General features: G+C 40.8%; 1 protein-coding gene across 1 annotated transcript; it reads left to right on the plus strand.

Moving 5' to 3' along the window:
- The first annotated feature begins 8,135 nt into the window (after positions 1-8,135).
- Positions 8,136-52,816, plus strand: BASP1 (brain abundant membrane attached signal protein 1). The gene is made up of 2 exons (XM_054164173.1): positions 8,136-8,341; positions 51,910-52,816. The coding sequence occupies exon 2, from the start codon at positions 51,919-51,921 to the stop codon at positions 52,639-52,641; it is 723 nt and encodes a 240-aa protein (XP_054020148.1). The 5' UTR covers positions 8,136-8,341; positions 51,910-51,918; the 3' UTR covers positions 52,642-52,816.
- Positions 52,817-72,089: the final 19,273 nt, after the last annotated feature.

Below are 72,089 nucleotides of genomic sequence, written 5' to 3' on the forward strand. Positions count from 1 at the left end.
ACTGACTGAGCTTCTCTAATGGACAGATTAGTGGTGTGGTGACATGAGCAGCCTTTGCCTGTTACCAAGGCTATTACATGTCTCCAAACAAATATAAGCCACTGGGCAAGCAAAAGCAGCATCTCTGTCCATTATGTGAATTCATTCAGTTACTTTGTCAGTGAACTGTAGCTGATAAGGCAGCAAGTATCTGATACTTCTGTGCTGGAGCAAAATCAGTTACTAGCTTATGGATCTCCACAGATCCTTTTAGTCTTCATTGCTCTGAAGTTTTTCAGTAAAGCTTGAACCATTTTTTGTGTGTAAGCATTTGATCAATGTGCTGTAAGAATCTTGATCCTATCAAGACTCCCCATACATTATTTCATTTTCAGTATCCACAAAACTCCCCCAATAAAGGCAAAATATCAGGCCTGGCTACAGATCCTCTGCCATTCATCTAAACAGCTGGTAGTGCGCATTACAAGGCTTATTTTAAAGCCCAAGTACTTTCACCCACCCTCCCCAACAGCTAAACTTGGCATGTAAAAGCATGAAAATAAAAAAATCAAAGTAGTGTAGCATTTCAAAGAAGTATTCAGGAAGCAGACAGCTTGTCTTGCTCCAACACAGAATTCTGTGGCTGAAGGCATGGTACATGCTTTAAGAATGTATCTCTGGTCTGGAAAGGACAGGTCATCTAGGTGTGGTCGCATAACTTACTATGTAGGTGCTCACTCTTCCATGTGCTAGTGTGAAACATCAGGTCCTTTCCATCATGATCTACTGCTAATACTTCAATTTCAGAGAAATGTCCACAAATGAATCTTGATTAGAAACAACAGAGTTTCTTCATACATAGAGGCAACCTCCACAATTTGTACTATTGACACGTCTGGCGGTTAGCTGAGGAATAACGGTTTTCAGGCATGAGTGTTATCTGGTTCTCATTTTCTGGGAAAGCCGCTTCCATCTCAATGTTTGCAAATAATTTCAGCTTTAGCCACTTCAGATGTAGTTATTTAATTTGTTCACAAGTCATTTGCAGCTTGTGCTTGGCACAGACAGTGCAGTAAAGTACAGGAGGCAGTCAGCTTTGAATACAGTACCTCCAAGATGAAGGAAAAAAGCAGACTAAGAAAGGTGGCTCTGCAGGACTAGAGCTGATGCAGTTGATGCAGGTTTAAACTTTTCCATGACCTTTTCAATTACCAGAGATGCTCAGGACACTTCATTTCAGCCTGTTCCTAAACTGGAAATGCCCTTCACTTGTGGTAGGAAGAAAACATAGAATACATAGAATAAACCAGGTTGGAAGAGACCTTCAAGATCATCGCATCCAACCCATCAACCAATCCAACACCGCCCAAACAACTAACCCATGGCATCAAGCCGATCCTACACATTTCTCTTCTGCAATAAACCCCCAGGATTTCTCACACTCTGTTTCTAGAACAGGAACAGCAGCAATAGCAGGCAGGTGTCAGATGTCTTGTGTTGGACAAATTTGAGGTGGGTATTCATTGTGTTCTTTCTCTGCTTTGACTCTGTGGTGATGCTGGCACTATTAGAATTTTAATTATACGACTAGGTTTGCAAAAGTACAGATGCAGGTGCTCCTGAAGTGGCCTCATGTGATCCAGTTTGAATCTGAAAGCAGAGCACTGGTATCAATGTCATGAGTGCCTTTACCAACAAGCAGTGTGCCAGGCTTTGGTTGGAATTACCTCAAAGAACTGCATTTTGTACTATCTTCACACAAGTCACTGTGCTTCAGGAGGCACCTATGCCTAACTCTATATTGTGGAGCAGCTCTGTGCTTGCTCCTCAAGAATGAAGAGATAAATCAGACCTGTGGTCCTTGTAGGAGGTTCAGTCAGAAGCAGTAGAAGATGAGGTCAGAGACAGGCACAATTGTAGTATTGCTGGGTCATTGACTGACTGATGAATTGGACTGAGCTGAAATGGGGTCCTGAGTCATGGGTAGGGGTGGGTGGTGTCCCACATAGCCCTGAGCTTCACAGCCGAAAGTTCTCCAATAACTTGTTTTACTAATAGAGCAATGAGTTAGTCCAGTAAGTAAAATATATGAGCAGCCTTCATTGCAGAGATCAGAACACCAAGTATCTGAGCACAGAATCACATTTTTCTTCTTTTGGGGTATTTGACATATTTTTCTGTGTGCCTTACTTCTCCTACCTTGTAGGATGTACATTGTAGCTGTCACATTAGTTGGATTGCCCAGTCAGTCATGCATTTGATCCTGCATTACTGACATTCTGGTAGTTTCATGAGAACAGAAAAAAAAATACTACAGGAGAAGCCAATTCTGATCATAATCAAGATATTGCTGTAGTCACTCCAGCTGTTAACTGAAAGACATTTTTGTGGCCATAGAAGCCAAACAGTGAATATCCTATTCAGCTGCTGCTTTAGTGAAACTTGAAAGAGAAAATGGCAAAGAGTCCAAGATTTAACCTATAGATGGTCAGAGAGAACCTCGGCATACACAAATAATAAAGGAAGTGCACTTGTTTCTTTTGTAGATGAGCAGCTCTGACTCTTTAGGGTAACTGGGGGAAGAAACAGAAATAACCTAGATAATTGCACTGTCAGAATAGCAACTATATTCATTGGTGGGAAAACGTGCATACAGACTCCTGTGGAGCAGGGAAGCCTTTTAAAATTGATGGTTAGTACGGGACCTCCTGGGAGGCACATATGCTTTGTATTATGCATTGAAAAGAAGCCAGAAAGATTGGGGTGAAGCAGGGTTCACAACCCACACATCCTTACCTGGCTGTAGGCATAAAGTGACACTTTTTATGGTATAAATGGAAACACTCAGTCTAGCAAAGCTAGACTTAGCTATGCCTACCACCACACAACTTTGGGTCATTAAGAATAAAATTGTTATCAGAAACTTGCATCTGTCTTCATGTCAGAATTTAAATTTGGATTGAGTTGCTTAGTAAGGATTTATTATAGTTGCTGTTTTAGGATTTTATCAAAGCTGTTTATTTGTTTTGCTTGCATGTCTACAAAAAAAACACTTTGTATCTGCCTCTGCTATTGCAATCCTATAGCTGATATTTACATAAATTGGAAGAATGATATTCACTGCAAATACAAAATTTTACATATGAGTCACACTGACATCGTTTATTTTCCTGAGAATAAATGACTTTATAACCAGGTAAATCAACAAGGAATTAGACTAATGATGGTTTAGATATTAATTGTAGAACTTATTGGAAGTTAATAATCTTTATGAAATGTTAAAAAATTTGCAATGCAGGGTTAAAAAAAGGAGAAAAAAAAAAAAAGTGTTAAGAAAATGTTTACGGGATAAATGGAGTTGGGAAAACCTCTACACGCCGGAAACTGCATTTACGCTGTCTCCCGGGTACAAGGGAAACTATGCTCTGCCAATAAACTGAGCCAAACGCTCCCTCTAGTGGGCTAAGATTGGAACTAGAGAAGCAGCAGAGGGCTCGGACGGTCAGACTGGCTCGGTTAGACGCTGGCAGGTTTGGAAAGCCCTGAGCTGTTATGACCCTGGGTCTCCTTTTGTTTTGTTGTGATGGTAAGTGCAAGGAAGAAGGCGTTTCTCTTGCTAGGCTGATAATGCTGCACTAAGTGACATGGGTTGTGACTCTTGTTTTCAGCCCCAATGTAATCACAGACAAAAGAGGTGATCATTAATCACAGAATCTTAGGGGTTGGAAGTGGCTGCCAGAATTCAAGCCTAACCCTCTTGCCAAAGCAGGATCACCTAGGACAGGCTGCACAGGAGACACCACAACCTGTCTGGGCAGGCTGTTCCAGTGCTCCATCACTCTTTACCATAAAGAAGTGTCTCCTTGTGTTGAGGTGGAACCTCCTGTGTTCTAGCTTGCGCGCATCGTTCCTTGTCCTATCATTGGGTACCACCAAAAAGACAGTGATGCCTTCATCTTGACATCCACTTCTCAGATATTTATAGATGTTGACAAGATCTCCTCTCAGCCTTCTCAGATCAAGCCTAAACAGCCCCAGTTCTCTCAGTCTTTCTTCGTAGGAGAGATGTTCAAGTCCCTTAATCACCCTCCTAGCTCTCTGTTGGACTCTCTCCAGCAGATCCCTGTCTCTTTTTAATTGGGAAGCCAAAAACTGGACACAGTATTCCAGGTGTGGTCTTACCAGGGCAGAGTAGAGACCTTGACCTGTTGGACACACTTTTCATAATGCATCCCAGGATGCTGCTGCCCCTCTTGGCCTTGTGGGCACATTGCTGTCCCATGGGTAACTTGCTGTCCACTAGGACTTCAAGTCTTTCTCCATGGAGCTGCTTTCCAGCAGGATGACCCCTAGTCTGCACTGGTGCCAGGTGTTATTCCTTCCCACATGCAGGACTCTGCACTTGTCCATACTGAACTTCACAAAGTTCACCGTTGCCTAACTCTCCAGCCTGTCCAGGACTTGTTGGATAGCAGCACAGCTTTCCGATGTCAGCCACGCCCCTCAGTTCTGTATCAGCAGCAAACTTGCTGAGGGTACATTCCAGCCCCTCATCCAGCTCATTGATGGAGACATTTATCAAAACTGGATCCAGTACTGATCCCTGAGGAACACCACTGACTACAGGCTTTCCACTGGACTCCTCACTGCTGATCACAATTCCCTGAACGCTATTGTTGAGCCAGTTACCAATCTGCCTCACAGTCCAATCATCTAACTCACTTTTCTTGAGTTTACCTGTGAGGATGTTATGGGAAATGCTATCAAAAGCCATGCTGAAGTCAAAGTAGATGATATCCACTGCTCTCCCTTTATCTATCAGAAGAACAAACTGAATACAAATTTAAAGGGGGGGAAAAAAAAAAGAGTATTTGGGACTGGATTTGTTCCCTAAAGAATAAGATGGAGATAAGACAGCATGTGAGACCTAGAAGACAGACATGACTTAAAAAAAGTTGGGCCTGAAAGGTTGATGCTAGAGGAAAGTGCGCTGAAATGAAGTAAACGCTAAGAGTTGACAAGAAGAGCTAAGGAGGAAATAGCTTCAGTGTTTGTCATAGCAGAGTGACTGTGTATTTCAGAAAAATCAGATGTCTACTCAGTGTTCTTCTCTTCTTCCAGATGCCAACTTTTTCTTTCAATTCCTTACACATACGAGGAAAAGGTGAGGATACTTTACATACCCTTAGTCATGACAAAAATGTTCAAAGGCTGCTTAGAACCCCCATTTGGATAAATATTCTAGGATTATCAAATGAGAGATCCAGATATGTATGATAGCTTGATGCAGCAAAGAACCTAAAGGGAACATCTGATGAACTCTGAATTTGGGGGGTTGTTCAGGGAGACATAATTTAGCATGTAGAAAAATTTAAAAGAATACTAGCTGGTAAACCACAGCTATCTTAGGCCTCTAGATGGTAGAAACAGCAAAAGGATCAAATTCTCTCTCAAACTGGTAGCAGCAATGACTGTTTCCATGCCACTTTGGCTTGTACAGGCTTTCCCAAGCAAATGGCCCAGTACACAGGAAATTTATTTTCTTGATATACTGGGAACCCTGTTTAGCTTGTCTTTCCCCTATCAAGTCAGATAATGCTTGACCCCATGCAGGTGAACAGTGACCGCCTAAGCCCACCTTCAAACAGAGGCTTAAATACTGAGCTTTTCCTCTATTGTATTATTTCACACTGGTTTGGTACTGGTTGGCCAATTTTACAAGACAATCTGGACAGTCTAAATGTCATAGCCTCACAGACACTGTTAGCCCTGCCCAGCCTAACTTGGGGCTTCCTCTGAGCCATGGTCCAGGATCCCATTTCAGCCCAGCCCAGGCCCTCAGCCCCTCACTGAGCTGTTCTGTGGATGTACTGCTGTGCTCTGCTTCTCTCTGCCTTACCTGCTGGCTAGATTATGGACTCATCTTGCCAGTTGCTTATCCACTGCTCTGCCTCAGAAACTGAGGAGAGGGTTTTGTTTTCACCTTTCAGCAGGCGCTGGCGTTATTGCTCCCTCCACCGGGATACTCCCGGGAACACGCGTGGGTGGATCCCGGGTCTCCAGGGTGTGTTGAGGACTCCCGCGGTCCCAGCAGGCGCGGGCGACCCCTCCCAGCAGAGGTAGAGCGGGCTGCGACGCGTCTCCGCTGCGCGGTGAGCAGCATCCTCCCTCGAAGGCTGGGCGTGGCAGGCTTCTCTCTCTTTCCCCCTCCCCCCCCCCTTTTCTTTTTTCCTCGATTACCCAATGTAACGGTAAATGCTGCTTGCCTCATCCTCGCGGTGCAGCCGCAGCGGGGTGGTATCGCCTGCCCTCCCTCCCCCAGCTGCGGCAAGGCGCAGCCAGCCCCTCACCGCTCCTGAGGAGGGGTGGGATGCTGCATTTGGGCAGGTGCGGCATGGCGAACTGCTGCGCCCCGTAGCTGCAGAGCAAGGGTTAAACCACCAGGAAAAAAAGAAATAAATCAAACCCCAAACCAAACACGCACACAAAACCCAACCAACAGCCAGCAAACAGCCAAGCAAACCCCCCAAACAAACCAACCAAAAACCCCAAACCAAAACAAAACTATCACAAGCAAGGGAAGGCTAGCATGTGAAGGTTTCAGGAAAATATGGGGAATTGTCCCTGCGGTTGCCCGGGGAACCCGCCGTGCTCATGCCTCCCTCCACGTCCGGGGCTTTCGTGACGAAGGGGGAACAACCGCCGTTCAATCCAGGCTGGTCGCCCATTCCTAAGGTCCGCGTCCACCCCGCTATGCTCAGTGCGGTCACAGGCTGCAAGGCGCGGTACGTGAAACACAAACCCCAAATGCATTTTATTGCCCGATAGTTTTCCTACATGGGAATGCATGGGAAGCGGAGCTCCTCGTGCCGCACACGGTACCGCGCACCACATCCCAGCAGCAAAATCTCGCCGCCGCATCTGCCCCCTACGTGTCCTGCGTCCGTTTCGCTCCGTCTTTACTGAAAACGCAATCTGCAGTTATCCTTATCAGGGGCCATACATACACGCCTCTCACTCGGATCTTGTCCCCACGTGAATGGGAAATAGCCTTGTTTTATGATGAAAGCTCGTGGCTTTGAAGCCGTGGGGTAGCCGGACCACACCTCTCCACGCCTCCGAACCAGAGCTTCCCCGAGGAGACACCGCCACCGCGGTTCGCTCCCAGCGGGTCTGTTTCACCGTCCTTCCCCGGCAGTGGGGCCACGGTGGACTGGTCACTCTCCTGGGAGGCAGCGCCTAGCCCTGCCGGCAGCCACTCGAGGAGCAGAGGGCGCCCCAGGCCCATATCCTAACCGCCGTCGAGCTCCCGTAGCGCCTAGCGAGCGCCGAGCGCAGCGCGCCCGGCACCACCTGGCAGCAGGTTTTTAAAAAGAGAGAGGTGGGAGGGTGCGAGCAGTGCCCTTTGCTGTGGCAGGAGGTGCTGGGGTGGACCCAGGGACGCTTTTAAACGGGGTAGGGAGAAGTGGAGGGATACCAGACCTGAAGCCACAGCGACGTTCAGCTGTAGGAGCGACGGGTAGAGATCCGTTCTCCTGAAAACCGGGTTGCTTTCCTCTATTGTTTTTTGCCTTTTGTATTTAACGGGCAGACCCTCTCCTTAAGCGTGCCGAAAGCACAAATGCCTGGGATTATTCCGTCTCTTCTGCCCCTCTCCGGCGGGGAAGCAGGTTCCCGCGCTCCCCAGACAGGCTGCACATGTGGGCTGGGGGCCTGGCAGCTTCTCCACTCCGCCGGGGCCGGACTCGCAGCCACCCCACGAGGCACAGCCGCGTCGGGGTTGCGGAGGGTGGAGGAGCGCCCCGCACATCGATGTGCGTCCCTGCTCCGTGCCCGCTCTCCTTGGGGCACGGAGCCTAGCTTCTGCCTTCCCGCTCCCCCGTTCCGTCCTCGTCAGGGTCCTTCGGTCCTCCCTGAAAATTTTTTTTCTTTATTTTTTGGGCTAGGGAGGTAAAGCTGCAAGGGACGTTCGCAGACCTCCGAGCGAGTCGTGTCGCCGCCTGCAAGGGTCGTATTTAAACCTCGGGTCCGTGCGCCCCCTAAGTGTGAGCGCCGCGCGGCGCATCTCCCGCCTAGAAAATAAATAAATAAGTACGTGTGGCTTTTGAACTGCCCACAGACTGTCACAGAGAAGGGGGGAGGGAGGGAAAGAGGGAGGGGGAGAGAGTGAGAAATGCAGAGGCAGCAGCCGCGGTAGCGGCGGCATTGCTCCAGCAGGCACTAGTCACTCCAGTCCCGGCGAGCGAGCAGGGGAGAACCACAGCACTCAGAGGAAGTCGAGCGGGCTCCGGGCTACCTGGGACTCTCTTTGTGACACTCCAGCTCACAAACACACAGGGGTAGAGAGGAGAAACAGAAAAAGGTAAGGAGCGGTGTATCTCACTGATGCCATTTACATAGCAGACCCCTATAGCTGTGCAATTTTTTTTTCTTTTTTTTTGGTTTTTCTTCTTCTCCCCTCCGTGGCGTCTCGGATGCGGGGAGGTGTGCGTCTGAATGGGAAGGAGCGGGGAGAGCGGAGCCGGAGCCACCCGCGCGGGCACATTTTAGCAGTGTCGCTGCGAGGAGCTGGATTCCTCGAGAGGGGAGTCCGCCTAGCGCGGATTCGAGGCACAAAAAGGACCGAGTCTATTCTGTAAAATTAAATGCCGAATAGGCTTTCTTGGGGGAGGGGGAGGATAGCGATGGGTGTGGTGGGAGTACTAGTGGGTTATGGACAATTTCTTTTCGGTGCCTTTAGCCTGTTTCCAACAGGAGGCTGCTAATGAAAAAACAAACAAACCAAACAATAAAACTAAACAAAATCCCAACCAAACAAAAAAAACCTCAGACCGCTCCACGCACACAGGGCTCGGAGAAGGAAACGCAGCACTCTAGAAGATGGCAGGGCAGGGGGGTGCAGCGATGGTGCAGGGAGGCGCCGGGCGGGGGCTCGGCGGCGCGGGCGCTGCGCTGCGGGAGGCAGCGGGCGGGGCCGGCGGGAGGAGCGCAGCCTGCGGGGGCGGCCGGGAGCGGGGCGGTGCGTACCCGCTGTGGCGGGCAACGACGCGGTAGCTCACGGTGGGGTGGGAAGGGAGCAGCGCTGCCCTCGTGGCCACGCGTGGCCCTCCTCATCCCTGCTTGTGGCGGGGCGTTGCGGGAATGGTCCTGGGGCTTGCCTGGGCAGGGGCTGACAACCACCCGTCACGAACGGGCGGGGACCGCTGCTGCCTCCCGTCGTGCGGCTTCGCTCACAGCACCCGGCTTCTCGATGCGCCTTTTAATGCACGTTTACCGAATGCCGCACCGTTTCTTCCCACAGATTATTTCTTCTTCCCCACCCCGTTTTCCATTTCCCCCCTACCAAAGCAAGCTACATCTCGCCACAACCATCTCCCGATCCGTCTCTCCCCGCGCACACGCGTGTTTCTCAAAGGCGGCTCCCAAAAGGAACTGGCTCGGCTGGTAGTGGCTGCTCACGGAGACGGGGAGAAAAGATGCACATGAGACCCACACGTCCACCCTCTCGCCACGGCGTATGATCGCCCGGCGGGGCCGCTGGCCGAGCCTGGGTGCGCAGGGGAATGGAGGCAGCTCTGCTGACCCTACCCGCGCCTTTGTCTCTGCCCCGCGCATGCGCGGAGGAGGGGGGGATGGGGCCCGCGGCGGAACAAAGGCACTGCGCTGCGACCACCGGGCCGCTCCCCCTTCCTCGTCTCTAGCTTTCGGGAAGTAAATTCATGCGTCTCAGCGGCGGGCTGACATCATTCACTCCCTGCACTGCGCCTGGCGTAGCTTTAGCATCTGGTACTGTGTGCGACGGCGGAGCTTCCCCGTGTCGGCCCCGCCCGTGCCAAGATAAAATCTGGCATTTTTGAAGGAAAAAGAAAGCGGTGCTGCCTCCCCCGCCTCGGCCTGCAGCGGAAGACTCGTAGCGTCCCCCGCAAAACAGCCGTGGCAGAAAAGGGGGAGCAAGGCGGGGCGGGGGTGGGGTGGGGGGGGCGGAGGAGGGGTCCTACAGCAGTGGGACTACGGCATGTCCGTTCGATTATCCTTTGGTCAGAGGGGCCGAAGCGGGTGCAGTGGATGTGCCCACTGAGGGGGTAGCCACGCCGCGTGAACGTGCTCGCTGTCGGGCACCGTCCAAAGGAGGAACACTGTGTGTTCGGGCGGTCCCCGAAGCATCCGTCTGCTGCCGAGGAGAAACAGTGTTTTCGAGAGAAAGGTTGTCTTGTGTGCGCGTTAGTGCGACATTTTGAAATCTCTTTTGTTCCAATTGTTGCATCTTGATGCTGGCATCTGTGCTCCTTCCTCCGCCCCTTTTCTTTCCCAGCAGATGCTCTTGTCCGAAATTAAGGTAGACTTTTCTTTGTAGTGTGAATGTGCATAAGCCACTTAGAAATGCACAGGTTTGTAACCTAATGGTTGTTAGTTTATGAACAAAGACAACTGGTGTTTTTGTCAAGCTGGAGTTAAAGATTACAAAAGAGTATTGCAGATGGGCTGCTAAAGGGACGACACAATGGAGTTTGCTGCGGCCTCTCTAGGGTGATAAACGTTCACTGGAAAATGCACACCCTATGGGCTCTCACATGGCGATTACTTGGTATTTAAAGCTTTTTCAGTTAAGGCCCTTTTGAAGAAGCATTGCCTTGAAACCCCCCAAAATCTCACTTACGTCTCCTCTTTGCTTGCCTCGTGCTTTCCAGGCGCCGCCTAGACCAGTGGCCAGGCTTTAGATGCTGAAGTTTTTTTTTTCCTCCGTAACTGTTCCCCATTAAGCATGGGAGCAGGGGGAGCCTGGGGTGGGAGTTCCTTACCAGAGGAAGATGCGGCATCTGCTGCTACTGCTGTCTCCAGTGGAGATACCTTGACCCACACAATTCTTTTGTTTCTGAGATTTTTGTGCAACCGCTCCAAGCTTTAGGGGGCAGGAGGGAAAAAATAGACATAAGACATAAATCAACATTAAAAGGTAAAACTGGTAACATTACTAGTCCAGTTATTGCATGAAATAATGATCAGGTGCCTTTTTATTTTCTTTTTTTTTCCCCTCCAAGATTTTTTGCATTTGAATGCCCACTGAAGCAACCAGCTGATAAAAGACGGATTTATTTCAGAAAGTGGCATACTTTTAGTACAAATCCTTTCCATAAGATTATGGAGTATGCACACTCTTCCAGAATTTCAGAACCATCACCAGAGCTGTCTCTAGTCCTTAAGTATTTTTGTGTTTTGACCTTTCAACATTAAGTCTGGAATAAATTGTATTTTCCAAATGAGGCTTCTTGTATTCTTTGTGCTGTGTTCCACTGGTAGTTTTGCCCCGTGCAGTGAACCATGAAGTCCTTCAGCAGAGCCTCCTGTGTACAGGGCAATTTCCATCTGAACAATACTAAATTCCTCCCTTGTGCGGGCACTCACCCAGTGGGACATGCTGAGAGACAGAAGCTGGTTGCAGAGCAGAAACAGGCCTTCCCATGAGATCTTGGGAGTCTTCACTGCGGCTGCATTTCAGACATTCAGCTACCATTGAGCTACTAATTATTTAGCAACATGCCATTGAAAGCTGATTTTGCACTAACTCTGAAAACAAACATTTCAGACTTTTTTTCCCCTCTTCCACCTTCAAGAAGAGAGTGCTACATTTGTACCTAAATATTTGTGTGCTAATCCCAGGTTTTGCTCATAGAACAGATTGAGTTGGAAGGGACTTTAAAGATAATATAGTTCCAACCCCCTGTAATGGCCCAGGACTCCTGCCACTAAATAGGGCTGCTCAAAGTCTTATCCGACTTGATCTTAAACACTTCTAGGGATGAGGAGCCCACAGCTTCTCTGGGCAACCTGTTCCAGTGTCTCACCAGCCTTGTAATAGAGAACTTACTAATGTCTAATCCATTGCCCCTTGTCTTGTCACCATATGCCCTTATGAAAACTCCCTCTCCAGCTTTCCTGTAGGTGCCCTTCAGGTACCAGAAGGCTGCTATAAGCCCCTCCCTCCCCCAGAGCTTTCTCCAGGCTGAACAGACCCAACTCCCTCAGCCTGTCTGGTAAGAAATTTTCTCCAGCCCTCTGACCATCTTTGTGGCACTCCTCTGGACCAATCTAAGAGATTTAGGACTCTAGGTGTAAGTGTAGTGTAATTGGGTACTCTGTAAATTCAATAGTTTCAAGTAAGAAAACCAGATGATATTCAAATACAATGAAGAATTATCAATCAGTATTCAAGGCCCTACCTTCTTTTCTGCAAGGGTAGTCAAGACAGGCCATTTTGAAGTACTGTACACATGCAGTAATACAGCTTCATAACTAAAGAAAAGACTTGAGTGGCTTAGTTTGCCAACCAGGAATGACAAGAATGAGGTAACAACTATAGAAATTGAAGAAATTCCTGAAAGCATTAAAGACTTGAAAATAGAAACCATATGCAGCATAATGGAGGTTTCATGCATTAGTAAAAAATGCTTTCAAGATTTGAAAATAATGCAGGGAAAAGAAGGAAAACACCTCATGCAGAATGGGAAGGGCTTTAAAGTCAGCTTTGCAGCATCTTGTATCTTTCATCTGTCTTTCTTAAAAGCACAATACCAGCTAGGCTGCTTACTTCAAGATGGAGAAATACAGTTAGTATAAAAATGTAGGTATTGGTTGTTCAATATGAAATTTTGTAAGCTTAAAATGGGAACTGATTGATAGCAACACGATTCCTCAAACTGCATGTCAGATTCCTGGCTTGCCAGAATCTAAAAATAAAATCCTTTGTCTTTCTTCAGCACACCAATAAATGTAAAGAGATACTGATTTGTAACACATGTGGAATGGTCTGGCTTTGCCTGGGAGCAAGATGTGTAGTAATTCCCTCGTAAGTATGGTTAATGGAATTTAACTCGGAGGAAACAGTTTTATTAATAAAAACCTTCTGTCTTAAGATATAAATCAGAGGCTGATCTCTTTTGATGTGCTTGGTATTGTGCTCTGCAGAATGGAAATTAAGTAGCCTGTGTAACTGATCTGATGTGGGGTATAGGCTAGCAAGTACTTCACCAGTGCTGTAGTGTTGGGAAAGCCACAAGCTTTTTAGTCACATGTTGCATAGTTTAGATTTTAGTTTGGTAAGTAATGTCACATATGATTATGATCTGCTGATCCAGGGATTATTTTTTTTTCCCTCCTTGTAGGAATTTCAGTGTCTTTTCAAAAGATTTACCTCTATGTATACTGTCCTAGCAGTCATTCAGAGCTGCATGCACTTTGTGCTTAATGTAAACCATAGGATTGATGGTAGGATCTTCATTTTGATTGGACACTTGCTGTCCTTATGAAGGGTACAACACGGAATGTGTAATAAAATTGGGTCTTAACCACTTACCTTGTGCTGCTTACAAAGGTATGTTGACGGATGCTTGGTAATGCTGGTGGTTATAGTACTGGTGCAATGATATGAGTGCAATGTTGAAGTAAAACATTTTAATCCAGTCAAAAGCCTAGTAACTGTTATGGGAAAGCTTCCTGTAGGATTAATTTTAACAGCAGAAATCTATACCATCATGACTTTACATGGCAGATTGAAGTACCTGCTATACCAGTAGTAAAATCAGGGAGCTGCTGGCCATCTCCTATTTCAGTAGTTCTTAAATAGGAGATGGGATGTAGAGCTTAACCCCACTAAAGCACAGAGCCTGGGTTTATTGCTTTCCTTATGTGATTGGTTAGTGAAGGAGGGGCTCATATTCAAAATTAAAGCTTGACTTTACTGTTTTAGGATGAAGTAGAAGATGATGATATGTCAGAATGCTGTAGATGTGCATCTGCTAGACAAATTTAAGATGATTGCTGAACTATGGAGAAGTATTGAAGCAAAGTTAGACAAAACAAAGAATGAATCAACAATAATATGACTGAAACACTCTCATATAACTGCCTTAGAAAAATGCACAAAACAAGTGCAAATCAATATGTAGAAACCAGTGAAAACCCACTCAGAAACACAGAATCGACATAGGAGAGTAAGACCATGAAAAATTCTGGTATATCTATGTGTCCAAGACAGACTGGAGTATGAGAATTGCTACACCAGCTTCCTGTAGTCATCCTTCCTCAAAGCAGTGAAGCACCTCATTCAGAGAGAAAGAAAATGAAAACAAAAACCAGGCTAGAAGTGGTACCAAACTAGGAGTCTGGAAAAGGATAGCATGAAACCTAGCACCACTAGAAGCGATGCTCTGATGATTTTGACATTCTGTATTCATGCACAGTTCCCTGTTGCTTATATTCGGATCATCATGACTAACTGCATGATTGACTTCTGTTACTAGTTGTGTTGAGCTGGTGGGAGGAAGCAAATTCAGTCATCTGTGAGGTGGTGAAAAGAGCTTTTCTGGGTTTCTTACCATCACTACAAAAGCTGAGGCAAATGAAGAAGATATGCTAGCTGCTTTAACCAACAGGGCTTGAAGATGGGGACCTATTCCCCTTCAGCACCCTCGTGTGCAAACTCTGCACCAGTGAGTGTACAGTCTGTGCTGGGAATAGCTGGTCTCCTTGAAGAGTGGGTGAAAGCTACCTGTTGACTCTTGCTTTCCTTTTCAGGTCTACAGACATTGTGAAGCAACTGAGACATGTGGCTCTCCTGAGTGTAAAAATGAAAATCTGATCAGATTTTCCAGGCTTTTAAATTCCGTATTTTGCAACAGAGCGTACTGTTGCTTTGTAATTTTGTTTCCCTAGGAGCTGTCACTAGGAGTGTGTGAGGCCTCTGTAGCATACCTGAGTGCTCAGGGCAGCTCCATAGCTTGTAGTTCAAGTGACCAAATTACCAGACTAAAGCAAATGTGGAAATGTAGAAATTATTTACCTATTTATAGTCCATATGTACTCTGCATAACTTCAACATTCACAGTGAAGAGTACCCTCATGCCCTCTAGAAAACTGCATGGAAATTGTGAGAGTTCAAGGAGAGTTACAAGTTGTCCATGCAGGTAATCTTTTTTCCTGATGTATCTAGTATGATTCACAGGGAAGATTTTCATAAGAAGGGTTTACCCATTTTCTTATTCCTGTACACTTTTCCCTCTTCTCATTCCTACCCTGAGAGTTTATCACCTGGAAGAAAATCATCCCACAGTGCAGACACACAAGGAGAAGCCCTTTTAAGCCACTTGTGGCTGTCTGGCATTCCACCAGTATTGTACATTTTAATGATTTCCTCAGTGCTAGCTTCCCTAAGTGATATTTAGAGGAACATCCAGCTCTCTACATAGCAGCCCATTCTTTATATTCAGTTGCCTTGAACCAATGACATTGCCTTAGTAAATAATACTTTTAGAACCAAGCTGAGCAAGAGCTGCCCTGTATACTGAAATGATAGCTCACCTGAGTGTACTCTTCCCATGCATGTAATATTGAACAAAATCTTCAACAAAGCTCAAGAAAAAAAATCAATATTACAGTATTTTTAAAACAGTACTAGAATAATTACTAAGTCACTGCAAATTCAGCTGTCATTCTCTTCTGTAGATGAATCAGTAACTAAGAGATTCATGAACAAATTCTTGATGGCAAGAGCAATGTGGCACTCCTTATGGTTTCTCATTTCTTACTGAACAATACTCTGTATTGGCAGTCCATTCCAGCACAACCTTTCTAAGTGGCCTTCAGTGTTGAGTCAGTTTCTGTTACCAAGGGTTCAAACTATATACTGCGGATCACCTACCAGTGTTTTTATAAACATCTCTTGAAACAATGCTGTCACCAAGGTACTATGGAGAAAAGCAAACATGTCAGTCAACAAGTGACAAATGTAATGAATCCTCCTTGCTTGAAGCAGGCTCAATATAGTGTCTTTAAATACTTGCCATCTCTGTCCTAACTTGAAGTTAATGCATGGAAGATGGTGCCGAGGGAAACAAACTGGTTTTGCATGCTTTCCCACAGCTATTAATTTTGTAAGGTGAGAGACTGAACATCCTAGTTCCTTACCATCTGCAACACAGAAGTGGTAGGGAGCAAAGGAAGTTCTGCACTGACAGATTTGTTGTTCAGAAAAAGACCAAAAAGTCTGTCCAGGAGTTTACTGTGAGGCAATGGTGTAAATTTACAGGCTGAGAATAGAAATACTTAGCAGCTTTTTTTGTTGTTTGTTTTGGTTTTGGTTTGTTTCCTTTTTACTTCCAACCCAAAGTTCTTCGTCACATTTGCTCCTAGTTAAAGAAGCTATTCAATATGCTTCTTGATATAAACTTCCTATGATAACAAGTTGGAATATACCTTACTGTCTCTGCAAATATTTGTAAATATGTTGCAGTAAAAAAAATTCACCGAATCATAGAATGATAAGGTTTGGAAGGGACCTCTGAAGATCATCTAGTCCGGTGTCTAAAAGTTTGTACTTGTTTTACAGCTAGCTCTCACGGCATCCTTCCTTGCCATGTCCCTGGAGATCATTTATCTTTACTTCAATTAAATTACCACAATTGCTTATGCTGCTGATCTGTTCAGTTATCCTCTCTAGAACTCCTTATTTTCAGCTGTGGAGTAACTCAACCTATTTTAGAGAAACCTTGTTAATCACATACTAACATGTGATATGTGCATTAGCAGGTATTCAGAATGCAGAAAGATCTGTGTCATAAGCTTGAGTAAACACTTAAGTGTACATATACAACTGTTCATCAGCTTTAGTATTCCTGTCTAATACAAAGCAGGGATATGAGAACAGAATCACTTAATCCAAACAAAATCACTTTAATTCCAGACTCTGAAATTATTGTTGCTAGACCCCAGCTGTTTGCATGGGTATGGCTCCCCAGTCTGTAAGTTCACTAGAGTGAGATCATACCAACACAAAAACTTGATCTTAAACAAAGTTTTTATGCAAATCCTGTAACAATATGGAAATCTTGGAGATCTGCCAGCCAAAAGCATTCAACACTTTTTTCTTATCACTTGGGAAAATATTAATGTGATTTCTTACATTTTTCTCTGACTGAAAGGGAATAGAAATTTTTCCTTTTTACACCATGTTTTAGTTCTAAGCAAAACTGCCACTTGACTAAATGAAAACCAACCAAACCCAAACCTGTTTGCGATATCTTGCACTGTCAGTCTTGTTTTCAAAAAGAAACTTATTTGTTTGATTCCTTTTGGACATTAAACAAATTGCTGTAGGGTTATAATTAAACTACATTTGTGAGTTGCAAAACCTTCCAAAACACACTTTTAGGGGAAACATTTGCTATTGTAATAGACAAAGCTTGTCTGTCAAGCTGTGGCTTTGCTGTGCCTCATATTGCATAAATGCCTCTAGTTGTCACAGTCATACTGGTCTGAGTTGCTTTCATAGAGAAACCCTTCTTTGGATCCTCTTCTAATTGCTTGAGATTTTCATTGTGTCCGAATAAAGCACAACATCTATAAATGATTGGAGGCAACAGCATGATTGCTGTGCAGATTCATTATGAATACTGTTAAGATGAAGGTTCTGTTCAGGCCAAATGAGTTCATGATGGCAAATATATATGCCTTTTTCTGAAGCACAAGCTTGTCAACACATAGAGAGTGAGGACACGAAATAACCTTTGACCACTGTGGAAGGTCCCCAAGTAGGGGGCCAGAGAACTGAAGTATATTGATTTAGATAATCTGTACATTGGGCTCCCAAAGAAAACCAAAACCCTCAAATTATATTCATTACAGTTACAACTGCTCATCTCAGCTAGCTCCTTCAAGAGAAAATTTACAGTGATAAGAGAATCAAAATGATAGGTAAAAGGTTTGTTCACTGCCTGATACCTACCTATGACCTCTTGCAAGTTTCAAATGCTAATACTGATTTCAAGCATGCAGTGTTTTTCTGCATTACAGCAAATTTCCACAGTCCTTCCTAGTCCCAAACTTCTTTTCCAACACCTTTATGGTCTTACTGTGGATCTGCTACATGCTGCTTGTATAATTTTTCTAGTTTTCCTCTTGAGCTGCAGGTTGCTGGTTTGAATCTCCCACCTTTTTCACTGTGCTGTGTCCAGAAACTTCTCTGAGCAGCCTCAGGGATTTCTCCAGGAAAGGACCTTCTCTGGCTACTCAGTCTTCTCAAAACAAACAAATAAGATGATACTGTCCACGGGAGCCTTCTTTGCTGTCTTGCAAATGCAGTGACTTTGGTGGGAATGCATCAATGGGGCATACAGTCAGAAGTGCCAGTCATCAGCTTCTGTGCTAGCAATGTTCATTGAAGGAAAGGAGACCAGATAACTAACTTACTACAAATGTTCTGGTTTGTCTTAATTAATCTAGCCATATGATTCTGGTTCCCTGATCCAATTAACTAGGGAGATAGTTAAATATAACTTCATGTATCTAGGCACATTTAGTTATTCGTGGTTGAATCTGCTCATGGTTCCTAAGAGACCGTATTTCAAAGTTAGGAAGTCACAGCCAGGAATACCTCCCAGCTGCTCTTCATCTGAAATAAAAAATACAGAGTTTATCTTAATTAACATGATGGCATATTTTTTAATATTAGCAATACACCTCATAACTTTCTATCATGTTAAAGCTCTTCATGGAAACAGGGAGACATCTGTCTCATAAGAAATGGGATTTCCACTGTTTGAATAGATAAACATAACTTTAGATTGTATGTAGAAAATATTTGCTATTTGATGTGTAGCAGATGGAAGATGGTCAGTAATCTGAGTTAAAATAATTTGAAATTAATAAATCACAGTAAAAATTCTTTGTCCATGGAGGCATTTCTAGTAAAGACTGTATATGGTAGCCATAAAGAATATGTGGTCAGAATTGCCATAAAGAAAATGTTGTTAACCAGAAAAGTACAAAAAAGAGTAAGAGAGATCCACTTTCTAGTTGTGCTGTTTGCTACAAAATTAAAATGAATTGCTTTTTAAACTGTCCTAAAATGGACACCTAAGACTTTGCTTTCATGTATTATGCATTGAACATTATAAGATATTTCTTCAGTGGCTCATACGCCATGTAAAAGTCAGATACTGTTTAGTGTAAACAATAAAAGTGATCAAACAGGACCTATGAAAGGGAAAAATGAACACATTGATTTTGTGCAAGTCCAAGAAGAAGATGGTTATCTTAAGAAGAGATAAGACAATAGTCATGGAGAGATGACTTAAATGTAACTCATTCTGTCTTGGGGCAAGAAGAGGAAGTATCTAGACTTCTCTTGGGGTCCCTTCCAGCCCTGTGATTTGTGGGATCAGACACATGGGTGACTTCTGGTGTGAACTGCTTCTTGGATGTACAGAAATTAGTTTGGTTCAAATAAAGTAATTTCCAAGCATTTCATAGTCATATGCCAGAGCTCTGTTTTGAGATCAGAAGCTAAACTCTCTGCTAATACGCTTTTATGGACATGCTTGTCATGTGTTGAGTTGAATCTCCTGCAGATACTCATACCATGATGGATTATGCCACCTACAAAATGAAAGTGTTGGCTGGAGCAGAGTAATATGGTGTTTAAAGTTCATATTGTAACATGAGAGGCTTCCTATTCTAGTTTCTTCTTTTGGTTTTCCAAGCTTGGGGAGTTGGGTTTTTCTGCTGGGTGGGCTGTGGATCAGGGGGTGGGGTAGGTCGTTGCCTTATGCTGCTGCTACTGCATTTTGCTGTACTTTTTCTGCAAATAGGCTAAGGTAATTGTGCATTGTATTATCTATTTTTTTCTTAGTAAAGCCCTTTATCTTAACCCAGTGGATCTTGTTAAACAGAGATTTCTCATAGGGCTTTTGACAGAATTCCTGACACATGATGGAACTTCGAGGCCATGCTTCAAATTGTGGCTGATGTACAAGAAGGAGAGTAAAGCTCACATAAATTGTTGGAGCTTTTCAGTTACTAAAGATAGGGATATGTAGTCATGTGGCTAGGTATGAAAACTTTAGTCTGTAGGCCCAGAATGAAATTTTGTGACTGCATCTGAGGACAGCTGTTCAATACTGATCAGTATGACAATAGCTTGTCTTTTGTTACTTAGTCTATAGGTGCAGAGATGTTTGTTGGGTTGTTCTACAGATGAGTAGAGAATCTGTGTAACAAAGGCTATACACACATTTTCAACACATGGTTGCACAAACTTTATGGCATAGTAACATTAGATTTGAAGATTAAGCCTGATAGAAATTAGGCTCATTCCTAAAGAAATCCTTGCTGTGTATTCATAAAGGGTTTTGAATAGATTTCATGTTTAGCTGCACAAATATCTTCGTGCAATCTGTCTTTTGTGTCCAGGTGGGCAACTGCTGTTGAAGTTCCTGGTACAATACCAGTGGCTATGTGTGCTACAGCTTCTTTGGACTACATGTTTGAAATCAATCAACCTTTTTGCACCTGAGGGCCACCTGAGATTTATTTAAGTTTCTATATATGCTTGCTGGAAATTGTGTTGTGCTCTTAGGAAGCACACGCAGGATTTGTACCTTTGTTTCTGTTTAATGAACCAGATTGTTTTCTAGCTGCCCCTATCTTACTATTAATGGAGATGAGGAAATGCTCACCTTTGTTTAGTTGCTAACTATGAGATTATTCATCAATGTATGGATTTCAAGCTGTGCACAACAGTCTAATGGCATTCGCTGAAGCAAACCTCTCAATGAGAGAGGTGTGTTTGGGAGTAGAACTAGAGTTGTGGGCTTTATTCTGCTTTTATTTATATTGTTGAGCAGTGAGTATTTCCTTTAAATTCAACTAATAAAGGCAGAATTGTGAGCTGCTAAAATTTCACAGTAATTTGGATGGTTGGGTGGACAGAACTGATTTGGTATGATGCTCTTATGTGATATAACAGTGCTGGTGTTTGCAATGGTAATACATAAGCATTTGAAAAAACATTAAATCCCACTGTTCTGTCATCTGTTTGCTTTTAATCTTGTCTTTCTCCTTGGTATTCTCCCTGGTATTAGATCTTAGTATATTAATAAAATGAATAATTTTAATTATGAATTGGCATACTGGAAATTATAAATTTCTCTGCAGAACTGAGAAATTGTTTTTCCAGTATGTGGGCCTCTACATGAGAAACAGCAGACCTTGTAATTGTGGCAGTGAGGGAAGGCAGTGTGTTCAAGTTGTATTGGCTAGGCCAGCTCATACTACTGTGCAGTAACACATACCAGGGTAGGTAGGTAGTATATACTAGTGCTAACATGGGGCAGTGCTGTTTTACTTCTCTCCAGTGGGTACTTCTCTCTGTGTGGGAACTATCAAGTGAGGATGGTGGGTTTGGGGTGGTCAGTGGTCTTTGCTTGTCCTGAGTTTGAGTAAACACCCTACATCAGAGGTGGCTTTGTCTGTGTTTTGGTGGTTTACAAATGATCCAACCAAGCCTGTTTCATTAGCTGCCTTATACAACTCTGCAGTACAAGCAATAGCTAAGCAAGATGATGGCGCAAGAAAAGATGATGTGCTGAAAAAATGTCCATGCTGGAACTTTGTCCAAGGGTTTATATGCCCTAGAAAACTAATTTTTATCTTCTGGTGCTATGTGTATTACAATGTTTAAACTCCAGTGCTGGGATGATTTGTCATAGATTAGTGTGCTTCTACAAAAATCTTTTCTATTCAGGAGGCAGGACAGTGAAGATAAACATGAACTTTAAAAGGAACCCTGGAGTTAATATGTCAGAATTGGAGTATGCTTTTGAGACTAGTGTTTGCAACAGTAGGGTAGTGAAAGCATTTCCATTTTCTACCATAAGGTAGCTAACCACTTAATAAATAGTACAGTTCACAGAGTTTGGAGGTTTTAGACCTAAAACATCCAGTAGCCTACAAGATTATGAACTAATGAGTGTTAATTTAAAGCCTATGCCTAATGCTAAAGTGCCCTGAGGATGTGCAGCAATAAGAAAACTTGTTGCAAAAACTATAATGTGAGGTACTGAAATGTGAAGTATTGTAACAGATTTTGTAGCTTCCTGCATAGCGCCACATCCTTTGCATTTTTTTCACCAAATGGAAAGTGAAATGCTGATAGGATGAAAAATTCTAGCATCAGTTTCTAGTCAAGAGTGCTTTTGAGTTTATAATTTTTATCTGCTTTTACATTTATTTTTTTCAAATGTTGTCATACAATGGTTTGAGATTTGGCCATGACAGTGGGCTGGCCATGAATCTTTCAATGAAATGTTTTCTTCTGGAAAATATTTGAGTCCTTGATGGTCAAATTCTGTAGGAATAATCATTCAGGGTTTTATTTCTAGCTGAAAAAAAAGGACAGACTTACACCCTTCGAACTTGCTGATTATTTAATGCATAAGAAACCCATATAGACAGTTAAGTTTCAAATTGTTGTTCTTGCTGATTCCAGCTGGAGAATTAGATTTGTCTCCTGTAAAGCCAGTGGCTAACACATTCCGCAGACTGTTGTCCAGTTTTGGTTGGGTCGGTCTCAGCCTCTATTGATGAAGTTGGCTACTCCAAGCTATAACTACCAATTGGCAGGAGAATATCTCTGGCCAAAGCACTCACCAAGGTGTTGAAAGCTGAGGTTCAGATCTGAAATGGACAAAGAGGAGTTGAAGCATGCTCTTTTATATATAAAATTACTGTCTTTAAGCAAAGGGTTTAAACCTGTGGCTAATAATTTGTCTAACTATGAAAGCTCATATAAAAATGCCATAAGTACCAATCTTTTGGTGGGCTGGAGAGCTCTTTGCCATGTAGCTCTACTATAAAGCCAGTCTATTTGTTTGGATGCATAAACTGAGTAGCTACTCCTTCTGTTTTGCAGTATTTTTATTTGTAGGAGTTTCTGGGAAGATGTTCAAGTCCTCGACTGCCAATTAAATGCCTGGCATGAATCTTAACCACAGATCTGATCCTGCTGCTTTATGTTAGAGGCAAATTACATAGCATGAAAAACTTAAATTTATGTTAAAATCTGTGGGCTTCTTTCCTTATTTGAGAATGAATCCCATCCATGATTTTAGATACTTCAACCTCAGGGATGCAGGTAGAACAAATGAGCTGAATCAGCAGCTCCTTAGGGTGGGCTGGCTGCATGCTCTCCCCTGTTTGCTTTGTGGGTGGTGGTTTTTTTTTTTTCTTTCTTTCTTTTTTTTCCCCCCTCCTCTGGCTGGGCTTCTTTTCTCCCAGTTCATTGGGCTGAATCACCTTGCTCCAGGCTCTGGTAAGAGCTGGACCAGCTGCAAGGGAAGGCAAGTGGGCAGTGGACCCATCCCACTTGAAACAGTAAGCAATTTGATTTGTCTTAGCTGTATCACTTAACTACACCTTCATTTCCAGATTGTAATAATTTTAAATGTTGTTCCTCTAAGCATTTTTTTTTAATCTAAACCTACATGTTAAAGACTATCCATCTTATGACTAGAATATGGAAATATCACATTACAGAATTAAAAAAATATGGTGCAACATTTTGCAGATTGAAACCAATTGATCAGTCTTCCAATAAAATGATTTTTTTGTTTAGAATCTAATAAGTTAATTCCCTCAATGCCAAATAGCTAAATCTGACCCAAAATCTAGATCTGATTAAAGGTCCCTGTACATCTGAACTGAGAAGGGAGTTCTAGTAGGGGAAATCAGAAATGAGTTAACTCAAACTGTGACCTCTGATGACTGTCTACGTCTTTTATGCCTATGAAAATGAAGATCTACTCAAATCAAAACTTTTTTTTTTTTTTTTGGTCTTTTTATGCTGTTTCTATTTGTGTCAAAGCAAGATGTAACCCTTATGATATAATCCTGTTTGCACCTGAATGGAGGTTAATGTACAAAGCTCAGGTGTGAGTAAAGTGGTATGGTGAATAATGGGATGCCTTGGTGCATCTGACACTTCTGTGCCTTGTGCAGGAGCCAGACCTTTCAGGGAATATTATGATGCTGGCACTGAAAGAGAGCTGCAGAAGGCTCACTAAGTTCTTACTTTAATGTTGTCTTTTGATTCAAATACTAAAAATAGTGAGCAGGTTATTATAATAAACTATTAGACTGGACTGGAAACTTGGATTCATACTTCCAAGTGTTTCTTAATGTTTTTTGAGGCTGACTGGGGGACAGTTAGGGGATTTCCATCAGTTTTAATCAAGATGACTTACATTTCAATCCATAATACATATTTATAATCTGTTTAAAGGGGTTCTTTCCCCCCCCCCCCCCCCGTTAGTGTAAGTCACTCTAGTTTGTTTTAAATATCAAGGATATTTTAGTTCTTCTGTTTCGTATGTAATTCCTGATTCCCACTACAAAATAGGTTGAGCCTACAGGTTATACTCCTTGACAGAATTAGATCAGTAAAGCAGGAATCGAAATGTGTTGTACATAACAAATTGCTACATTGGTGCTGATTTGAGAAATCCTGTTGTAAACAGGAACTTTGTGATTTTTATGAAATGTTTTATCCTGTAGCTAGCTGCTCGACATAATTTATGAATATGTGTGGTTTTCTCTCTTAGAATATGTAAGAGATGGTGATTCAGTGAGCTCCATTTTGTACAGGGTTTTTTTATCTATTTAAGTCTACTGTGTCAGCCGTTTAGCTGCAGGAAAATGGTACCACTTGCTTGTGGGAGGGGAAGTTGGGATTGTTAGCCAAACATGAGAATTTGTCAAGGCAGTGAGGTAAATGTACTATTCTTGTTTAAAGCTGTATTTGATGAGATGAGCCCAGCTATCATATTGTCTTTTCATACAGTAACTCACTGGGTACATCCCACCTACCAAAATCCCTCAACAGAAGTCTTTTCTACCATGTCCTGAGGCAACACAGTACAAAGAAACAACTACTAATGGGATTTTTGAAACCAACCGCAAGTACACGTATTTTCTGATTTTATCTGGGAAAGAACAGTTGGACCAAAACTAATCCATCTATGGCTCTAGATCCACAATATTCAGCTTGTTTATATTGCAGCCATAGAAGTAAGAATAAGCCTGTAGTGCCTTCAGTAGCTTTAGAGCTGTGGTAGTTAGCTCCGTTACCAGCAGCACCATAGCCAAATTTAGGGGGATGCTTTGTGGGAGCTAATTTTATCTTTCTGAGAATGTTTGGGCTCTTCCTGTAGGATTTCATGTGTGTTTTACCCCACTGCTTCCACTAATGTAAGCACCAGTACCTTATACTCCATTGTGCCCCGTAGTTCTGCTTTCAAGCTGAGTGTTGCAGTACTAGCTCTAGTGTTGCGTTGCCTGGAGTAGTAAGTTGTCCTTGTTTCATTCTTTTCAATTGAATTAAACTGAATACAAATAACATTTTAAAAAATCAATGTTAACTATATCAGTTTCATCTTTCATTATAAAGCTTTGTTGTGCATATAGCTCTTTGGAAATGCTTGTGAAATCTAGTGGTCCTTCCTAACTTCAACCTGAACTGAAAAATTACAAAATGGCAACATGAGAAATTACAGTAATGTTCGAGCTCCTGCCACCTTATATTTGCAGTCTTCTACAAATGAAAGGCACTATAGAGACTGAATCCACCATATAAACATTGATGGGTTCAGTGTCATTCCTTCAGCACAGTCCGCATAAGTGCCATATATGGCAAACCAGGGTTACTTCTGCTACAAGGAACACAACAGCTGCCCTTGTTTTCTGGTGATTTTGCTATGCTAAAACAAACTCGCACTGAACAAAGGACTTTAAGCTTGTAAAAAGTGTGATTTCACTTACTCTCATATAACAAGTATATGGCTAATTGTATCATTCCTGATATAAATGCTCAAAGCCATTGAGGAGAGCAGGCTGAAAAAAGCACTGTGATTTGGAGTCAAGTTGTGAGCTAATGAAGCTTTCTGGCCCAACCACCCCAGGGTGATGCCTTGTGTTTTTTTGGTGCTGAAGCTACCCAGCGTGGAGGACATGGGCGACTACACCTGAAGGCTACCCTGCTGTCCCTGCCAGCCAAGCTGCATAATTGGATCTAAAGCTGCTTCCTTCCTCTGCCGGTGAATTTTATGGCACCTCTATACTGCTGGTGATGATGTGATTGCACCACTAGTTTTCAGTTAGCTCAACATGTGCTAGAGTTGCATGGCAACAAGGAGTTCAGCTATCTGCAGAAACCATGCAAGCAGCAGTGTGAATACACAAATAGTTAGCCCACACTGCACTTGGGATAGCCACATGACTACTAGTGTAGCTGGTGTTAAAGCTAGGCAGTGTGTATCTGTGCTGCACATGGTCTTTTACAAACCTGTGCTTGACGAGGTGCTGGAGCACTCCTGCTTCTCACCTAATGCAGGTCTGATTGGAAAGCTGTTTGTTAAAAAGACTCTAGTGTCTATAAAAGACACTGCCTCTGAGAGTAAGAAAGGTGTAATGGTAAGAATGACTCATTGAGAAGAACTTCTGGAGAGGAGGGGGAAACTATTCATTTTGAACTGAAACCTGAGTGTTAATAGTACCTGATCATTGTAGAAATCTAATCTGAATATTCACAGCCCCCTGTGTTCTTTTGCAAGGACAAACATTTCTTTCTAAATCTCAGCAAAGCAATCCTGTTTATTAAAAAGCTGCTAAAGACAACTAGATTTTTAATTTCAATTGAGGAGGCTTCTCTGTGACCCTCAAAGGCATGCCAGTGGACTCTTCCAACACATGCCTCAGTAAACAACAAATGAATCACCGAGGTGCTCTAACAAGGACTGAAGTGTCCACCCAATTAGAGGGATAGAGAGAGTGCTCCCTTGAAATTCTAGGTTCATTTGGATTGCTCTGCTATTTCCACAATCTAGCACTGAAGCATTGCTTCAGGGGTGTTGTTGGCCTCAACAACTGGCTCGTGTGTGTTGTCCCAGCTAACATGAACACATTTTTTATAAATGTTTCTCCTGTGAAGTACTCAAACAGTGAAATAAAAAAATAACTCCAAACATCAAAATCAAACCAGTCACTAGTGTCTGTTTAATCCAAGATCTCCAACTTAGCACTGCTGCAAGTGTGATTGATAAGGCTCTTTAAGACCTGTTTTCAGGGGCTTACATTTTTGCAATTCTACATAGGTTTAATTTTCTCATGCCTAAAATATGTGCAGTTTTGGGAGGTGAGAAGGTGTAATACATTTGTAAGGTGTGATTAATACAACTGGTCGGATGCAGCAATGCATGGAAAATTCATTAAGTATTTTGAGTTTGTTTCCTCTTTCTTCTGGAACAATGTTTCTGTTTTTAATTTTAACTGTACATTTAACTTGCACTGTTTCAGAATGAATTTCCTCATGTCATCTTAAAAGAAAATTAAAAATTAGATGGTTTTTCGCTACACAGACTATTTCCATTCCCACATAGTCCAGTTGTTTGCACAGAACAACACATAAAGTAGCCAAAAGAAGAACATCACACAGATCAACAATAAAGCAAAGACCAGAGTATGTTTGTTTTTCAACCAGCTGCTGCCTTGACAATCATGGAGAACTTCAAGACTCTTTAAGTCTTGAAGGTCAAGGGGCTATTTAAGGATTCCCTCTGACAAAATTGGTGGCAATTTGAAATTCCCTGACCATGCTTCCAGAAGAACTGTATTGTGTTATTATGTCTTAAGATAGTAGGATACTGGCACCTGAAATTCAGTTTCCTAGTCCACGAAGGAAACCTTGACCTTTTCAGCAAATTGTCTAGGCCGATCATTACAAACCATCTGATTAAGATAGTTAGCTTGCTGTTTGAGAGGATGCTTTAACTCCCCTGTATTGTTGCTGCTTTTTATCTCTTCTGTGTGACCTGGGTCTTAGTAGAGGATTGTAACTACAATTATATTCGTGGATTATATGGTATTCTGAAGCTTTGGTTCATCATATGTGAATGCCCTTAAAACACAAGGCTAGTAGTGCTCTGAAACACATCCTTATTGCATAAAAGAAGATTTTGGTCTGTTCTGTAGGTTTTATAAACATTGAAAATGCAGTATTGCAGTTCTTGCTGAGTAGCTCAGGAGACAAGCCTTGACTTCTACCATTGGTGGAGAGAGCTGAGCTCCTCAGTGCTCTACATTATCCACTGAAGATATTTAGCTGACCGTACTTGGACATTGTTATCATAACTCAAACATGACAGAGATAAAAACAATTTGAGAATTTCTTCAAAGTGGAGTAAAGATCAGAAGTGTGAGTTAGAAACAGGTTCTGTAGGGTACTGCCTTTCTTCTTTGTATAGCTAGAATCCTGATAGACCATGTGTTGAATGAAGCCATGCATGATACTTCAAAAAGTCATATATATACTAAAGACTGATTTAAGCCAGTACTGGATCCTTTAATTTCAAACTCAGGTCTGTGCTATCTTTTAAGGCAAGGAACCTTACTAGCTTGTCTTTTGCCAATTCTTGATATTTTTTTTACCCAACAAGACTTTATTTTAATAGATTGGCTGTGTTGGAAATTATTTGATCTCTTATTTCCACTGTTTTGTAATCAAGTCACTGACCCACCGTGGAAATTCAGTAGCAGGCCACTGTGATACAGAGTGTATGTGTCTTATGTCACTGGCCTCCATGTCCATAAACTTAAAAGCTGCTTCCTGGCCATGATTCTGCTTGCTGAATCTGCTGTCCTGCCAAGTACTTGGGGAAATAAAATAATTCATGTGTGGTGAGTTTTCTTGTTTGTTTGTTTGTTTGTTTGTTTTGGGTTTTTTGAGACTTTCTCATTAGAGTGGGAAAAAGGGAAAACGAGCAAGCAGCGCAATTAAAATATTCTGGAATGACTTCAGCACATATACCACTACAGTAGTGAATGAGACATCTGTATTTAAAATAACCTTAATAGAGTTAAGTACTCTAAAAAAAAAAACACACCCAAAAAACCCCCAAAAACACCAAATGAAAAACAAATGAACCCTGTGATTGTGTTTAATCCATTGTTGTCTGCCAGTACATGTGGGTTTTTTGCAGTGATGGAGACTGTTTCACCTTTGCTCCTCTCGGACAACTGCTTCAGTGCAAGACCAATGTAACAGACAATTCTTCATTAGCTCTGATAATGGGAAAGGAAAAAACACAGCTGAGGGAGGCTTGGTAAAGAGAAGTTGATTACAATTAAATGCACAACTCCTGGATTTTAACTCCTTTTCAGTGCCAGACCTAATCTAGTTGCTTCCAAGCCCTCCTGAATCTTTACCCAATCTTTGTCAGCCCTTTGGGAGGCATCATGAAGACACAGGCACTTAGTCTTACTCATTATGGAGGTTAGGACAAAGACCAGAATCTGTGTAAATCAAAGATTGCCTTGTTGCCTTGAGCAATTACCTGCCACTTTTGTCTTCCTCCCTTCTGAGCCCCTTCACCCCCAAACTCTAAACCAAAACAAGATAGCAAAGACAGTTTCTAGTCAGGGGCTCTCAGCCCAGCACTTAATCTCTTCTGGTCCCCAACACAGCTATTTCCTTCTGTTCGATACTTCTGTGGTAGGATCTGGGGATGCTACCCTTGTAGTTTGGCATGGTTGTCCTATCTCTTACCACAGCAATGGTATCTGTCAGAGATGATGATTTCACATGCAGAGGCTGTTGGGAATTCGTCTTGTGTGGTTTCCTCAAACATCTCCTAATCCTTCACATCTTTGGATCTCAGTTTTTTTTTAAAGTCAGTTCCTATCCCAGTTGTACTTCTTCTTTTCCCATGTGATGTGAGGTACTTCCAGGTCCCTGCCTGACCTTTGTGCACAGCTCTTTTCCTTTGTCCCCTCTCCCTGTGTTCATTCCTGCCTGGGCAGAGATTAGGTGAGGGCCTGCCTGGTGCTGTCAGGGCTCGCAGCAATATACTTCCAATAGCCACAGCAAAGCTTGCCAAAACCTTATGCTGGGGCACAGGATAGTTTGTTCTGGCAGACAATCTGCCCCACAGTCTGCCAGCAGGAAATTTTTCTTTTGTATACTCACAGTATCTCCAAAACCAGTGATTGTTCCTTACTTGGAGTTTATTTTAAATTCTTATTTACATGCCCTAAATTTTAGTGCATCAGGTTTTTCATTCAGGGCTACAGGGAGGAATGGAGCTCAGTAGGCATACACTAGGTGCCATAACAAGTGCCCTACATCCTTCAGTAAGGAGCTGCTTTTGTTCATTGCCCATTAGCCACTTCTTCATTTGCACTGAATTGAAATTCTCTCATGAGTTAAGAAATTCTCTGAGATAGTTCATTACTAGCACAGTTGAGTGCTTTGCAAATGACTACCTCAAAGAAGTCTCACTCTGATGGAGAAAATAATTAATTTTAACTGGCACATGCTTCCATTTAAATATGGAGACAATTTAATATTTGCTTGGTATGCTGGAAGTAGTGAATAATTGAGCTGTGTGAAATGGAAAGAAATTACATAACGAAGTTTCACAGGTCTGCGGGAAGATCTGAATTTGCTCAGTCCTGCTCTGCTCCATGGGGATGTTAAGTTTTCACCCTACAAAAACAGATGAAAACATAGAAAGTGTATCAGACCCATTATCTCTCAGGAGCTTCTCAATCTCTTATGAACCTTTTCAACAGTCATTTCTTAGGACATTTTTCACTGTTAAATGAACATCTGCAGCTGTCACTTTTGCATTTGGCTTTTTTTTTGGTTATACTAGAAATTAATGACTTCACCCATATCAAGAACTCATAATGTTTTGGTTTTTTTTTCCTTCCTGTTCCTGGATCACTTCACTGCTGCCATGGTAAGTGTTGAGTAATAATGAGTTTTCCTGCAGTCACCTCAGAGCACACACTTCTAAATGGATTTTATTTGCATCCATTTGACTCTTTGAGGGCTTTCTGTGCTGCAGAAAATACTTTCTGTTGGTGCACACAAACAAAATAAATTAAAAAAAGAAAAAGGAGCTGTCAGAATAAAGTTCTTTTTCATCATGGTGGCATGACACATCACTGTAATTATTTTTTTAAAGCTACTATTTTTCTTTACTGAAGACACAATAAAGTTGAATGACTTAAAATTGCAATCTTATTGTCATTTGTGTTACAGCTACTGATATCCATGTCGCTGGGATGATCTTCCATTCTGTGTCTCTCATTTGCAGATTCCTTACCAGAATACTGGTTAAGACATTCTCTTGCTGAATGCTAGTTTTACTGCATGTCTGCAGGCCATCTGCTGTTTACATTTGCCATCTATACAAGCTTCATTTTTTGACACAGTGATCAGAGGATGACAGTTTCTTGACTGAGAAACTCTGGAAATATTGGAGAAATGATGCTGTAGCCCTGGTGTTCTTGCATGTAAAACACCTTCTTCTCATGTCTTCCGATTAATGCACAATGAACATCATGAGGTTGACCCTCTATGTTCACATACATGTTACATTCTCTTTGAGATTGCTGTGTTGAGTTTCTGTTGCAATGAGTGTCCATTGCATACTGCTTATGCTGAAAGCACCAGAATGTGTAACTCAGATGGGTCAGAGGCCTTAATCAAGTTGCGCAAGGGGTCAGACTGTGAAATTTAAGGAACAAATGTAATGAATAAGAGAGAAAATGCAATCCTGAATATGGCATTTTTTATTGTGTACTGCTTTTGATAAGAAGATTGGTGCCTCTGTGATAGAGGGGCAGTCTATTTTATTTTCTCTTGATTTTTGGGTGGGTTTTCTTTTTCAAAAATGTATTTCATATATCACAAAACTGGTATCTTGAAAGTGTTAAGCTGTGAGCATACTCACACTTTACAATTTACTCTGTATTGTTAGTCTTCAGACTGTCTTTCTGGCATTGGAATCCAACTCAGCAAGGTGATTTCCATCTCTTCTCCAGGATGAAGTAGTAATTGCACTCCTTTCTCTTAGCATGCCTGAGGCAATCCCACAGCTAATTATTTTCCAGCTTTGTACTTCACTTCTACAAGATTCATCACTAAAAAAGAAATGGTCATATTCATTCAGAGTTCCTATCTATATGCCTTTGCAATGGTCAACATGCAGGAATAAATGGTAGGTTTCTGGCTTTTCTATCATATGGGGACTCTTAATTTCAGTCTTTTCAAGTCAACAGAACAAGCTGAATTCAGATGAGTTCATATGCTTAGTTGTTGGTTTCACAGAATGGACAAAGCTTGATGAAAAGGCAGTCCTGGTCCTGCAGGTCATTCATTCTTATAGAACATGATGTTAAAATTGAGGTGTGAAACAGTTCATGTTTAGGTCTGGAAGCAGCATACATACCCTGTTAATCCTCTTTTGTCCTTGTTTAGGCTTGTACCAGACATGTTTCACACTATCCTGGTATGTAGGTGGAATCTCATATGTTCAAAGATAAAATTTTGATGGTCTCCTACTCTTTTTGCTTTTGGCCTCAGAACTGTTACTTGCAGGGTGATGGCAAACATTTCTGTGCAGTGTTTAGGAAGCCTTTCCTGGTTCTGATTGAAATTTCAATGGTGCCTGTGCATCTGCTTGTATGGAGAGGCTGTATAGAGCAGCCTATCTCCTTTTCTACTGCTAAAGGATTCAGAGCCTACAATCCTTCAAAATTTGTGAATATTGAGGACTCTGGCAGTGCAACCTGATAGCTAGCCTTAGATGTTTATATGAATTCTGCTGCAGTACATCAAAGGTATTGCAACACCACGGTTAATGATGGCAGGGTGACCTACTAGACTCTTATCCAGAGCTAATACATCTTAAGATAAAAGTGAGATTATTTATAATTTTCTTTGAAAACATTTACTAGACATGAAATATGAACTTGTTGGGGTAATCTAGGATTTAAATTGCAAAAGACCACATTAAAAAATATTAAATTCTTTACTGTGCATTTTTCTGTCTCTCACTACATTGAACAAACACTGTCATCTCTACTGTTCTTTCACTTTTGATCTAGCTTGTGTCTATATTCAGCTCTGTATTTGAAAACTTGTGAACTTGCAGTAGTTTCACCTCCTGCACAATTTCTGTTGTCCCAGGTTGGTGTGTGGAATGTATGCTTGCTCTGCAGACATTAACCAACTATCTCTGCAAGCCTTAGTAATTCTGACCTGACAGAAAGATGGGGTCTGGGAAAACAATTCCCTGCAGTATTTACTTGAGCCTTCCTTCTGACTACATACACCAAAATTAGCAATCAGTGTAGATACTGGGTGGTTATGCTGCACATGGATTTATGAGCTCTCATAAACATCTTGTTAATAAAAGTTTAAATATTTACACTGAGATTCTGCTGCCTTCTGGACTTTTGTGAGATTATTTTTGAGCACTGAGGGTGGGGTTTTTTAACTGAGAATATTTTGTGGCTGACTTCTTAGCATACAACTGCTTCAGTGCTTTTTAAATCAATGGTTACAGAATAATTTATGCTATTATCAGGGTTTAAGTGTTACTTAATCCTTTCATGGTTCTGGTAAAGACTGACCATTTGAGTAACATTATGCAGCTTTGAAAAAAAGCAGTTTGATATCAGACATTGAAGGAAAATTAGAGTGCTGACTTTTACTTTTGCTGACTTTTATGTTTGGATTCTGCAATGAGAGGGCATATTTCTGCATAGGAAAGGCTTGTGCTGCCTGTTCCTCTTAAGGACCCAGTATAAATGTCCCTAAGGAGTTTGAACTTAAAGCTTTTTTCTATTAAGCTGTATATGCATATCAGAAAATATACTCTTGGCTTTCTAGACATACACTATTGACAATTATATGGCAAACAATACGTTTAAGGTTAAAAGACCATGCTTTAAACAACACTTTCTGTGCTTGATCTAACATTTCTCTTTCAATTACATAGAGAACTAGAACTCTTAAGTGGAAGCAAATAATTGCCATGAAAATTTGAAGATGTTCTGAGTAGAAGCATTTCTTCAAAACAGTAGTGGGGTGAAAATGGTGGGTGGGGGGAGATGATTAATAACTGAGTGGATCTGGTGGAAGGACTGACTTATAACTGACTGGCTGCTGCACTTGAATATAGTGGGACCTGGAGGAGCTGCAGACTGCCAAACATCACTCACTGAATAACAGAGTGACAGGTCTCTTTTTCAGGAAAACAGCAATGGCCCCCAGTCATTGTGGAAGAGAGAATCATGACATGAGGCAATTTGTGTCAGTGAAGCAAATTGCAGCTCGCAGTTTTCTGCAGTGGGTCTTTTAATATTTTTAGCATAATTTTAATTAATTCAAAGAACAAGCTAACCATATTTTTTTACTCCTTTAGAAGCTTGGAGGGAGGTAAAAAATGAAGTAATGACTTAAGAATTTTACAATGAATATGGATGTTGGCTCTCTGTTGCTGTTGCTTCATCATTCATCTCAACATACAGTAGCTATGGGAACAGAGCTATTTGACCTTGCAAAAGGAATGCAAACATTTCAGTGTTGGCTTGCCATTTGTCAAGAGTAATTTTCTCAGAAGTCTTAATATAATTTCCACAATGGTCTTGGCTCATTCGAGCCTAAAACTCTAACCATGACTTCTCCCTCCAACAGAGACAGTCTCAAGACAAACAGGTCTCTTTTCTTTGTATTCTTACAAGTCCTTCTATAAAATTCTACTTTGTTGGCAAAATTGTCTTGGGGTTTCTTTCTCCTTGACTGAGTGAGGTCGCTGAGTAAAATGTCGTAAAGTGTTGTAAAATATGTAGACAACAAAGAAAACCAAATGGCCATGCTAGCTAGCTTCACTGCTTAGGGCACATCTGCAGCTGGGCACCTCAGTCACAGAATTTTTGTTGCAAACAAAAATATTCTGTTTATCCTTTATCTCTGGGAATATGGTGGTAGTCAGCAATTTAAAAATGCTTAATTGAATAGTTTATTAAAATAAAGAGTAAGAATAAGCTTACTGTGTTTCAGAAGATGTAGTAATCAGCTTGTGGTGGTTTGAAATTACCCCCCAGCTAATTTGGAGAAACTAACCCCCCCCCAAAAAAAAAAAATTGCCAGACTAGCTCAGAAGGTTTTGGAAGCAAATGAAGCTATATTTACAAGCAAACTACAATCTAGAAATATGAAATTCAATTAATATGTACAAAATATGCAATATATGCCCCACATAAATAAATATATATATATATATATATATATATATATATGTATATATATATACAATTTATAAACAACATAGAAACTCCTCAGACCCCTCTGGATGGATCCAGGGGACCCATTCACCACCTCCTCCACTCCCTCCCTCCTTCCTGTTACCTCACACAGTAGTCAAAACAGGTATAGCCTGGCAAGGCCATGAAAGAGAGAGAAGTTGCAAGCAGAAGCGACAGAAGAAGAAAAGAGAAAGAAATGTTTTTGCCTCTGCTCTATATTCCCAATTAGCAATCCAATGAATTATACAGACCTTATCATGATTTTTCTTTTGCATCCAATGGTAATTTATTTTACTTTCAGTCTTTGCACTCAGGATCTAGGCTAAAGTTTCCCCTTCAAACTGTAACAGAGTTACAAGGAATAAGGTGCACTAAGCAGCTGACCCAAGAAGCAGCTTTGTAAATAAGGGGTGCTCATGCTCAGTAGAATCTATATATGCATATATATTCATTTATATTTACATGTAAATGAATGATTTAAAAAATGTAATTTAAATGTAAATACAAATGAAAATTGTAACTTAGTTCTTCTACACAGCATCCTGACATATGCTGCAAAATTCCTGTCCTTTCCTGACTGAAGATATGACAAAAGTATTTATACGTCTATTAGGCTACTTTACCTGTGCACTATTAAGCATTGGTTGCCTTGGGGAGGAACAGAAGTATCATAAATACTGCTCTTTCAGAAAGCTGCAAGGAAAGAAATGGCATTTGAAGTAAGATACTTCTGTTGATGAAGTTAATGTGCACAGCATGACTCTGTCAAAACTTGGCTTAATACATTGTAAACAATTTACCATAGAGAACTGGTATATACAAGATAAATGCAGCCACAGTGTCCTGGCTTCTAAGAGCAGAATATAGCTGAGTTTGAATTGCAAGAGCTTGATCCAGGCTTACAGTTTCTGGCTTCATATCAAACTAGTAACATCCTACTTCCTAGGAGATGAACTAAAATAAATCACCCATGAAGCTGGATTCTGTTTCTTGCTTCTATCTATTCTGCTACAAGTAAGATTTCTTATTAAAATCACCATGGATACATGATCCTTATAATCCTGTGAATTTTTTTATGATTGTCTGCTTAGCTGCAGAAAGTTAACTGAAGCTGTGCCTAAGAGAAACGAGCTGCTGCCCCTTTCCCAAAACTGCAAATCAAAGTTGCTCACTTTTGTGTAATTTTGACAATTTCTACCATGGCAAAATTTGAAAGTGCTTCATATACATCCCAGTGGGATCTGGGTGGGGGTGCTCAGTGCTGTGTGGTGTTTTCCAGTAGCAGATAAATAAAACATGGTGCAGGAAGTTGCTTAGGCATCTTTGGAAAGACTGGAGCAGCAATTTGTCAGCAATTGCCCTGACATAGAGCTCTTTCACAGAGGCCTGTACATACTTTAGCTGTATAATTAAGCCTTTATTCAACAACCAGTATGATTACGATGGACCGGTTGGTGACTACTGGTAAACTGGTAAAATCAATACTCTGATTTGCATCAGTGTGTTCCTTCTGTGAAAATATGACTGTGTAGTCTCTGATTTTCTACCTGTTACTTATAGGCATGAATTTAAGTCTCTTAAACTTGGTGACATAGGATACATTGGACATCTCAGTTATTGTTGAGAACACCTCCTGGGTTGTCCACAGCTGGCTGTTGGACAGGCACTGATTGGAAAGGCAAGGATTGAGGATCCTGATGTTAAGTAACTGGAGCAATATTGTACATCACCATGCTGCTGCTGTTACCTTCTACTGGTATGGGCTTTCAGTAAAAAGTAGCACAAATAACTTAGGCTCTATGTGTCTTTCTGGGTTCCTCCTTAGCACAGCAGGGACAGTGTCATTATCTGCTTCTCAATGAAAGAGGCTGCATTAAAATTGACTTCTGTTACTGTTTAATGTACTGCAGCAAATGTTGCATAGATCTGTAAATCAAGACATTTGTTCTTCATTTTTACCAATGCCCTTTCCCTGAACCCACTTAATGAGACAGAGTTGTAAGATGTTTGTGTGTTATCCAGCTGGACTGGGTACATGTTTCTAGAGCTCCGGCTCTTACTACATTCTCATTTTAAAGCATTTTGTATCAATAGATAGTGCAGCTATACTCCTAAGGCAGCCGTGTTGAAAGGTAGTGTACAAAGCAAAACGTGACATACAGCAGAAAGTGACAGTGAAGAAGACTGCAATCTGTTATTACTCTTTGTCATAGAAAATGTGCTCAGAAATCAGTTCCAACATATGAATGCAGTTGATGTAGTTATAGCAAAGTAAACAGTTCTAATAGTGGTTATAGAGACATTGGTTACCACCTCTGATTTCAGATATCTGTTAAAAATTATATTGCTGAATAACTGCATTATTTTCTGTCTGCTGTAGATTAAACTCAGGGTGAGATTTTTTTTCAACCTGTTTAACAGTCTTCATGCCCCTTTTTCTGCTGAATGTCATGGCAAATGTAGATTGCTCAGGTTCTTAGATTAGTTATGCATCTCAACCCAGCTACACCGAATAGCCATTTGCCAAGAATGAGTTACGGATACAGATTTAGGGTTTGGAGGTTTTTTTGTACACTTTGCTGTTAAATTTAATTTAAAATCTTGCTGAGCCTGGTCTTGTGCATTTGACTGTGCCACTATCTCAGTGACACCAGGCACTTTGGGCAAGCCAGGCTTGCATCCAGACAGATGCTGAGCTCCAGGCAGATGCTGGAGTTGAAACTGCTGGTCTGAAAGAGCTTTTGTTATTTGGTGATTTAATGTTTTGTTTTGGTGTTTTGCTAATGCTGTACCTTTCTTATCTGGTCGAGGACAACATCTCAGACTTGTGTCAACAGCTAGTGCAATGGGACATTACCTGACTTACAGATGTGGGTGAGGACTACTTTTTGTTTGCAAGGTTCCCATGGAAAATGAGGTGAAAGCTGATCTTATGGCAGCATGTTTTTGCTCTTTTTGAACACAAGAATAGTTTTCCTATACATTCTTTTATTTAGTTTTCTATTATCTCTTCTGTCCCTTTCTTTTCTTGCCTTCCACTGTAAAGGTGAATCTCCTGTGTGTTTTCATCTAGTAAATCCATCTTTCATTGGGTCTTTTGCTTCATACCAGTGCAGAGAATGCTAACTGGTGCCAGGAAAAGGAGAACAGGCACTTCCCATGCCGAACATGCATAGAGCACTTTGGAGCTGAGGGGCTCTGTAATTGGCAGCTTAGCAGCAAAATGGACCATACTGACCCTGTTTTTGTTTCTTGGTTAGAACATAGGATGCCTTGGGTTCTGTCTATTATGGTCTTACCTACCCTGCATGTTAGTGTAATTCAGTGGATATTCTTTCAATGAGAAACATGGTGAGAAATGGAGGGAAGACACCCTGAGAGAGTGGTGATCTGCTATATTTTGGCATTTGCTGTAGATGCAGATAAGAGACCTCCTCTCTTCAGAAATTTTCAAAAGGGAGAGAGTTGCACTTTCATCCATTCCTCTTTCTCTTGCAAACTGTTGGACTTAAAAGCAGTTTCAGTCTTTAACATTTAAAAATATTGACCTCAAAAACAGTGGCATCCTAAAATGATTACTAATCCTGGAGGGTGTAACCATTAATCAGATACTTACACAATATTTGAATAATCAGAAAAGCATAAGGACCAATTTAGTAACCTTTTCCTGGCATTGCTTGGTACACATTTACTCTTAGACCATGCTCAGTATGGACAATGGCAGCGAGTAACCTAATTTTGTGAATTACAGTAATTCTTCACACTTCAGTAACTCCTCTTTGGGCTAGTGTTCTTAGTTTAAATCTGCATTTTACCTTTTCACAGTACTTTCAGCTCTCAGATTCTACACATGGGCTTTTCTTGGTAACTGAGCTATTTAACAGGTTTTTTGCCCCTCTTCCACAGGATGTATTAGCAAGTACAGGTTATTCAGACTCCTATGTTAGCTATGCTCTGTGACCCAGTGATACTGCATTGTTATTTACATGCAAATTCCTGTAACTTCTAAGGGGAAAAAAAAAAAAAGACTACTTGCATCTTTTATTTATTTTTTCCTTTTCATTTTGCATTTAAAGTAGAATTGAAACTTTACATCTTGAGAGGATTTGGGCTGCCTGGGGAGGTGGTGGAGTCACCATCACTGGAGGTTTTTAGGAGAAGACTTGACGGGGTACTTGGTGCTGTGGGTTAGTTGCTTGGGCGGAGTTGGATTGGTTGATGGGTTGGACGCGATGATCTTGAAGGTCTCTTCCAACCTGGTTTATTCTATGTATTCTATGTATTCTATTCTATGATTTAGATGGACAGGAATAATAACCTTCATGGACTTACTGTACCAAATTTGTGCTAGTATCTGATCAGGGAGTGAGTCTTAGTGCTGTAGAAACCTCCCAGCAATATCACGCTCCAAGAAAAAAGGCACACCTTGGAGGCATCCATACAATAACTGTATATAAGTGCCTTCATCTAGATATTGATGTTTCAGGCTGTGGCTGGTTGTCCAGCCCACAGTGCTTATAAATCTGCATAGTGCCCTTGAGTGTTGGTGGTCTCTTAGATCTTAGCAGGATCAGCAATGGAGTATGGAACCTTTCAGAGCTGCAAGATTGCTGGTCTATCCAGGCAGGATGTTAACGGGAAACAAACAGCTCTGCAATACGTTCCCTTCTGCTGTGGATAACAATTGATTGAAATTGAGCACAGATTTTTCTATGCCTTTCAGTACCAAATCAGAAAGGGAAGCAACACCCTTTGCTCAGATCTTATTGCCTCTTTACAGACTCCAGACTTTGTTTCCTGGTCACTCTTTCTAACACAAGAATATGTACATGCACAAAATTGTTCTTTTGCTATCTTCTCCAGAACCATCAACTTATTAAGTCACATGAGAGAAGACAGAGCTTTATATTTTCTTAGAAAATATAGAGGTAAAGGTAGAGTTACAGAGTGCTAATGAAAAGTCAGGCTTTAAATTACATCTTACTGTAGTCAAATATTTAATTAATCCCAGTGATGCAGTCTGCTCCACAGCACCGTAATGAGGTGCTGGGCAAGGGGAGACTGTAAATATCTGCAATTTACAGTGGAGAAATGGTATTGTAGTTGCAAATGTAAAGAATATGCGTTCAGTAACCTTTTAAATCCCATTAAAATATTCTAAGGGGGGTGATGCTCAGTTGAGAAGAGAGTTAATCACTCTCAATCTGTATAGGCAGGTGGTCATGCACAAGTGTAATAGTTCTTTTCTCTGGCTATTAGTTTGCAGATACTGATATCCATCCAGGTGTACCATTGATATGAATGTTTTCCAGCTGCTGCTTTCTAGTGTAAATATACTTCTAGTAGCTGAGGATCATAGTTGAGTAACTGTAGATGTTGTGCAGTTGGGCTATATATGAAACATTTAACTTTTGAAAAGAAGTGTTGAACGAGAAGTTCAACAAAGTCAACTGGTTTCAGGGCCTCTGGTTCAGCATTCATTGATCCAGCTTCTAACTTCATTTGTTTGGCTAGTAAACAGTGCTGGAGTCCATCAGGGCATTACTTTGTAGTTCTTCAAGTGAAACTTCAAAATTATTCTTAGTAAAGAGAGAATTTTGTGCTGTTATCTGTAGTTATCATACAGGGAAAAGGGATCATAAGGGAAAAACTCAGAAGCACTTAACCGAATTTTGGAAATAAAATTGGGAACCTAAAACAAAGTGAAGAAACTCTCATATCTTGGACAACACTGAAATTGCACATTGATTTGTATCTGACTTACTTGATATAGCAGATACTATCTCCATAGTACTCTGAATAAGTTTTAAAACTGCTTTTATTTTCATCTAGCCTAATAGCAAATAGTTGCTTGCCAGTTGCTAAAAACAGGAATGACATAGGAAAAAAGAGGGTTAAAAATATTCAGGCAAAACAATTGAAATGGCCCAACAGACAGCCAATTTCAAATTCTCATGTTTTCATTTGTGGATTAGTTCTATGCTATAAGTAACATCAATAAAATCAAATGATTGCTACAGTGCTCCAGCTGGAAAAATGCTCAGAGCACCAAAAATATCAGTAAAGTGCAAGTGAGCAAAGGCAATTTATGTCAAAACACTCAAGAAGCTTAGTAGATGGAGAGCTTATAGCACAGATCATCTTGCAATGACACATTGTAGCTAGCTTGTAGATTACAAGATTGTTATTGACTTTTTAATTTTAAAGTTAATGTAATTTTTTAGGACAATTTTGGGTTCTCCATGTAGGTTTGAAATGGAAAAAAATTGGGGAATGTCTCCTTTCTCTACCTGTACTGATTTTTACAGCCTCCCATCTCTGCACTCCTGATACACCAGCTGCCAGAGACTCAATTCTCTTCTTTTCTGTTTGCAATCCTTTTATTCTCTGTGGGCTTGTACAGTCCTTTACCAGGTTTACTTCAAATGTTGCTAAGTGTCATGACTCCTGAATATGTAAGGGTAACTTGTCAGAACAAAGCATACTAAGAAGAAAGACTCACACAAATTTTAAAGTAAATTTAAATAACTCTTGTATTTCTAGAATTTATTTTAATACTGGGCTCACAAATATTAATGACTGAAATAAATTCATATTCATTTATGTAATGAATGTTTCAGATGCCTTTCTGTCCTTGTAAGCATGCAGTGTTCCTAGCCTTAAGCATTCAAATAAATGGTACTATAAGAAACCATGTGACAAAAAAATGTCTTTGGGATTAGAGACTCTTTTAAGACTTTTGTTGCTAAAATGAGGATAAAAATTCAAAATCTTAGATTATTTTTGTAATTAATACTACAGCTGATGCTTAAAAAAAATTCCAAATACCCTGAGGTTATGATGAAATTATGAGATAACAACCTATAAAAGAATTCAAAGAAACTGAGTTCATTTGAAACCGAGTGTTGTATGGTTATGATCTCATATTATTTAGTTGCTTCAGCTTCTCTTCCTTCTCAGATTAGGATCTTAAGGATGTTTTGGCACACGTGGCATTTTTCCTGACTGGCTTTTGACAAATCTGATAATGAAATAGTTTTATTTTAACTTAAAAGAAATAAAAACAGCCCACCCCATAATCTTTTCACTTCCTCTGTAACAGTTATTTGAACTTTTAACATGGAAATTATGCTTACTTTGGAAATTCAGCCTAAACAGTTTGGGTTTTTTTTCACTCAAGATAAATTTCTAACAAGTGACTACAAAATAGGTTGTGGACCTGCTCAACAGACATTGTTATAGAGATTTTTCCAAAAGCCTCATATTGACATAATTGCCATGATAAAGACTACATGGAGCCAGAGGTCTCTGTAATAACATGTGCATGCCCTCCGTCTACTCATAATGAAAAAACCTCACAATTACATAAAAATGCACCTTAAAAAACCTTAATCTAAGTCAATGGGTACAAAGTTAAAAGTTCACAAATTCAATCTATGACTTTGAGTCCACACAGTAGTTCTTTGTTGCTGCTTGCCCCTCAATGCAGGTACTAAGATGGACATGGCTGTTCTTCATTGCCCCGACATTATTTACCTGGTCAAATTTGTGCTAATGACTTTATTTAATTGCAGAGGCTTCTCAAACTCTAGAATATGGACTAGCTTGAGTAGACAGTGTGAAAATGCTGCTGCTGAGGGGAATTTACTTAAACTTATCAGACTTCAAATCGCTAATTCATACCATTCCTTGCAGGTTATGTTTTTGTATTCTGGTCTGGTGAGCATCATTTCCAGCAGCACCATCTTGCTACATCTAGTTGTTATTTAATCACACATGAGAGAAGGACTCTTCTAATTTTCATTACTTTCTATGTCTCCAATAATGCAGTTGCTACAGCTAAGATCTCTAGGTAGAAAAGGCATCTTCTGCAGCAGCATGTGGCAAATACCACTCAGAATTTTGAAACTCATGTAATCTTTAAAAGGTCTTGAACATTTGAGAACCAGTTTAGACCTTCCTCTTGAATCTGCTCACATTTGAATGACTACTCCTAAAAGAGATGTCCTTTTAACAGACATGCCTCTAATTAATAAACAGGATCAATAAAGGACTGATCACGATGCATTAGTCCAGCACCTAACAAAAGCAGGTTAAAAGGGCCTTATCATAGTTTTTCAAGCATTCATGATGTTCTGTGTAAGCGAAACAACTTACATTTGTCTTTAATAAAGCATCACAGTATCTGCCAAACAGTAGCTTCATCTCTCTCCAGCTGGATACACCTGAGCTTTTTTAGCTTGAGAAAAAAACCCATCTCCTCAAGTGAGCCAAAACTGAGTGAAATGTCTGTATTCGGAACTATGAATCAAAATGTCTATGTACAGAACTTCTCAGCCTAGAGGCACAAATGCAAAGGAGCTTGGTTCCAGATGGAGCTTTCAGCAATATGTGAAAATGTTCAGTTATACTTTGTATTGATGTCTGTCTGCCTTTGGTTAGAATAAATAATTTTTCAAGTAGCCATGGGCTGAAAAGCTCTTTAAACTGAAGGAATGACTCTGAAAGTTCCCAAATAATAGGTTTCTGTACAGCATGTGGGCCTTGGATGGTAAGCACATTTCAGTTATGTGGTCTGAGCTGACCAAAATTGTAAATTGGTATACATACACCCTTGATGGAAGGCTAGTCTACATTAAGTGTAATGTAATCTAAAACAATTGCTAAGCTTTCTGAACTGCAGAAATTGAATTGTGGCCATAATTAGGTATTAATTACATTTGTTGACACACAATGCGACTCGGTGCTCAGGTGAGGGGGCAGGAAAGGGATTACGTACAGCTTGACAGCTATGCCTCCAAAGATATTTTTCTTTTGCTTTTGTTTGGTTTAAAATTGACAGCTCTAAGATGAACAGATTTCATACTGATACTTGACTAGAAAGGAAATCCAAGCTATTTTACTGGGAGGAGATAGGCACCAGTTCACCTTTCCTGACTTGTACTTGCATTCCTGCTGCATTGTTTGTCCTCCTTGTTTTCGGTAGCTGCTAGCTTGGAGTGGTTCTGGCTGAGTAATTATTAAATATTATTTCTGCCTCACATGATTTCAACATAAATCTCTTAGTGTAATCTGTGAATTGCACTGTCTGCTCGCTTTGCATCTTGCCAAATGGACTTGGTAGCCTCTAGCCTTATGTAACTTTCCCTCTAGCAGAGCTGATCATCCATCCCAATATAACCCAAACCAAAATAAGTAAAAGAAAAGAGAAAGTACAGTCACTGAAGATGTCAGAAAGAATCTTAGGCAATCAAGATCTGGAAGTCTGGAATCCATGGTGACATATCTAACATCTTAACACATGACATGGTACAGTTTGTTACCTGTCATAGCTCTTAAGCATTATTAGAAACACTTTACATTTTCAAAGCTGGTTTCTCCAAGCAAACCACTGTTGTGTTTGGACACAAGATAAAACCACAAGAGATTTGTTTTGTTTTGCAGCCCCCTCTGTCAGCTTTTACCACTGAAACTGAAAGGCAAACTCTGACTCTTTCCTCTCAGCCATGTAGGGCACACCCTGATTATGTGTTAGCTTATTACCAGAATGTGGCACTGTAAAAGCATAATAGGCTTTATGTGACAGGATTGTTCATGAATGCAAACCTATTCTCCTGAGTCAGTGCATACAGCTCCCATGTCTCAATTTTTGGAGAATATTGCCAGTCTGAATAAAGATTGCATAAGACGTCTTTGTATTTTGTGCAGCTATTAGAGGAGTGTGAATGAGTAGTGATGAAAAAGATGAAGAGAGATATTTCTAAGACACAAACAGGAATCAGGTGCTTCATGCTATTTGCTTTCTGGTGAATGTGGTGCACCAGTTCCACATTATTTTGATAATCCCCTCCCAGTGACTAAAGTGAAATTGGTAAGCCTGGTACTTTGTGTGTGAGATTTTGTTTCAAAAATGGAGGGAGGAAAAAAAAGTAAAAATCCAGTATAAATACACATTCAAAATAAGATATTTTTTAAAAGTCTGCAACATGAGGTTGTCTTTTTTTCTTAAATGTATGCTGTTTAAAAAAAAAGCAACCAACAACCAAGCGACCAAAACAAACAAAAAACCCCAAACAAACAACAGACCGGCACAGCTTGTGCTGGTGTGAGAACCAGGAATTCAGAATGGCCAAAGTGACAAACTTGATCTGCAGCCTGGTAGGAAATGTATTTGGCAAAAGTGTCTAGGACCATGAATGTAAAAAGTTTTCCAACATGTTGAGTATTCAGGCTTGTGTTTCATTTCTTTTTGAGCACGTCTTTACTACAAGACATTACCACACCGCTGTGAGGAGCTGAGGGCTGACAAAGTAGTGACACTGATATTCTGGACATAAGTTTTTTCTTAACATAATTGTAATTCACCTCAAAGTCTTTCAGGGATTAATTATGGATAGTTTTGATATTATATGATAACATGATTTGTATACATTGCCACTTGCACTGTTCCCATTAGCACCATAACATGCAGCTCATTGGAGAGTGTGAGGTAGCTGGTCACTGGTTTTGCTTCCCTGTTTTCCTCCTATCTGTAGTGCAATTGTAGAGTTAGGTACTACAGTCAGAAATGGTGTACTACAAATCCTTGTGGTTTCTACTGTAATTTATGATATTGGAGAAAAAAAAAAGTAAATGAGGATTGCACAGTATTTGGGCGGGGGGGGGTGGGGGGTGGGGGGGACAATGAAAGCATGAATTTGGAATCTATTTGTGTGCTTTGTATTGTATGTTCCTTGTTCAGAATGAGGCCAGAAAAATACAAGCCATTGGTGTTAAGCCAAATTCTCTTTCCCACTGTGCCCAGATCTCCAAGAATGAGGTCTTCCCACATCAGGTCTTCACTAGGATTGCAGTCTGGAGGATGCTGATATTTTTGTTGCTTGATAGCATCTGACAGTTAGATTTTTGGAATGGTTTTTGAGAGGCACTCAAAACTGCTAAGGAATCTGCAAGCTAAGTGTGGCATTGAGATCCATGATAGAAATGGTAGAGATGGAGATAGTGATGTAGAGAAAAAAAATAAATAAAGCAAAAGGTGAATTAGAAGGAAATAGTCCCATTACCTAGACTTTTATCACCTTGCATATTTTTGTACTTAGACATGGTGTCAGTGTCTGAAGTATTTGAGGGAGGCAAAAAGTGGCAGGCCATAATTAGAATATTATGTGTGGAATCTCGCTTCTCACTTGGCTGTGCATGTTCCTGAGACCTGAACAATTTGAAAGATGTGTGGAATAACCACTTCTGAAATCTGCATCATTTCCTATTTAGGAACTTAATTCTAGGCTACAGAATAGAAGGCTTTGGCTAGTGTAAAATATTTATTAAACTGCTTCCTGGGAAGTCATACACAAATCCTAAAGTCATGTGGCAACTTAGAAAGAATAAGGGGGAGGCACATGCTTATATTTTTGGCTTAGTCTTTCAGGTTATTTCGAAATCTGCAGGCTGTTTCTACAAGTGTTGTTCTTGTACTCTCTGCAAAACAAGTGTTTACAGCCGAGTTTCCCCTTCCCACTGTGTGCCTAACAATAGTGTGATTAAGATCTCAGTCTGGCTGCCTTTTGGCTGCCTTTGTGTGCCTACCTGCATGAGCATGTCTGCAAGCTTCTCATATTATTCAACAAAAAGAACATATGCAGTTAATTGGAATATGGGAAAAATGCTTTGAACGTGAGCTGGGTCTGAAGTCTGTAGGCAGACTGCATGAGACGCATGAGGCAAATAGAAATTGACAGTAGCATTTTAATTTAAGCAATCAGGGCACTGGGCAGACTGAATACACTGGATGTAAAAATAGCATATTTTATGCTGCTTCTGTGTTGCTTGGGTTTTAATATATTTTAGTTGTGTTTCCATTATGAACAATGCAAAGCAGCCTCGCAGGACCCGCCGGGGATGAAAATGGAGGCACTGGCAGTTGTGTCTGTGCCTCTGGGCAGCGTAGTGTTGCATTGGATTGCTTTTAAAAACCACGTTGTTGCTAAACACTGTGATTCTGATTTGAAACGAGGGAAAGGGAGGGGAGGGGAGGGGAGGATAGGGGAGGGGAGGATAGGGGAGGGGAGGGGAGGGAAGGGGAGGGGAGGGGAGGGGAGGGGAGAAAGGAGGGGAGAAGAGAGTAAGGGAGGGGAGGATGTGAAGAGGATTGAACCTCACTGAGACCTTGCATTTCCTTTCATTCTAAGTAACATCTTCTCTCTTATTTCATGAAAGTTTTATAAACTTGTGAAAATTGTGTCTGGAAATTCTGTATTTCTTGACGTTTCTATGTATGACCCTTTCTTACAACTTCCTTTTTTTTTTTTTCTTTCTTAGCAGAGTGAATCAATGAGGCACAGAGTTATAATGGTTTCTTTAAGATCTTTTTATTTATTTTAATAAGCTGGGGGATGAGGTAGTTTCTGGGATTGGTATTTCCTTTGATTTGAAGTGTTGAAACCCTGCCTTAGGGGGAATGTGCATTTTACAGCTCTTGTCTGCAGGCTACGTGAGATAAGTCATGCCTGGAAACAGGCTTGTGCAAGGGTTGGCCTGACCCACCACATGCCTACATTGCAATGAAGGCAGTGGGATTTCAGAAGATGCTTACTGTCTTCCTGAACTAGCTTTTCTGGAGATAGACCAACCTCCCTACACTTTGCATGAATTTGAACAGGAGCTTTGGAAGTTTAGATTTGGCAATCAGACTGCAGTAATATACAGGTGATATCTGAGGTTTTGTTCTTTCTTTATAAGCACACAAGAAATCTAATTGGGCAGACATATCTTTACTGACTAGGGCCTTTTTCAGTATGGAAGAACAATTTCAAATATAAAACTTTAAAATAATATATATTATCCCAATCTGTATGAATGTATGCAGCCTATGTGCCAGGGACTCATCTCCATCAGATCAGGTGTAAAATCTGAAATGGCCTGTGAGTTCTTCCTGCTGTATCATGGTCTTACTAACTCTTTGGTTTTGTTGTTTGTTTTTTGTTTGTTTGTTTGGTTGGTTGGTTTTTGAAACTGTTATCCTAGGAAATCATGATTATCACGAATACTCAATTTTCAAAGTACTTTACATGCTCTAGGTATCCTTTAGACATGATATTTTGTATAGTAATATAGTAATACTATTTCTTCTATACAATAACAAAGGTATCTGTGCAAACTCTCCAGTTCTCTCTTGCTTTCTACAGGAGAATGGAAACTTGAGGATGAACACAATTAACAGAAACACTCTGAACAAATCCTTGCTTCTGTTGTAGGAGGTCCCCACAGTGATCTCTGAGTTGCTTTCCAGGAGAAGAGCAACAGTCAGAGAACATTGAGCAGGCCGAGAAGCAGATGAAGTCTATTATACTGCAAAGTGTCATATTTAACCTTGCTGCTCTGAAGCACTGGTCTGTGAACTGGTTAATTGAAATTCCTTGAAAACAACTGATATATTGCAATTTCTTATATAAAATCTGCTTCTAGACTGCCTCTCTTGAGAACCTTTTCCATTCAGTAGTGAAGAGTTCAGTTTACAGGAATGGTGCTCAGCACCAAAATTGTCAAGGATCTTCCTTTTGGACATGCTTGCTACAAAGCACATTCAGCAGGTAGCTGCTAGAGTTAGTTCAAAGCCACTGTGTCAATGGTAGTGCAAAAAAACTGAAGCTATACTGGGATTTAGCCTGCATGATGAATACTTGTAGGCTTTTTTTTCTTTCTGTGTCTGTCACTCAGAATCTGGTTGCAATGATTATGGGGGTTAGGGAGAGGGAGGGGAAATGGGAGAGGCTGAGCAATAGAGCTGGTGCCATCAGTCTCACTGGGACAGACAGGGTATTTACTTTTTCTTAATCTTTAGTCCTTTGGTGAACTGGAGTAATAAAGCCTAATCTTGCAAGTGTTAATATGAAGGTAGTAATACAGAGTGGATTTCACAATGTATGAATTCATATCTCAGTGACTTGATATACTTTACTAGTTTGTTTCACTTGCAAGACTTTACACTGAAATTCACTTTTATATGGCACCAGGCAGGAGTATCCCTGTAAGAAGGTGCAGCACACTCACAGTGATGTTTAAGTGGCTTGATCTACATGCTACTTTCCTTCCAGGTATAGCTTGTTGTAATTTAAACATTTTGAGGGTTTACTTTGTGTGTGCTTCACCCTGAGACTCTACACTTCAGAAATGTTCTTCAGAATGTTAAGAAATCTGCTTCAGGCAAAGTAAGGTGGAACAGAGATTAGATAAGCATCTGTTTGAGGCAGTGGAGCATGTAGGGGCAAGTGTTTCTGGAGAACGTGACACCGAAGCCCAGTTATCAGGATGCTGGGAAGTGGAGCAGTGGTATTTGTAATTCATGTGTAGGGGGGAAGGAACATTGTAGCATTGCTACCTGCAAGGCTGGGCAATGACCCTTAGGATTGCTGTGCTTTTGTGTAATAGCTATTATGATGATGATTTAGCCAGCTTTTCAATAGGGAGACGTGAGACTCAGTGTCACAGTGTATCTAGTCTGTTATGAAGTAATTGAAACTGGGCTGGAAGGTGGCAGTCCATTTGCAATTGTAAATACTTGCTAAGAGAACATAATGATAGTTTCTGAACCTCTTCTCCATCTTCTGCTCCAGTATCTTGAGCCAGCTGGCTGTGATGCAAATTGAGACACAGTGATTTCTCAGTATAGATCTAAGTAAAGACAATGCATGTTTCTTTTCATAGCTTGGAAGCACATTTCTTATATGCATGCTTCTCTACTTATTAATGGTCCTTTGGCATATGCATTCAGTAGCCAGCTGTATCTGAGGTTAAGAGGGTTTTGTGGAAGAAAATATAAATTGTGCTGAGTTACTGCTATCCATGAAAATCTGAAAAAAAATACACAATAGGCAGCAAAAGAAATTAGGCTCACAGTACCTGGACTTTGCTGGGAAACAAACACAGGTAAATTGGGATACACAACATAACTTCAGTATAAATCTCTGGTCCCATTGACTTGCAGAAGCCCTTTCATAGTATTTGGTTATAACTGTGCATAAACAATAAGCTAGAGCTCATGGAGTATCAAGAAGCCAGTAAATTTGTCATAGAACAAACCAATGTCTGTAGGCTGCCATAAAAATGTTAAAATCTGGTATCTCTGCCATGGAGGTAGAGATTAGATTACTCAACTGTGGCTCTGTGGAAGTTAATCCTTTTATTGCTGTTGCCTATAACATTTCAGACAACAAAGCAGTGTTTCAGTAACATTGCATTACCATTTTGCAGAGCTGTGTGCTAACCCTTCAACAGTATTTGCAAATTGTTATTCTTTTTGAGAGCTGAAATCAGAAAGTTCTCTGCTGACTGTATCTCATTTTTGCCCATGACAAGAGGAAAGCCCACTGTTAGGCTGTGCCTGGGCTTTGTATCTGTGTATAGCAGAAAATCTACTGAGAGACAGCTAGTTCTTAGTAGTTTTTAAAATCATTTAATATTCAGCCTTCTCTGAGCACTCCTATGAATTTTTACTGGTGTGTATTCACAATTTTGGCCAGTGTATGAAGAACACAGGGCCTCTGCAAACCAGAAAACTAGCATGATTCATCTTCCCCAGAGAAGCTCTTAAATTAAACATTTGTTTGACAGTACTTTGAAAAAAAAAATCACCTTCTTCTATTTTCAAATAGTATGAAACTGAATTGTTTGTTTGTTTGTTTGTTTTTTCCCATTAACCTTTAATTATTTATGAATGATAAATTTATTTTAATACCAGAAGTATAGTTTTTTAGCCAATCATAGAGGTTTTCATGTTCACTAATGACCCAACGCATCTGTGTCTCCCTTGGTTTTTACAGACAAAGTTTGCTTTGAAGTACTGTGAAAGATTTTGTATATTCTTGGTTAAAACTCCCACATAAGGGATATATAAATTCAGATACGGTTTGACACATGCTCAGCTTTTTAACAGCTGAACTGTGTATTTGATTGTCATTGGAAACTGCAAACAGAGGCTACAAAGTATACACCTTTCCTTTTGCCAGTTATTACCTGTAAGCTTGTAGCCAGAACCGTGTTTACTTCTGTTGCCTTACTGAGAAGTCAGGGCTTGTGTTTCAGGCTCTGTGTTTTCCCACTGGGGAGGGCTGTGAGGTACTGTTGTGTGTGAATGTGGGGCTCCAGGAAGGTAACCCCTGCAAGAACTGCAGGCAGGGAAGGGGCTTTCTGGGGCTCTGTGTGTAGGGACATCACTGCTCGGGAGAGTCTCTGCTTCTGGGGCTGCTGGAAGGTGGTGCCTGAACCCCTGTGTGTGAGAAAGGCATACGCTTTATGTCTCCCGGTACTACCTGTATCTACATCGTGAAAGGCAGTTGGCTGTGTGGTAACTGGTGGCAAAAGTGGAGTGAGTAGACGCAGTATTCTAAACTACAGGGAACATAGGCCTTCTCACTGACTCTAGGCTTGCTTTGATTTTTCCATACGTTAAGGAAAACTTGTTCATAGCCTTTCCTAGAGTGCTAGTGGCCTTTGTGTTAAGTGTGGGTGTGTGCCAGGATTGACACTTAAATTCGGATTGTGCTCAACCTGAATAAAAATGGGATTTTTTTCTGCATTCACCTTTCATATCCATTTCTCTTAATACCAGAAATAGTGATGTATATTAGTTCTCTATCATCTTGTTGCTCACTCCCCTCCCTGTCCCTCTGACATTAGCCAGGATTGGGGGGGTTAAGAGAAAAACTGTTCCTGGGGGAATTGGCAGAAGGAGATTTTCTGACTGAAGTGCTTCAGGGCTGAGTGGGATGTAACCTCAGTGGCCACGTTGCTCAGCAGTGTCAGTGTGTTCAGCTAATAATGCCTGACCAAACCTGATGTAGTCTCCTTTTCAGGAACCAGCATCAATTTTTCTCTTGCACCTCAGCTCATTTGATTTTCTCATCGACAAATGTTGGGCTTTGGCTAACCACCTCCTTCTCTTTTCTCTTACAGAGCTCCAATATGGGAGGCAAACTGAGCAAGAAGAAGAAGGGGTACAGTGTGAATGATGAAAAAGCTAAAGACAAAGACAAGAAGGCTGAAGGAGCAGCAACTGAGGAAGAGGAAACTCCAAAGGAGGCTGAGGATGCTCAGCAAACCACAGAGACCACAGAAGTGAAAGAGAACACCAAGGAGGAGAAGGGTGAAAAAGATACTCAGGTCGCTGCCAACAAGACAGAGGAAAAAGAAGGAGAGAAGGAGAAAGCAGTGACCCAGGATGAAAGCCAGAAACCAGAACCTGAGAAGTCAGAGGCTGTTGTTGATGGCAAAGTAGAGCCACAGAAGAACAACGAACAGGCACCCAAGCAAGAGGAGCCAACTGCAGCCTCTGCTCCTGCTGCCAGTAGCGAAGCACCCAAAACTTCTGAGCCTAGCAATGATGCAAAAGCTTCAGAGGCCACAGCTCCCAGTAAAGCAGATGACAAGAGCAAAGAGGAAGGGGAAGCCAAAAAGACTGAGGCTCCCGCAACACCTGCAGCCCAAGAAACTAAAAGTGAAGTGGCCCCAGCTTCAGACTCAAAACCTAGCAGCAGCGAGGCTGCGCCTTCTTCCAAGGAGACGGCAGCAACGGCAGCACCTAGTTCCACTGCTAAGGCCTCAGACCCTGCAGCCCCGCCAGAGGAAGCGAAACCTTCTGAAGTTCCAGCGACTAATTCGGATCAAACCATAGCAGTGCAAGATTAAACTGGACAGCCTGTTGAAACAACCACTTAAAACAACCTGTGTCTTTTTTTTTTGTTTTTATCTTTTCAGCTATACTAACTCATTTCAGTTCTGAAATAATGAATATGTATTGCCCAGAAAGAAAGGGAGAAAAAAAAAAAATAATAGTTAAAACAACGTCCCATCAAGTTGGGAGGGAGGGAGGGAGGGGGGGAGTATCCAAATAGTATTTTTGTGGGGAAAATATCTAATATGCTTGCTGCCAACTTGACACAAGTCCTGGATTAAAAAAAAAAAAAAAAAAAAAAAGGAAAAAAAAAAAAAGAGTTAAGTAAATGGATGTCTGAAAGTACAGCACATCTTTTATATCTGAACTGCTGTAAATACACTCCACCAATGTATCAAAATCTTCTTTTTGTTCTGTAATGGGGTTTGGGAGTGATGTTTGAATCTGCCCACTAAGTTTGTGCCAAGGCAATCAGATCTTTATGAAAGCAGTATTTTATGTGTTGGGTTTCCTTTTTTTTTTTTTTTTCTTTGTCTATTTTTTTTTTTACTTTTATTTTATTTTATTTACAGCCTTTCTTATTTTGGTATTTTTTTTTTAAATGCAGTGGATGAATGCCAACTTTCAGACAAAACCCACGTAGCTGTCCACATATTTCTCAATGCCAATCCTCTCAATTCTTCCTCTCCAAATATTTTTTGGGAGTAAAAAGCATTTTCATCCTACTTAGCCTACCTAGATTTCTCATGACGAGTTAATGCATGTCCGTGGTTGGGTGCACCTGTAGTTCTGTTTATTGGTCAGTGGAAATGAAAAAGTCTGCGTTCATTGCAGTTCCAGTTTCTCTTCCATTCTGTGTCACAGATACCAACACACACTCATTGGAAAACAAATGAAACAAACAAAATGTACAATGGATGCATTGAAATTATATGTAATTGTATAAATGGTGCAACAGTAATAAAAGTTAAATAATTTAAAAAATATAAAAGTGTAAAGACTGATTAAATCTTCAGTGTGAAGGCTGATTTCGTCTTCGCTGTTACCCCTTTGGGACTAGGCAAAGGAGATTTTTTACACTTTGAGAAGTTTTACATCTGGAGCTGATTGGTCTCCTGTGCGTAGTGAAGTAGAGGCATGGAAAGAACTATCAGCCTCATGATCCTAAAACATGCTGCCATAAACTTCAACAGCCACAAGCATTCACATGTGAGGTTGGCAGTAGTGATGAATAAACAGCACATCTCAGAGATGTTTTATCCCAGGCAAAGCAGAAATGGCTTTTGCCTTGCCCTAACGTGTGAAAAAATACTCTTGCAATTTTGACGAGCCAGAGGCGTGGTCTGGGTTTTAACAGAGAGTAAGACAGTGGATTTGATAAACTGATATTTTATAATGAGACAATTAAATTTAATCATAGTAGTACTAAAACAGTCTTAGTGCTGATACACTGTACTTTTCCCCATTGCCACTGTGCAGGAGATAAACTGCAGCTACCACAGAAGGCCAGTTCTGTATTTCAGATATGGGTAACCTTGTGTAGCTGAGCAGTTTAGCCTAGCATAAACAACATTTTTCAATAGTTTTGCCTATTTGCCCTATTTTTATTCAGCAGAACTGCTGAATAATTGCAGTTTCTGCTGAGTGTTGTCCTTGCTGCATACAGACAATGATCACATTGCAGAGCCCAGGATCGACAAAACTATTTGAAGAGGCATATTTGGTCTGCCCATTAATAAGCTCTTAGGATGAGCAGAAGTTCTGAGAGACGTGGGCAATGGTAAATAGAAACACAGCTTATACACATACCAAAGGGATGAGTGGACTTGTATTTAGTAAATAAGGAAAACAGTGTCTTATAGAAATGCTTTCACATAGTCTCTCTCCATGCAGTAAGGATGATTCTCTCTATAGTATTCTACAATTCTTTTATTTTATTCAGAAATATAAAGTTCCTATACCATTCTGGGGAAGCTGATATGTGGTGAGGCACCCATGGAAAGCTTATTGCAACAGGCAAGAGTAGCTCTGTTTGGTTTATATCAGGTCATTCACTTATATGAATCTTGCACCACCATCAAGCTTTTTCATTATTAATGCAAAGGAATCGATTTCATGTATAACATGTCAAAATTGGACATTAGGAGGAGGTTCTTTACAGTGAGGGTAGTGAAATACTGGAACTGATTACCCAGAGAGGTAGTGGAGGCCCCATCCCTGGAGACATTCGTGGTCAGACTTAATGGGGCCCTGAGCAGCCTGATTTAGTTAAATACACCCCTGCTCACTGCAGGGGGGTTGGACAAGATGACCTTGGAGTGTCCTTTCCATCCCAATGCATTTTAGGATTCTATGAAAATAAAGTGGATTCTTTTGCACAAAGAAAGGTCAGGTAAATGTCTTAAAAAGAGGGCAGGCCTTTTTAGATAAATAGATGAAGCACTGCAAGGAGCCAGAAATATAATACAGTTGCAGTAGCTTACCAGGCTTTGTGCATGTAGCTGTCACAATCTGCTCTATCTGGCCAAGTCTATGGCTTTGCTGCAAATCTTTTAAGAGCCCTATGCCATTGTTTCCCAGTGTAGATGTGTCCTGGAAAGGAACTTTTGCCCACAACTTCCTAATGAATTTTCCTGAGAAAAGTCTAGGACTTAGAGAAGGAATGCAGGGATCCTGCAATACTTTGTGGCTGCGTAAGTACTGACTTGACTTGAAGCTGATGGGAACAGATCTGTGCTCTGCCTTTGGGGTGGAATTGGCTGCCAATAGAAAACAGGTATGGAACTTCTCTACTGTAGTGGTATGTGAATGTGCCTACAACAGCACACCTTGTTTGGTATCACACCCATTTTCACTTTCAATATAATTTTCAAGATAATCTCTGTCACTGACATAGTTTGACAATCAACACGTGCCTTGTTTCCCCTGAGCTTTTTTCACTTGGCATAATTAAAGCTGGTGAGAAGATCCTGAATGCAGTCTTACTTTAAGTCTTTGAGGCAATTGAAAATATCTCTGTGCTCCACAGCTGTATCCAAGCCCAGCAGCTTCTGCAGCAGTTGACAACAAACTCCTAACACACGCTGCTAACATTAGTTTCTTCCTGACAATTGCAAATGAATATTATGCCCCATGTGGCTGGAAATCTTTAACATATGGTCAAAGAAGTATGCACTCATATTTAGGAAGCTAAGAGGCAGTACAGCTGAAGATCTTATATAACTACTCAGTATTCTCAAAAACTAAAAAGGAAAATTACTATATAATGCTTTGCATTCATTTATTCATATAGAAGGCTGTAAAATAAGCCTTGTCACAGTAGTTTAAATGCTCAGTGTGTTAATGTTAGTGCCAAGGCATTTTAACTTATGTAAATGTTCCACAGTGCTGCTATTCTGTATCTACACATGCAAAGAAATAAATCACCTCTGTTCAATGAGCTTATGAACTATGCACATATGTGAAGCATGTTGTTTGCCTGTAGTGGCATGAGAAGAGGCTAGAGCCTAGAGCCCTGCTTTTTGTCACCTCAATCCGGTCCCTCATCTCCAAAATCCTCCTTTTCTGAGCTATAATCACTCTTGAATAGCAGTAGAAGTATGCTAAGGGTATGGGGCTAACAGGCATGTTAATGCTTTGAGCATAAGCACATTGCAGATAACCTCAAGGGACCCAACCCTTTCGTGAAAGCATGCCAAAAGAATAGAGAAATTCAACCCTGGGAAAGAACCTTTGCTATTGTTTAGAACCCCTACAGAGAGATGTGTGCAAGGTCTTCCTTGTTTTTCCTTGGAAACTGTCAAGAATGTGTTGCTGTCCTTTCAACAATAGGAAGGTCAGTGCCATTTGCTTTGCTTACACTTTGCTTGCACTCTCACAGCAAGATGAAATGCAGCTGATGATTAATATGCAGCAATTTTACCTTTCTTTTTATTTTTCCTCTCTTTGTTTATTTTATTTTATTTTTTTAATTTTATTTTTACTTTTACTGTAATTGAAATATGCATGCTGGTATTTTTATAAAGACATGACATCTTGAGAAGGAAAACTAAAGTTGTGTTAGAATATTCATAATGAGAGGGCTTCCTAGGAGTAATGCTTACTGCTTGCCCTGTAACTGGTTTCTGTACACTTACCCACCCTGTGCAGGATAGACACCTCCATGAAGAAACAGTGAAATGAAATATTGTAGGATGTGATGGTCTTATGTGACAGGACTTCTAGGCACATGACTTTGTGACTTACAGTATCTGAACAGTCTGTGACTCTTGAATTCCTGATAGCAGTGGATGAATCAAGCCCTCAAACTTGCTTCAGGAGCTTCTCATCATTAGCCTGCATTTCTGGAAATGTATCCTCATTTAGCTAAACTAGAGAATGTATCAAAGAAATACCTCAGATCTGTTGCTGGTGCTACACAAGAGATTTTCTCACAGTACATTTCTTCAATACGTCTACTGCTGTACTTCCATTGTTGTTTCCTTCCACTGAATTCATAGTCCTTAATGCTCTTTTGAAACCCCAAATGTTTTGCTGTTTTCTTTCCAGGGTCAGGTATTTTCAGTACCAACCTCTTCACACTTACTGTGAGTGATTTTGCTGACATTTTGTCTTTCATATACTGGTGGGTTTTGTTAGTGTTTGTTTGGGGTTTTTTGGTGGTGGTTTTTTGGTTGGTTGGTTTTGTTTGTTGCTGTTGTTGTTTTATTTCCTGTTTTATACACAACCTCTCCACCATTTCATGCAACATGAATGTATATCAGCTGTTAGGCAGTCAGATTTTGAAACCATAGCCCTCTAATCATGGGAAAAACATGGCACAAGGAACAGCATCATACATATGTTTTATTTCACTGCTGTGAAAGAGAGACTTCTTCAACAATTGGCAGAGCTTTGCTTGCAGCATTTATCATGGCAGGCTAAAGATCTGGCTATGAAGTCAGATAATCTAAGATCACTGAGTCCAACCACTGGCCTAACACCACTATTGCCATTAAACCATGTCCTGAAGTGCCATGTTGGTGAGTCTACTGTCTCCCTAGGCAGACCGTTCCAATGCTTGCCATTGGTACTTTTCCTCATATCAAATCTAAATCTCCCCTGGTGCAATTTGAGGACATTTCCTCTTGTTCTTTCACCTGATACTATGGCAAAGAGAACAACACCCACCTCACTAGAACCTTCTTCCAGGAGGAGTTGTAAATAGCAATAAGGTCTCAGCATCCTCTTCTCCCAGTTATCTTAGGCACTCCTCAGAAGACATGTTCTGTGAACTCTTCTCCAGCTTTTTTTGCCCTTCTCTGGACATGCTCCAGCACCTCAATGCCTTTCTTGTAGGGAAGGGTCCAAACCCAAACATAGTATTCAAGGCGCAGCTTCACCTGTGCTGAGTACAGGGGCACAATCGCTTTGCTAATTCTGCTGTCCACGGTATTCCTGATACAGACCATAGTGTTGCCAGCCTTCTTAGCCACCTGGGCACACTGCACTGTTCGTCCATCTGTCAACCAGTTCCCCCAGGGACTTTCCTGCCAAGCAAATTTCCAGCCACTATCACCCAGGCCTGTAGTGTTGCATGGGGTTGTGACCCAAGTGCAGGACCCAGAGCTTGGCCTTGTTGAAGACTGTATGATTGATCTCAGCCCATCAATCCAGGTCCCTATGAAGAGCCTTCCTACCTTCCAGCAGATCAACACTCCCACCTAACTTGGCATTGTCTGCAAACTTACTGAGGGTACTCTCAACCTCTTCATCAAGATGTTAAATACAACTCTCTGCTATTTGTTCTCTGCTGATACCTGCAGATTACTTGCAGCTTTGGACACCAGATTTTTGATGACACATATCGCCTCTCCACCAGATATTAACTCATTCAATCTTGAAAGGATTGTTTTGTTTTGTTTTTGGCAGCAATAGTAACCTTGACTTGTTCATTTTGCTCTTCACATCTAATATTGATGTTGATTAGTGTTGCATTATTAAATTTGATTACTGCTATGTTATACCTCATGCAACTGGCCTCAGCCCATTGACCCATCCTGTCCAAATTCCTCTGCAGACCCTTCCTACCTTTAGCAGATCAACACTCCTGCCCAATTTAGTGTCACCTGCAAACTTATTGAGGGTGCACATCCAGATCATTGATAAATATATTAAACAAGACTGTCCCCAATACTGAGCCCTGAGGAACACCACCTGTGACTGGATGCCAGTTGGATTTAACACCGCAGCCAGTTACATTTAACACAATTCACCACCACTCTTTGGATCTGGCCATCCAGTCAGTTTTTAATGCAGTGAAGTGTTAAGATGACTTTTTTATTGAGATCGTTGAGTCTAGTGAGGTGCACACTTCATTGAATTACAACTTTGTTTCACTTGATAAGCTTTGCATGATGTTCCTGCTGAGGTGAAATCTTCCTGTAAGCCCTAGAAGTCTGCTATTTGGAAAGTCACTAGGTAGCTGCAAAATTAATACCTTGCTAAACATCCCTGCTGGTTCATCTGGCCAGTAATTTTAGGTTAACACTTGATATTGTTCAACATTCACTTTCACTTCAGAATTAAATAGATTGTCCTGGGCTTAATGTAAGAACAGAATCTCTAGTCCTCCTAATGTTCACATTAGGAGGTAGAGAAGTAATATAAGTAATTTTTTTCCTCATCCAGTTCCATCCATTTCAGAACACCTGTGTGAAACAGGAGTCTGTCCCTAGATGCTCTTTTCACATTGAGAATGGGGCAAAGCTTGTATTGTAAGCCATACTTGTTAAAAATTGATCCTTAAAACATAACAGTTAGTACTTTAAACCTTAAGCCTGAATAGGAAGTGTTCTAATCACAGCCTACGCAGCCCCCCCTGAAAAGCTGGGCTAATGGAGGTACCCAGTATGGCAGGAATCCAGCTCCTGGGCTTTCTATCTATTCCAGTGGCTCTCACTTTCAGCAGTCCTTTCTCCCTGTCCCTGTACTACTTGCCTTCTACCAAAAAACCTCTATGCAGTTCATTGGTGAAGATAAGCAGAGAATGGAAAAGAAGAGTTTGAAAGTATGACAGCATAAAGTTGATGTGTAACTTCATGGTAGAATTAAGGTGGCAAAGGCATAGCTGCTGTCCTGAGAGGAGCAGCACCTTTCAAATGGGATCATGTACAGTATTGTAGAGGAGGAAGCCAAATATGAAAATGTAGCTACCACAAGAACAAATATTTATTTTAGGCAGAAGCAAAAATTGCAGTGTTTGGAGGGGAATCTTTTTTGGCAGAAAGACATGTCCACGATTGCAGTAGTTTTTAGAGAAGGGATAGTATTTGAAGCCTATTTAAAGAGATTTTTGTGTGGTGCTTAACTTTCTGGGACTTCGTTAGATCACAAAAGCAAGAAAGTTCATTTTGATATACATGAAGTTTTGCAACAGCATAACAAAACCTTTGTACAGAGGGATGTAGGAGTGTAAAAAGAAATGAAACATGGTGCTGGTGAAGTCCAAATTCCTAGCTAGCACCCTGAATATATGCATGTTTCTAATAAAAATTAGAGGTTGGGAAGCTGTGGCCACAGTTCTACACAGTAGTCAGAGCTCATTTTTGTTGAATGAAAAATCTTGTTTAAGTGAGGGTATCATGAATACTGTCAGATCCAATAACACTATAAATCACATCCAGCCACAAACAGCTCTAGTCATAATGCTTCAGGATAGATAGGACATTGTTGAAGAAACAACTTTTATATGAGTGGCTTTTCCCACTGTTTTTATAATCTTGTTGTCCAGCTTGATAATCCCACCCTCTCTGGTGAGACCTCACCTGGAGTACTGTGTGCAGGTCTGGAGCCCTCAATATAGGAAGGGCATGGACCTCAGCATTTCAGTAGAATCACAGAATTAACCAGGTTGGAAAAGACCTTCAAGATCATCGAGTCCAACCTATCACCCAGCACCATCTCATCAACTAACCCATGGCACCAAGTGCCTCATCCAGGCTTTTCCTAAACACCTCCAGTGATGGTGACTCCACCACCTCCCTGGGCAGCACATTCCAAAGGACAATCTTTCTCTCTGGGAAGAATTTCTTCCAGCCTAAACTGTAAAATTGTTTTAGAATCATAGAATTGTTGGAGTTGGAGGGGACCTCAAGGATCATCTAGTTTCAACCACCCTGCCATGGGCAGGGACACCTCCCACTAGAGCAGGTTGCCAGAACCACAACCAGCCTGGCCTTAAACACCTCCAGGAATGAGGCTTCCACCACCTCCCTGGGCAACCTGTGCCAGTCTCTCACCACCCTCATGGGGAAGAACTTCCTAACATCTAGTTTGAATCTATCCATTTCTATTTTTTTTTTTTTCATTCCCCCCAGTCCTATCATCACCTGACACCTTAAAAGTCCCTCACCCACCCCATTTCCTCCCTTTTTCCCTCAAACCTGGAGCACCTGGGCTCTATTGGAGTCTCCTCCCACCCCAGGTGTGGTCACTTTGCCCTCCCCACCCACTCCCCTATTTAATCCGCCCCAGGAAGGGCAGAAGCCCCAAGCTGAGCCCATCTGGGCTGAGGATCCTCCTCTCATCTCTGGTGAGTGCCCATGGTGCACACTGGGTGATGGTGGTGGTGACAACAAAGGCCGGGGGGCCTGGTGGCCCCCCGGTTGTTAGGGCCAGGATGGATTGATGACTCCTCCAATACCATTCACGGGTGATGGCTGGGACCTGATGGAGAGGGTCAGAGGAGGGCCATGAAAATGATCAGGAGGTTGCAGCATCTCTGCTGCAATGATAGGCTGAAGGAGCTGGGGCTGCTCAACCTGAAGAAGACAATGTTCTGGGGAGACCTGATAGCAGCCTCCCAGTACCTGAAGGGGTCCTAAAAGAAGGATGGAGAGAGATTTTTTTTTTTATGAAGGCCTTTAGTGATAGGATGAAGGGCAGTGGCTTCAAATGAGAGAAGAGTAGATTGGATATTAGAAACAAGTTCTATACCATGAGGGTAGTGGAACACTGGAACAGGTTGCCCAGGGAAATGGTTGGGGCTCCATCCCTGGAGATACTCAAAGTGAGGCTCAACGTGGCTCTGGGTAACCTGATCTACTTGAGGATGCCCCTCCTTACTGGAGAGGGTGTTGGACTACTTGTCTTTTGGAGGTTCCTTCCAACCCAGACTGTTCTATGATTCTATAGGCAAAACTGTTCATTTCTTTTTCCTGTGTACATCAATAAAACAACAAATGAGAAACAACAGCATATGTATTGGTCACACATTTTTGCAGCTCTTCAGCTCTTATCTCAGCCTGCTATAGGCAGGCTATTTCAACTGGGCAAAATCATCAGTTGTTATGATTTGACTTAGGGATATGCAGAGGTCCAGCAGTGGTGAGATTTTTTTGAATCTGTGTGCTTTATTTAAAAGTGCAATTCACAGTAGATCTCTGATGAAAAGTGCTAGCAACCATGTGAACTGTTAGAGTGCAGTCTGCAAAACTGAGTGAGGCTTTCTTTTAAGAAGCCCTTCTGCTGATTTGACAGAATTGGACTAGCAAATTGTAGTGATGAACTGGATAAAAATGACCTGGAAAATCCCTGCCTCATGTACAGTGCTGACTGCTGAGCAATCCTTGCTGTTCTGTGCATTTCCTTTGTCCTGGCTTGTGCATAGATACACTAGTGCTGATTTAATTCAGAGCTGGGATAGGCATGGGTGAAACCACAACATTTTAAACTCTTTATTTTATCCTGAAAAGAAAATTATTTTCTAAGCCTTTTATTTTTGTTGTGGGAAGACAACAAAGAAATTAGAAACTGAAGTTAGGTTAGACTTCTCAAGTCCTTGTGCATCTCCATAAAGCCATGTTTGGGTGCTAGAAGCTGCTCAGAAGTGACTTAGCTATACGTGTAAGAGCAATTAGATCCATTGGAAACTCGGGAACCAACAATTCTGAGGGTTTTTTCAGTCTTTCCAGTTGAAAAATCCATGGCCTGGCTCCATCTATACTCTGTCTTGACTCCTGGCATCTATTAACACCTAAACCTAAGAGCAAAATAGCTATCAAAACTGCTGGGTTGTTTTATCAAAACTCCTGGAACCCACCACAGTTTCCACACTTCCCCCTCCACTCCCATCTTAGTTTGGCCAAATCCATTCAAATTTTAGTGAATTTAAGGACCAAACTGCACATATAGCTTCCTGCAAGTTTAGCCAAGATAATTATGCTCTTAGAATAATCATTAAAGATATTAAAATGAAGGGGGGGGGGGGGGGGGGGGGAAGAAGAAATAAAAGCTTGCTCACTGAAAACAATTGAATGTAGGCAAGATGCTTGAGCATCTCTTTCATAATAAAAACTGAAACTGCTGAGTAATCAGCTATGCCCTTCCACAAAACTGGATTCTTTACTCACGGGTGGTTCACAAAGGTTGAGCTCACCTGGTACCTGTAAGTAATCAGTGTCTTACGCTCTTACCATGTAGATTTTCTCAACTCTTTTATCACTATGAACATACAGGTGGGTGCCTAGTGTTTCAGTACTTACCTGTTTATGGCACTCCCATAAAGCCCTAATGCTTATTGAATAGCTTTATATTTTTCAAATAAGAAACATGGGTTTCTTACAGAGTGTAGAGTTGGACCCATCATAAGAAGCTACTAAATAACTAAGGGGAGATCTGTATTCCTTGAGCCATTTTATCAAGCCTAAACACAGCAATAAAAAGGGATCTTCTTTTACTATTCCTGATGCAGCTGACAAAGATCTAAGAGAGATGAGGTAGTAGTTTATTTTTTTTTCCCTTCTAGAAAGTTACAATATTTTCATTTCTCTTAATTCTCTTCTAGTGAAATATCCTCACCTTTTCCTACATACAAAGAATTTGGCTTTACGGTGATTAAAATTGCTCATAATGCTCATTATCTGCCTCATTGTGCAGAAAAGATGCTATTTTAAATGATTAAATGAATGGAACTATATAATATGTACTTTGACAACTTTTATTACTGGACTACAAGATATAATTGTATGCCTAATTTCACTATAGTAGATAAAAGGCAGTGTACGTTCTTCCAGGACATACAGCTGTTACACTGAGCCAAATCACTTTACACAGAATGTGCAAGTGGAGTCCAGTGGTGTCACATGGTAAGAAATACCGTTCCTGCTATGGCTGGTAACTCCAACAATCACAGATATCACGACTCTATCATGAATTTTTATTTAATGAGATATTTTTCCACTTTGGGACAAAGATGAAACAATTTTTTCAAAACTTGCTTCCCAGCACCTGCTTAGTTTTACAGCAATTGCCTAAAAAGATAATCAGAGCAGCTCTCAAGAGGTGCTGGATGGCAGGGAGTGAAATGTTAGGAAGAAAAAATGTGGTGTTTGGGTTTTGTTTTTTTTTTTAATATTAATTTCTTATTGTGCAACATTTAGCAGTTTCTTTACTAACATGTATTCTTTTTAGGAGATGACTTTTACTTTCAAGTGTTTAGGACCTGAAGCTTTCTATAGATGTTTTTTGATGCACGATCCACTCTTAGTGAAGGGCAAAATTACACAGAATATTAAAAATATGCCCTCATTATAAAACAAAGCTTCAGTTTACTCTGATAAATTTGCACTTAGTTCAGGCTTCAAGAGCATAAGCACCAATGAAGAAGATAATGAAGTAGTGTGCATTATAGAGTCACAGCCTAATTCACTTCAGTTTTAGAAAGCCAAACTGAAACCAGCACAGCTCTGTTCCAAGATATTTATGCTGTTCATTACTAACTGCTGCTCTGAAATCAAGCCAGTTACCTATGTAGACCATTCTTCCTCCCACCTTCCCTGTGTGTGAGGAGTCTGGGGGAATTCTTGGTTTGCAGCCAAGCATCATAGTCTGGCCAAGCAGTGTCATCTATGGGAGAAATAATGTAATATGGTTGCTCTGGTGTAACCATTAGTATGGCTGCTGATAAAACAGGGAGAGGAATAATACTGGTGAGAGGCAAAGCTTAAAAGCTTATGTTTTAATGTATTTGTAGTAATACCGACTGTAGTAAATTATCTGCAAGTAGAAGGATTTATTAAACCACTGTGTACAATGCTGTTCCAACTGAGCTGCCTTTATACAGATATCTGTAAAACATAAGCTAATGCTGCACAAAGAACGAAAGAGTTTGGGATTATCCTGGAATGATGAAGAGGTATTGCATGAATTACAGTAGCATAAATTACTGTCTATTGGTTTAATTAGTCTGCAGGGAGGTTAGGTTGCCAGAAAATTACCAGGGAAACAGTCAGTGAGAGGATTTAAAAGCACTAGCTAAACTGAAGAGATCAAGGAAGCACAAAGCGTGGAGGCTTTCTCTGCTTTCTACTATTAATTTTGCCTCTTCACTTGTAGACTCAGCAGTTTTTGGCACTTCTCTCTATAGCATTTCTATGGTCCTTTGCTGTTGGACACTGCTGATGTCTTGCAAGTACTGAGTCTCTTCTGTGCACCTTCTCTTAACTCTGTAGCTCTCCTGACCAGCAATTGTTTTTAAGAATCTACCCAGTGTATGCTGGGGGGGGGGAAAAATTTCTGCTTTTTCTCTCTTACTCACCAGCCTCCCACTTTCCCACCATTTCCAGGTACTACAGTAGTAATCTGAGAGAGGGGTGTCTCTGGGTTTTCCTTTGTTTTATTAATGCTTTCTTCTTTCTTTCTTTCTCTCTCTCTCTCTCTCTCGCCCCACCTCCCCCCCCCCCCCCCCCCTTCCAAATCTTGATGGAAAGAACGTGACTACTTTTCCTTTGGGGAACAAAAAGACCAATGAATGTTAGTTTTCTTCTTGGGGGGGGGGTGGGGTGGGGTGGGGAAATGTCACTGAACTTACTTCTTCAAATAACCTCTCAGCTTTTTCTGTGTTTATCCTAGCAATTACTGCTTTGCAAGGTTTAAAAAAAAAAATAAATTAAAAAATCCTGATCTTGTGTATGAAAGAAAAAAGATCCTTGCAAAACAAGGATCAGGCTGTGCAACACACTATAGAAATTAATTGCATCACCATTGACTTAAGTGTGGGACTGAAAGTTCAAAGTACCATCAACAGGTGATTTTTCAAATCACCATTTTCCCTTTGACTTGGAAGAATGATGGTTGTGAACAAATAGCAAGGCAGAGAAGGTGGGGAAAGAAAAAGTGCCTGAAGGAGATGACTGGCAATGATTTAAATTGTGCTCTTCACAGGACAAACACACTTTGGAAGCTTGTTACAGTGAAAGCTGCATCTATAGTCAGTACAATGACTAACTAAGCACAGAAACAGAGACTTAAATTCCCATGAAGAAAGTTCACATACCCCTCACTGCATAAATATAGCCTTTCTTTTTTATTGTTACCATTCTCTCTTTCTCACTTTCTTTTTTTCCTTCTGCCACTAGGTTTTATGTTAATATATGTTACTTGAAATAAACCCCATCATTCACATCTGCATTTATAAATGTGTTGAAGTATTCTCATACAAATAACTGATAAGTAATGTTTCAGTCCTTCCCTTTTGAGGGTGGTGGGATAAGAATGGAGAGCATTCCTGAGAGCTAAGGTATACCAGGAGAAGCAGTGTTTAGATGCCAAGCTCCATACCAAACAAGGACTGCCCTAGAAGATAACACTGGCTGCCATAAGCATGAATCCAGCAAGGGCAATGCCCTTGCCCCCATACACTTGACATTTTGATGTAACCATGGGAATAGCAGGGTTAAGGCAGCTATGGGCAGTGACATGGCAGTGACTTCAGTGGTATCTTACTTCTTCAATGGCTTCTGGAGCTGGGGGCAAGAAGCCCTTTAATCCCTTATGCTCTTTCAGTGCTTGGATCTGAAAGACATGCCATGTTCTGTGCACTCTGATGGCCTAGTAACTGTGAAATCTCCAAGTGATAAATTTAAACTGTGGTCTATTATCTTATTAAAAGTGCCATATGTACTTATATTTACTAATCAACAGAACAGTCATAACATAAATCTCCAAGTCTGAGAGAAATATATTGTTAACTGTTAACCAGATTGGAAACACACACTGTTCCTATTTACATGCTGTGTTTCTAGATGTATATAATATCTTTAGTGAGTGTCCTAAATATTGGTATAAAAATACCTTTATAACCTCAAAATTACAACCCCCTAAAGACATTTATCACCACTAAAGTTATATATTAGACCTGAAACTGTTGGTTTTTTGTTTTTGTTTTTTCTCATATGAGGAAATTAAAAGCATTGAAATGTTTAATTTTTGACAACAATGCATTTAAAGCAGTGTTGAAAAACTCCTCTGGTCTTTCAGGGAAGCCTTAAAAATTATGTTTCTTTGTTGAGAGAAAACAGCATTAAAAAAACCTAAAAAGCACATGTCAGAGCAAGAACTGAAGTTTGGCAGGAGAAATGCTGAACTTCACACATTCAGTACCTCCCAGGAATCGGCTGGGTGCCCACTGAAGTCAGTTGGAATTTCTGACTGGCTTCAGTGTACACTGGATCAAAACCAAAAGGCCTTTATTCAGCAAAATACTTAGTTATTTTTCTTTAGGCATGACCCTAACAAGACTTTAGCAGGTACTTAAAAGTAATGCATACTTGCATTTTTTTAATGCACAGTCTTTATTATATATTTTTTTTAATTAAAGTCATCACTGTGTGATTTGTTGGAAAAAATCTTGAAGCAGTGGTCTCTAGTTGTTTAAATACACAAAGAAATGAAAATTCAAGAGATGCTGGGCTCCACTTCTCAGAAGAACCACACCAAAAAAAAAAAAAAAAGGCAACTATTTTAGAATGGGAAGTTGGGAAAAGCAGATGTTATAACATGGGGATTTTCCACGTTTTAAATATGAGGCCAAATTTACACTGTGGTAGGATTGAGAGATCAAAGCCAACAGTGGTATAAACTAGTATATGAACCCCTCAGATTAAAGGCTTGGTTCATAGTGTCCTTGGCCTGGAAGGTAAAAGAGATTTGAAACAGCATTTATTAAAAAGTTTCTTTTATGGATTCTAGTCACTCTCATGTCAGTGCTAGCTTCACCTACAGCAGAGCTATCTGTGAGTGAGAAACAGAGCATGGGTTTTGGTTTATTTTTCTCTTTTTAATTTTGAAAAGGGGAGTGGTTAAATAGCTCTCGTGTCTCTCAAAAAAAATTGGAACCCTTAGGTAGATACTTCAGTTATGTGGATTTGACTTACTGACCTGATGAAGACGTTTGCTATGCAGTAAAGTCATAATCACAAGTATGTGCTAGCTTCTTTTAATGCCACATTCGAAAGTCCTGTAAGTGTAGTCACCATGTTAGCATCCTGCCTATCTAGTAACTGAAACATTCATGCAGTTTTATCACATCACTAAAAATTAATCACTAGTCACCCCCTGGGGGATGCTTCTATCAGATGCATTGCCATTTTCTGGAATGACAGTCCAGCAGTGTGAAACTTGAGAAACAACAAACCCCTAATAAGAGTAATCAGAAAGCCCACATTCTGAGGTCAGGTGACTCATGTAAAAGCAATTTAGGTCAGTCATGAGACAAAGGTTTTGTAGCCACATCAGCTTTCCAGCATTTACTGCAGCTCCTAAGTCTGGTTTGTGCCCATTGTGTTATTAATCAGATTTATTAATGTTTTGTTCTGAGTTTTAAATTACAGACCTTAGTGATCCCATGCAACACAGACACTTTAGGAGCAGAAATGAACAAACACATGCTCTGCTCTCTGCAAGATAGTGCTCACTTTAAAAAACCTCTATTTTAAGATTAAAACCTTCTGTGAGGTTAGCTAGTTGCTCCCTGCCATTTTCCATTTCACAAGATCTTGCTGCAGTTCTGGCATGTGTCTTTTACCCTCAGGAAGAAACCTGCCAGTCTGCTGTGGGGACTGAGACATTCTTCCAGGCTGCCTTTCTGCCTTGTTTTCTTTTACCTCAAACCATTTCCTAAACTTGAATATTCTTGTTGAAATACTTATCTCTAAAGCATGAGCTGAGCTATTTACTTCAGGGATTCTAAACCAGGATTTTCAGTCATGTTGATTATATCAGATTTCATTTAGGAAGAGCAATGGATCTTACTTTTTAATCCTGGACCTAACTGTGGCAGTTTAAGACATGAGGGGTTTAATCCAACCATGTTCTCTTTCTGCTCTCTCTTTTTTTGTCTTTTTCTGACTGGTTGTGTGCTAGACGGTGACTTTGCTACTCTTGGATGAAGTCCCGTGTGTTTACATTTTTGAGGAAGTGTGCACAGTATGAAGCTTGGGGAACCTTGGGCGTGGATTTCTCTGCTGTTCCTTTCTGGGGGACCACAGAGACTTGGACTGATGCACATGACCTGCTTGGTGCTCACAACCCTTTGAGTTGTATCTCTTTAAAGAGGTGGAACAAAGCTTAGCATATCAGTAATTTCTCTAGGAGAAAACTTTAAGCAATAATAAATGACTGATATTTCTTCCTCTCCTGATCTCATACACAAATCCAGATGCTGTCAGTGGAAGTTCTGTAGCAGATCAAGGGTGAGTGACATATGGACTTTACTGAAAATAAATTAATTTGCATATGTCCATTGATGACACACAGTGGTTTAGGCATAATTAGGGCAGCTACTTCTCTAGCCTTCACGTACAAGAGAGCAGAGTCACTACTATTCTCAGGGTATAGTGAGTGAGGCCACTGAACCAACTTATCAGCTGAGCTTTCCAGAACCCTGAATCACCAGGAAAATTCAGGACACTGGGAGGTTTCCTGTCCTGTGCAATAGGAAAAAGAGGTTTTTCATCTCTGGGACCACGTACTGGCAAATTTTGAAAGCACAGCAGCTACCAGTACTAGTTACTAGTGCTTTGTTTAGTGAACAAGTGAATAATGGTCAGAGAAAAGCAGGAGAGGAAGCAGCATTCATAGCTCAACTGATGTGCTTTGTCTTTCAGATAGTCATTATGCTGGACGTCCTCATCCCACAGAAATGTGACTTGGAACCTTTACAAACCTCCTAATTGGTGCAGTTTTGGGAAATAATGCTTCAGCTGGGCACAGCATAGAAAGAAGGAATGAGAGACTCTGGATGACTCTTCTCAAGAAAACTTTTACTAGGTTTTATGAGTTTCATTGGTTTTGAACATGAGGTGCAGGGATGTTTTCTATCTACTAGAAGCAGACTTTCTGTGATCAAGACATTTTAATTTGACATGATAAGTTTAAGATGTAAAAGATGCCACTCTTACAGATGATTGTATATTTACAAGGAGTACCTGAGATCCATTTTTAATCTAGGGATCAAATCTGGATCTGTTCTTCCTTGGTTCATCTCTAGATGAAAACACTTCTCCAAAATATCTGTGATTGGTGTCTTTTAGAGCTTAGGCCTTCTATGTGAAAAGAATGGAGGAATAAAGTCTGGATTTAGCTTAGACAAAGCTATATTAGTCACAAAGATCACACTTCCAAATAGTTAAGGTGTCCAAGACATTAATTATTTTGGCTACTAGTCCTGAGTGTCCCTGCCCAGCCTATCACAGGGCTGTACCCAAGATGCTAATGGTCCAGGACCCCATTTCAATTCTGTGCTGAGCTATGTTGCAGGTAGCCATATAAAATTGTGTGGTTTCCATGGAGTGATCCCTGATGTGACTTGACTCATGACCCTGCCTTTGTTAAGTGATCACTAGACTGTCAACAGAGCCTATCTCTGTCACTAACCCAGCATTGCTCAGGTACTACAGGTTAGTTCCTCCCTGACAAAGGCACGGTCAGTGTTGCAGTCACCTGCAACTCCTGGCTTGTTCCTCTAAGCCTGCTCCCAGAAGGTTTCACATTTTACTGACCCAAAGCCAGATGTTTTTAGAGGGGTTTCTCTTCTCACTGCTATTCTCTATCAGTCTCCATGTGAGTGGGCCTCACATTGAGAGTTTGCAAGAGCATCTTTATGAGTATGAGCAGAATGGGATAGATTCTGTTGAATTCTACACATCTCATTGATATTTGTATCTTTTTTTAGCTCAAGAATAAAAGAGAAACTATCTGAATGTGTGTTTATGTCCTGCCATTTCATATTAAACACAAACTCTGTATCCACAAAATGAGATTTAAGCATGCTTTCCAAGCATGAGATTGTTTTTCATCATTATGGTCATACTATAGTATCCTTTCAAATCTGAAGTCAGCCTCAAAATGTCCTAGTCTTAGGAGTTTTGCACACATTTGGTGTGCAATTTTGAAAAGCACTTCTCTGCTCTCAGTTGAGGTTGTAATACAATGATTAAACATCCCACGTTCAAGAAAAGAGACCAAAAAACAATTGTGCTTCAGATGAAATTTGAAAAACAATCATCCTTCAAGCTCTAGAGCAACACTTGAAAACTGAGGCAAGTACTTTCAGATTCTTCCTTCAGCACAGGTAACAAAATAGTTATACACAGGACTGACAAAACCTAAATTAAGAAGTCTTGATGGTGCTTATCTCACAAAGAACAGCTTGAAATTCACAGCACCTGGAGGCTATTTTTTTCCATGCTGTTTTGTAAATGACACCATGGGAAAGTGCTAAACTATCCTTTAGAAATGGAGCTGTGGTAAGGAACTACGTGGAATTAGTTTGAAAAAGAATATAATCGGCAGCAAGTGACTGCTTAATCAATGGGTTTTTTGGAGAGCTGTGTAACTTGGGATATATCTGTGCTGCAATCACAACAAAAATTGCTGTCCAATGGTTTAACACTCTACCTAGTGCTAGAAATTTAGAGCTGAGATCAGCCTGTCTGTAATCCAGCTAGGAGCTAACTGTGGTTGCTTTTTTTGACAGATCAGTTAACAAGCCCAGTGTTGCTTATTACCTGCCCCTAAACTCTTGAATTTAAATGTTACTTCTCTGTCACAATCTTTTTGTGACTGCAGTCCTTACTGTCCTTACCCTAAATTGTCCTTACCCTAAATTTAGTTCAAATATGTACAAGTGCTGCTGTACAATACATTAGTTGAAATTAATTCTCTCTTAATTTATAGCAACTGAAAACTGGATTTGACTGAATTTGCTGAGCCTCTAAGCCCCCCTGTCTTTACTTATCAAATGTGTTGCTGCTGTGCCAGTTTGAGCCAGCAGAGGCTTCAGGTGTGTATCAGAAAATCAATGAAATGAAGCCTTCAAATAATCTTGGCTAACTTCTCATCTTGACAGTCACATAGAAACATGTATCAAACACTATTATAAAAATTGTGATGAAGTATGAAAGTAGATGTGAAGCTATGTTTGTTGTATATGCACACTATTACTTTTTGAATAAAGAGGAATCTTTGTATAAGACCACATTCTTCTAAACAACTCCAGGCACTACCATATGAAAAAGATCTACCACAGTATGATGCGTCTCTGTGATGTGACAGCTTTGAGACACTGGATTATTCAGACCCCTGTGACTCCTTTGTGCTGAACGATTAATATACAACAGAGGAATACTTAGATGTCTAAGAA

This window comes from Dryobates pubescens, chromosome 9, assembly GCF_014839835.1.
Source record: "Dryobates pubescens isolate bDryPub1 chromosome 9, bDryPub1.pri, whole genome shotgun sequence".
NCBI classification, from domain to species: Eukaryota; Metazoa; Chordata; class Aves; order Piciformes; family Picidae; genus Dryobates; species Dryobates pubescens.

What these genes read in the sequence shown, in the direction of transcription:
- BASP1 (XM_054164173.1), top strand. Translation starts at nt 51,919, where the DNA reads ATGGGAGGCAAACTGAGCAAGAAGAAGAAGGGGTACAGTGTGAATGAT.